The 72,089-nt window shown below is 36.2% G+C and overlaps 1 protein-coding gene and 2 non-coding genes across 3 annotated transcripts; 1 reads left to right on the top strand and 2 right to left on the bottom strand.

Moving 5' to 3' along the window:
- Positions 1-22,313: 22,313 nt before the first annotated feature.
- On the bottom strand, positions 22,314-22,397 carry Trnal-cag. Its single transcript has one exon. It is a non-coding gene; the product is annotated as a tRNA-Leu (tRNA).
- Positions 22,398-24,102: 1,705 nt separating this feature from the next.
- Positions 24,103-24,186, bottom strand: Trnal-cag. Its single transcript has one exon. It is a non-coding gene; the product is annotated as a tRNA-Leu (tRNA).
- A 35,573-nt stretch (positions 24,187-59,759) lies between these two features.
- On the top strand, positions 59,760-68,286 carry LOC108674872 (protein twist-like). The gene is made up of 2 exons (XM_018162856.2): positions 59,760-61,300; positions 67,200-68,286. The coding sequence occupies exons 1-2, from the start codon at positions 60,329-60,331 to the stop codon at positions 67,287-67,289; spliced, it is 1,062 nt and encodes a 353-aa protein (XP_018018345.1). The 5' UTR covers positions 59,760-60,328; the 3' UTR covers positions 67,290-68,286.
- The last annotated feature ends 3,803 nt before the right edge of the window (positions 68,287-72,089 follow it).

The raw sequence follows: 72,089 nt of genomic DNA, 5'->3' as shown, positions 1-72,089 counted from the left end.
AGCCACTGCTGAATGCTTACTCATTGCTCACTTGAAGCAACAGCTGAATACTTAATAATTACGTACTGAAAGCTTCAGCGTGCTGCTCTGTGCTGTCAATGCAGCGTCAGGCAGCAGGGCCGGAGCAGTGCTGGAAGTCAGCTTTAGATGAAGTGGCAGAGTTAATTAGTCAGCAGCAGTTTTGCTGCCTGTGTTAAGTAGTTGCACGGGCATCAACCTCCCACCAATCTCTTTACGCAGACTTTTAGCCAGCACAGCAGTCTAGCAAAGAAACAAACCCTTGATTAATGTAGAAGAAATACATTTTATACCTCCTGAGCTACTTGATCAATCTCTTGAAAAAGAGTTCAGGGAGATGATAGGGGCGAGAAGAGAGAGTGAATCTTCTAAGTCTGCTTGAAAATGCACCCATGAGCGTCTAATTCCCCCGTTAAAGACGATCGGCGCGGGGATGGGGGGTTCATTTTCGCCTGTTTCTGTTGCTGTTGTAATGAATCATTTGTAAGTAGATTTTTTATAATGAGTTTGGACCATAAAATTCATTAATTTACTTTGGTTTCTGCGACCTATGAGCATTAGTAGGATTTTCAGAAAAGGTACGATCTATTTAACAGCGACCTATTCAAACAAAAAGCGACCTATTTATATAAAAAATTTATTAAAAAGCCAAATCTTATATGCATCTTTTATTTCTGGAAATTTCCTTTTTTGGGATTCTTTCCTTCGTAAAGCTCGTCGCTCTTTAATAATTTCACAAATCGTTTGTGTTTCCCTCTATTATAGGCAGGAAATTTTGCGCGAAAGTTTTCCCGAGGCAATTTTTGCAGCCAAAAGTTGTTTAACCTTCTTAGTTTTTGCAGCAGAAACTCACGGTGGAGAAAAATCGACTGCTGGCAGCGAGTCTCTTATTAAATGTATGAGCTTTGAAAATTTCCGAGGCTGGGAACGATATATCTTTAAAATGACACAATTTATTTTTTATCAAATCACAAGATATATTATTGGATTGAGTATCAGAATTTCATTTATGATTCAGGTTATCTCTTTCGTATACTTATTTAATAATAATGCAGCAGAGACCATGCATATTAACTAAGCTCTGTGTACGCAAATCGAAGATTCATAGAAAAGAGTTTGGATAAAATCCGATTAAATGATTGGGTCTTATGCTAAGAGCATTCAAAGAGATCCAACATTAACGTTTCAAATATGATTATTGGGAAATTCATTTATGTGTATTCTCATTGAGCAGCTTCTATTTCTGCAAGTGTAAACATCAACCTCATAAAAAGTCCTCATTTTATTAGCAAATTCCTCTGTTTAATATTAATCCAAATAATATAAACCTCGGGAACTTTTATAATATAAGTTTGTCATAAGTGTTCAAAGTAATTCACTGCTACATTACGACAATATTAAAGCGGCACTAGAGACTAAGCCATTAATGCGCGTTTAATAAGCGAGGTCACGGAGCTGAGATTGCGGGTCGCGGTGTCCATTTGCATTGCATCTTCGGCCGAGCATTGCCGGCCGGCAGCAGCTGAGCCGCACAGCGCCGGCCGGCAGCAGCGGAGCCGAACATTGCCGGCCGGCAGCAGCTGAGCCGAACAGCGCCGGCCGGCAGCAGCGGAGCCGAACATTGCCGGCCGGCAGCAGCTGAGCCGAACAGCGCCGGCCGGCAGCAGCGGAGCCGAACATTGCCGGCCGGCAGCAGCTGAGCCGAACAGCGCCGGTCGGCAGCAGCTGAGCCGAACATTGCCGGTCGGCAGCAGCTGAGCCGAACATTGCCGGCTGGCAGCAGCTGAGCCGAACAGCGCCGGTCGGCAGCAGCTGAGCCGAACAGCGCCGGTCGGCAGCAGCTGAGCCGAACAGCGCNCTTTCACGTCGCTGTCATGATGGGCACTGAGAGGTTTGGCTTCAGCTCGCAGTTTTAGTAGTCACGCCCCGTAATTAGCTGTCTCTTATACACATCTAGATGTGTATAAGAGACAGGTTTTAGGGATAGATGGCCGGTTATAGTTTCACGGCTCCATCCTGCTAAAGCGCGACCAGCCCGGCTAAACCCGGCGCCGGTCTCGGCTCAAAATTTTAACTGGGTCTCGCAGGTTCGCGACAGTGGCAGACGGATTCGTCTGCTTAGCCGTTCAGCAGACGAACTAACGCATCTGCACGTGAACCAACTAAATTCGCATTTATTTTAACCTTTTTCCGCAAATTGTGTATTGCCTCAAAATCAACCAAGAATGTGCCCTTATAAATGCTTTTTTTAGTATATTAGTATAGGATGGCTAAATTTGTTCATTTAAGTAGGTTTCATTGGAGACCAGAGAATTCGTTTTATTTACAATTTTCTTATTAGATTTTTCACTAGATCGAACAACATTTTTCGTTTGCACTGGTAAATCGAAAATCAGGGTACAGATGCACATTTTTATTTCTTTAACAACGTTACAAATGTATCAATCATTCTTTATCAAGTTACAAGACGCATTGAGTGAAGGAATTTGAATCGACATAAGTATAAAATAATGTAAATAGGATACTGCTCAAAAATAAAAATAAATAGAAATAATTACAAAATCATAAAAATATTAAGATCATCAAGAATTTAAAAGACCAAAATCATTCCGAAAACAATCTCAATGTTCTGAAAATTCCAGTAGTTTGAAGGTAGATGGCTGGGGTCCTATCCTTAATGATGAGGGCCTCATCATTAAGGCCCTTACATCACAAATGAAGAGTGCTGTGTGACGCATTTGATGCATCAAGTGCAGTGTGATGCATTTGATGCATCTAGTGTACTGTGATGCATCACACTGTATCAAATGCATCACATTGCACTTGAAGAAACGACTGGGTGGTCGGCGTCTTCAAGACGATAACGAAGTCAAACATTTGTGATGCAGTGGTTAACAAATCAGACGGCAGAATTTATCAGGAGGGTATTCAAAAACTGGTGCCACGTTATGACAATATGAATGACTTGTGCCTCAATATTCACGGAAATTATTCAGAAAAATAGATTAAGGTACAGGCTTTCATATAAAATAAAGTTATTGCGATATCTTTGCACGTCTTTTTTTAATTCCAAAACGGTTCTGACTTGAAAAACAAGCCTCGTATATGCCATTTTGGATGAGAAGCGAAAAAAGAAAGATTCAACACAAATTATGGAACTAAATAAAAACAAAGCCTAAATGAAACACAAAGTATGTAACTATGATGCAACTGAAGGAAAACTACACTATATATCGTACTTTATCACCTCGTTTTTCTTCATCGCACGAGCATTTCCCGTCATCTATGCTGAATTATCAGCTATGAAATTCGAAAAAATACACGGAAATTCCTTAGCGGAACCTAATGACACTCGGGATAATTTCATATATCATGCATAGAGGAATTAATAATTCATTTCAACGATTTATTCAGTGTAGGTGTTTCTGAATGCAAGACGATAAAAATACTTACACTGAATAAGAGTGATTCCTATTCAAGATGAGAACGATGTCCGCACGGAGTAAAAATAAGTCCCAGGAAATTACGGATTTCAACTTGTTCGAATCAATGTACTTGTACATCCATACGTGAGCAGTTGAGTTCACATTAAAAAGTTTTGTGAGACTTCCTCTGATTTTGTGCGCACTCAAATTTCACGATGATGCCAGCTGACGCTGTGCCAGCCGCTGTTACCGAGCTAATTAAACGCTGTAAAGCCAAAGCAAGGCGCTCTGGCCACGGCAAATAAAAAGCCTCCCGCATAAAGAGCGGTGAATGGAGGCTGTTTTAATTACAGTAGTAAACTTTACTGCGTTTTGAGAACTTTATACGAGGCTTGTAATGTGGTTTGCCACTCAAAATGGCTTGCGTGCTCTTTACGAATCCTTTTACCATCGTTTGAGGAGAAAAATTCCCTTTCAGTGTAGCTTTTGGTTTCCATTGACTGAGTCGAAAAGTTTTTTCCGAAAACTATGATTCATGTTATATGTTATTATTTGTGGTTAGGTATGAGAATGATTTGTATCAAACAATTTGACCGCAGATACTGTCATGAATAGTATATATGGAAGCAGCACCTTGTTTTTTCACCGTTATTGTGAAGTAACCGCAGTTTTATTTATTTAATATCCATACGTGAGCAGTTGAGTTCACATTAAAAAGTTTTGTGCGACTTTCTCTGATTTTGTGCGCACTCAAATTTCACGATGATGCCAGCTGACGCTGTGCCAGCCGCTGTTACCGAGCTAATTAAACGCTGTAAAGCCAAAGCAAGGCGCTCTGGCCACGGCAAATAAAAAGCCTCCCGCATAAAGAGCGGTGAATGGAGGCTGTTTTAATTACAGTAGTAAACTTTACTGCGTTTTGAGAACTTTATACGAGGCTTGTAATGTGGTTTGCCACTCAAAATGGCTTGCGTGCTCTTTACGAATCCTTTTACCATCGTTTGAGGAGAAAAATTCCCTTTCAGTGTAGCTTTTGGTTTCCATTGACTGAGTCGAAAAGTTTTTTCCGAAAACTATGATTCATGTTATATGTTATTATTTGTGGTTAGGTATGAGAATGATTTGTATCAAACAATTTGACCGCAGATACTGTCATGAATAGTATATATGGAAGCAGCACCTTGTTTTTTCACCGTTATTGTGAAGTAACCGCAGTTTTATTTATTTAATTTGCTCGGATTTAACAGGAAATTCGATGGCCTAAGTTTTCTTCAAATATTTCAGAGCGACAAGAAGCGGCATATTGTCCAGCCGTTTCTTATTATCATATCATCATTTGAGAAAATATATATATCATTTCATATGCAAAATGCAAGATAAGGAGTGAGTTTTGCTTAGTTCATGTTTCATTCCAAAACAAATGCTGACCCGTAAATTTCACAAAAATTAAAATAATGGAACCCGCTGTCAAAAGTGTATTTTCACAAAGCAAATAAATCACGTGGCCTTAGTCTGAAGAGGCTTCCATTCAAGCAAGTTCTTAACAGACTTTGAATCCAAAGTCAAGAACAACTCGGAACAACTTCAACCTATAGGGTTGAATTTACTCGCTAACTGTAGATCATTTACAAAAATTTAGCTAGACAAGCTTGTTAATTTTGTGAACTTTGGGCAGTGTAATTAGGAAGGCCTGGCTATACATTGCCCTTGCGCTTAGTTTCAATCGGGAGATGTAGGAATTAAGGCAAAATTGGCAAAACCGGCAGGGCAGGGCGACAAAACCGTTCTATGCGGAAACGTCAGAAGACGGTACGTCAGATTTACGTTAGCAGTTCGAACCCAGTTCGAAAAAGTCAAACAATTTATTGCAGGTATTAAAATAACAGTCATTTGTTTATAAATTATAAGGCATACCACATTTTGTTCAAATCAGCGAAATAAATGCAGAATTTTAATTTGGACCTTTTTCGTTTCTGAAACAGAGTCGACTGAACAAATGTAAGGTACTTCAATTTTTTACGTTCTCTTTCGCTACCAGACCACATTTCCCCTCTCAAATTGAATACTCACCGGGCGTACCGTTTACCCTATAACCCAAAGATGAATCCGCAATATTGCACCAAACTCTATAGGCAAAAAATAAAGAATGGCTCAGAACCGTCCTACTAGATTGCGGCAGCGACGATACTGTGGATAGAGGAGCGTCACGGACTGTAAGGTAAATAGACAGTGTGGGTAGGCTGCACTTATTGGATAAGATTGTCCTCTTAAGGCAGAAAAGGGGATTGGAGCGAGGAAATAACCATTTCAGGGCAGATATTTGCGTATTGTATTTCCCCTTTCCCATCGATGCTCCTTCTTAAAATAGCTTCTTTCATAAGGTAATGGGATTTTCTTTATTGTTCTATTCAAAGATTATTTTTATTGCTCATACAACACTACTGAACACTATTGAAAGTGTTCTATAGCAACTTTTTGAGGGCATAAATATTGTCATACATATAAACCCGTAGAGTCAGCACTACGAAAATTGGTGAAAATACGCCCAGCACTACGCGCTCTTACGACGCGTTCTACGGAATAAGTACGCCGTTGTAAGTACAGAACGTACGGCCTCGTAAGACTTCTTATCCACTTCCAGTGGTTCTGTACCAAAACTTGGGCACTATATGGGCACAGCATTCCGTTGCTTATTAATTACTTACAAAATCTCTTCAATTACTTCCACTGCTGCTTCCCAACCGCACCAGGAGTACAGAGGGACAGTACACTGTTACTTATGAATTACAGTCCTTCCGACAGCTCCCAACTTCCTTCCGAAGTTCTTGTCTAATAAACCCAGCCTGTCTCAGCTCTTTTTATCAGGAGTTCAACTTTGAATGTTTGTTAGCATGTCAATATATTTCCTCTAAGTTAATTTAAATACTTAGTTACATAAAATATTTCGATTGGGAATAGGGTATATTGTAGACGGTAAGGTTACTATCAAACCCTTTTGGTTGCTACTTTCAATGTGTGAATATGAAAAGGGTGTAAATTTATAAAAAAAATTAACAAATAACATTTGTTCGTTATTACTGTGTGGGTAGTTGATATTTTGATGCTTGGACAGTAAAGAAAGTTTACGCGTAATAGCTGCTGAGTTCTTTTTAATGCGCATTTAGAATTATCACATGATATTAAAGTAATACAAGTTGGATATCGCAAAAGGCAATTGTTTGTTAAACTTGAGTAGGTCATACTTTCTAAGTATTTTTCATTAGTTTCTTCTCTATTTTCTAGGGTTGCATCAAATTTCACGATTTGCAACTATACTCAAATAATTAGTATATTGAATTTTAAACATTAAATACATTCATATTCCGATTCATTTATACATTCATATTCATTCAAGCGGCACATTCATATTACGGCAAGTTTTGAGTTTGAGCCATTTATGACGCCTACGATCTCTGATTGTTTGCAATACAACTACAATATTGCTGGGAATTACGATTTTGCTTTTATAAACCTCATGAAACTATGCCAATTCAAAGTAATGTAATAAAGCGACTATCTTACAATATTAAACCCTTGTTCAGGTTCAATTTTCCATTGGTTTATAGACCGACATTTTATAGTAGAAGCTCAATAAATCTCAACCCATCACTTCTTCATGCTCTAAAACTTTTTTCTCCGCATTAAGTTTCACTCACAGCAGCTCTTCCGTGCTCGTAAATTCAATCTTTAATTTTGCAACAAACTTCACCGTTCTCTTCGCCGCGCAAATTACCGCAGAGTTGTGACCACAGTTTATAGCGCCTGCACTTTACGTGGATACCTGCTTGGTCAGGCTACTGCATGAAATAACACAGACTCAAAGAGGATCATTGATATTAATTCCTTCGTAACTCACCTCTGGCATGCTTTATCGGCTGTATATAATTTAAAGAATTATTCTTTTCTTAAGAAAAATATTACCCTGGTAGTAAAACCTATCATTTTCGTTAATATAAGTATTGTTATGGCTTACGTACGCGTGCCAAGCAGCGTTTTTTTAATTAGGGCGTCATTGTGTTGGACTAACTAAGGATTCAAAAAACACCAAGACACAATTTTGAAAATGTTACTGCAATGCCGGCAAAGAATTTAATTAGAAAAAATACTAACTTCGCATTGAAAAACAGGTCCATCCTTGGAGTTTTTACGCTATATATACATATATTGCATTGCAACATTTTACTTCGTAAACAATTTTGCTAAATTGTTTTGTAACTGAAATGATGCCTGCATAAATTTACTCATCGATTATAGAATTTCATTTTAATAATTTACTTGTTTCTCGTGAATACTTCTGAAACCTGTTGCGCGTCAGAACTAAATGTCATGTAATTTCGACCGCACAAGTGTTTTGAAAACGAGGGAAAACTTTGGAATTTGTGGTCATTTGAATGCCTATTACATTCTTATATAATTTCAGAAATAATTATAATATTTAATTGTTCCTAAAATCTTCAATTTTTAATAATTAATTTTAATAATTTTACTTGCTGCTCTTTGACTGACACGGCATTCCAATTTGCTATTATTGTATTGTGAACCAGTTTTTAAAACCTTGAAGACATTCAATCAGGAAACTTTTTAGAAACAATTTAAACTATAATGCATATATTACTTAGAGCTTCTAAAGTACAAGATTTTAACTATTAGCATTAGATGGCAAAATTTTCTTGTTGGAACGCGTACGAATAATGACCAGAGAATGCATTAGATTCCAATTTGCAGGGAATCAAAATTCTTCAGATGATGTTAACAGATCAAAAGGCAGGTCTCAGCATGGATTTTTAATATATTTAGCGACGTTTCGAATGTATCAACATTCATTTTCAAGTTAATATAAGCATTGAATAATGAAATTTTGGTGGACGTTAGTACGTAAATACGTAATACATGTAGCTACATAGGATACGACCAGGAAATTTTAAACGATTCCTCGCTTTAAATTAATGATTTTAACTATTCATACAGGTAATTAACACTCAATAAATAGATTTTGATACGTAACATCGTTGGAACACGCGAATGTGTACCAGCATATCTGGTCCTCCCACCCTAGTTTAAAAAAATATTCCTTTAAACAGCTCCCGCGGCTATCAGATCGCGTGATGGACTAGCACATCACAACGGATTATTGCGGCCGAGGAATGAACTTTTATGGGGAATAGAATCTTATCGCCGCTCTTTTGCCAGGCGGAACGCGCAGAAAAAGTAAATAACTTGGCACGCAATATGATATAAATTCCAGGAGAATTGACGTGGCCGGTCATAAAGCTGGCCTCGTGTGAATTTTTAGGATTTCACGTTGATCTCTGCCTGCATGACGAAGCTGCTTTATGAGCTGCTGCAATCTTTATGGGGACGCTCGACCAAATCAGGTCTTGATTGACAATTTATTTCTCGTTTCCATATGCATTCGCTTAGTTCGAAAATGCCCAATAAATACATTAATAATTCTACAGAATTAAGAATGAAAATTCATTCACTTTCGGACGTGAACGTAATTCTTCATGAAAATACAGCTGAGAAAATGTATAAAATTGCCACAAAAAAATCTTGGTCTTAAAGTAAGAACTCGGAAACTTTGGCCAAGTTCTCAGTAAGAATTGAGGCAGGAATTATGGGAAAATAAAAACAAAAAGAGGGAAAAGAATGCCTTCAGAGACTTAGGGCAGAGACTCGAATCATTCCCGAGTGTTTTTCAGCTAACATAACTACCTGGGAATTATCTGGTCTGTGTTTTGATGGGCGTTATTTACGCCACTTTGATCATTTTTGGGTGGTGAGCCCGTTACTTCGGCCGCTACTTTTATATAATTATCGGCATTGACCCTATTATTTATTTATTTTGCATGTTGTACGCATTGTAGTTCTGTTTATATATAATAAAGATATAAAGATATTAAAAATATCATTGGAATCTAAAATTTTGTCAAAATTATCAGCTTAAAACATTACTTAATAAGATTGAATAAAATACCGAAATTTATTTATTCATTACATTATTGAACAATATAGCTTATACCACAGTGATGCAAGTAAACAACCAATCTTTGATATTCACAATAAATACTTTGGAATCTGGAAAATTATTCTACCTGAATACTACTTTGAATCAACCCCAATGTCATCATTCAACCACATTGCTCATTTAATTAAATAGAACAAATCTAGAATAGCCATGGTTTCACACAAAATTATCCTACCTGAACACTACTTTACGTCATTTAACCCCATTGCTCAGTTAATTAAATTGAACAAATCTTGAATATTCAGGGTATCACACAACCTACGATGTAGTTTCTATCGCTGTTCACGCACGTTGCCGCATGCGAACGCATGCTAATGTCGCTCTGAGTTATGCGTGTTGCAACTTGCAATAGTTCAGAGAAGATTGTTCTCAACAAAAATACATTCCAAACGAACGGCTTCTGTTAGTGCAATATTGCGTTGCTGTCGCAGCGCATTCAAAATTTGTAGCATGAAATTTTCGTTTTTTATTTAAAAACAAATTTATTTCGCAGAGCGATGCAAAGCAAAAATACGTGTACACAGCAAACTTTAATATGGTAGAGCAGCATTTTTAATGTTATTTTAGTGTGAATTTATAACCATATTTCAGAGAGATGCAAAGCTAAAAGAAAAGGTTAATACTGCAAACTTTGAAAGCTAAAAGAAAAGGTTAATACTGCAAACTTTGAAAGCTAAAAGAAAAGGTTAATACTGCAAACTTTGTAATTGTTGCGCAGCATTTTTGTTGTTGCTTTAAAGTGAATATATAGCCATATTGTAGAGCGACGCAAAGCTAAAAGAAAAGGTTAATACTGCAAACTTTGTAATTGTTGCGCAGCATTTTTGTTGTTGCTTTAAAGTGAATTTATAGCCATATTGTAGAGCGACGCAAAGACGGAATTAACAATTGAACTCACGCAGACATATAAACTTATTCACTGAACTATTCAACGCGTGGTGACAGATGCAGATTACGAGTAAATGGTAATAGTTAAGGGAAACATAAGAAAACAATATCTTTGATATTATTGGTAAGACTCTAGACTAGCTGTACTTCATTGTTATTTTTCTGGCATCTTAGTTAATATTAAATTCTTATACCTAATATACATGAAATTGGTTGATAGTGATTAGAAGCAGTTTGTCTTAGAACAAAGTCAATTCTGCCGTAACAATACGGTTTGAAATTCACAAATTACAACTCTCGCAGTCAATAGTTTAAATATTGAGAGCTTATTGTGCAAAATTGAAATATATAGTCTTATTGGTAAAATATCCAAATTAACATAACATATGCTTATTGGTAAAATATTAAAATTAACATAACATAGGCTTATTGGTAAAATATCCAAATTAACATAACATATGCTTATTGGTAAAATATTAAAATTAACATAACATAGGCTTATTGGTAAAATATTCAAATTAACAGCGTGCGTATCTGCCGTCTTGATGCAGCATGACACAATCAGGCGGCATAGATGTAGCATTAATCGTGGTCACTGCGAAGTATTGATACAAAGAGCGAGATTGCCGAGAATAATTATAATGTTTAGCAATTATAACTAAACTGATGTTAGCAGCATGGTCGATTTCATAAATTCATAAGCAAGACTCCAGAAAGTAGCATGCACTTAATGTAACTAGAAAGATTTTTCACTCGGCATTCGATTGCAATATTTCATCTTGAGCGGCAGTTGCAGATGGATTTTGTACATTCTAAGCGATGGCAACTCGTCGTCAAATATGTTGCTGAAAGAACTTCAACACATGAAAATGCACGCCAATTCAACATGTGAAAATATACCTAAGATATATAAAGCGTGTATTGTATACTGTTCTCATTGCTAGGAGGGTGGTAGCGTAGCAGAAATGCAATACATGTCTTAACGTTTTGGCAAAATCACTCGGCCCTGAGATAAGTAATTGAAGCAATCAATTCACTCAAACTTGAGCTGAACACATGAATTCTGTAATATCTTGCATCGTTACATCCACTGCGCAAATGGGGTCAATATTTTAATTCAGAAACTAATAAATACAGCTAAATGACATTGCAACAGCCACTGGCTTGTGTAAAATTAGTATATTTCTCAACTTTGGTAGAGATCATTTTGCGTCAGTTATCGGTTAATTAGGTTTTTCAAACTCGGATAAACCCACATACCTTTATAATTATCACAACCAGTGCGCAGTTGTAAAGCAAGCATATTTTTGGAGTTTGGCGGAGACCCATGTCCATTAACGGTAGTAATCTGCTAATTATCTTATTCAAAAACTAACAAACCCACATACTTCAAATTATTACAGCCACTGCACAAGCGTAAATTTACCTATTTCTCTAGTCTAGCTGCGATCAAAGTTCGTTTCCTGCAGTTTGTTTACTGATTTCAAAAATGATAAAATTCACATTCTTTAAATTTTACAGCTATGCTTCTTGAACTATATACACAAACAATCGATTAAGAGTACATTTTTTCCAGCAATGAGTATGGGGTTGACTGATAAACCAAGGAATGATTCAAATAGAAATGTTTAATTTAAATGAAGAAAATAATACCTGTCCGGTATGCAGCAGACAAAACGCAGCCCTAGCTGTTGAGTTTGTAAATTAGGAGGAACACATACTAATGTGGCAGCAAGCAAAATGTCCTCCTTCCTTCCGATTCTCCTTCAGCTATTTGAATTGTTGGACACATACCATGACGCTAATCTGAAAATTTTGCAGCAAGTACCCCCATAACTTGCATGTTAAGCGTAAAACATACTACATCGACCGCTTGTGATGTTCATGTCTGACTGCTGAGAAAGCTTTCAAGCTACAGCATTTCTGTTCCTAGGAAGCCTTGTCGTTTATATACGCTAGTTCTAGGCGAGCTTCATTTCCGGCGCACGACAGGAGCTTGCCAAGACGAGCTCCTTGCCTGCAATTTCAATCCTTCATTTACATGTAATTTGTTTGTAATGACGTGGGAGCTCACGGCGTCCTACATCGATCTTTATTATTTCTCGCGTTACAATATTGATGAGATCCTAGTTAGCTTTCCTGCTCTGTTTTATCATGGAGTCCAATCTTAACCAAATAAAAGCTTGAACAGTTCCATGTTATTTCTGGTGCAATTTTTTTACCCCTATACTCAGAACTTATTTAAGATTTAGTGCAGAACTGACAATCGAGTTGAAATTACATTATCCGCCCGAATGCCAAACTGAATTACAAAACTTCGAAGCGTGGTTGACGATTGCCAGCCCTGAGCGATAACCAAGGGACGCTGGCTGAAGAATACAGCAAAAATTTCTGCCTCTGAGCATTGCGGAGGAACGTCGATGGCGGCTGCGTGGAACGACCAAAGCATGCGAGGTCGTCTTGGCTGTGTTCCAGGGTGATACTAACTCCAGGGCAATGAGGGAGAGACAGAGTTCCTTGTTGAAGCTGGGGCTTCGTGATGAGAATGATGCTGATGTTGGTATTTCTTGTTGAAGATGGAGCCTTCTGAGACTGGTTCTTTTGATGGTGTTCTAGGAAACTGTCAAACTGAGTATACTGACTATACAATTGAAATATTTTTAGGTATACTTTGTGACTCAACTAAAAAGCTGCAGAACTTAAAGTTGATGACTTTTCAATCATTTCTTTCAGGTCATAAATTTTCTCCTAAAATGCGACTAGAAAACTTGGTAGAATTGCATGAAATTGTAATTATTTCCAATCAAGAATACATATAGGCCAAATCGCTACAGTAATTTTTAAACTCCAAAGATCCAAAATCTAAATGGTCACAATTTCCACGACTTTATTCTTTTTAAAAGTTCCTGATTTTCTACAGCATCCATGAGCGTATGAATAATAGCCCGTGTCATTACCCTCCGTGCAACGTGTTGACATGAGCGCGAGGGCAGCGCTCGTCAAACAATCGTAAAGTTTATCGTCATCATGTGCAGCGGTCGGGGGTTTTCCGGCAGAAAGACCGGCAGAAAGACCGGTTCTTCACTGCCAGCAGCAGCCCGAATATTGAGCAGAAAACCGTCGTCTTATGTAAAGCAGATTAGACGAGTGCTTTTTACGCGAAGGCCGCGCGGAATCCCAATATTGAGACTAAGTGATCGAAAATTTTTAAGAGGTTAGAGAGTTTCTTGAGGTAGGAATTACTGATTTATGACATTAGGACCACCCTAAACCTTTCTCGTATTTTCGCTTAGAAGTTTTATACACATTTTGCATGTAATATCAGTAACATTTATTTTCGTAGTTGGCAACTGGTACAATAGTTGATAAAAACAATATATGATACAATTGTAAAAACATTTATTGACATTTAAAATTTCAAGGAATGCTATAAATATCACTATCAACTCGCATTATTTACTCGGCAAACCACACCTAATTCTGAGCTCCAACCCGCAGTTCCCGTTACTCCAAAATAATTCCGCTGGACACAAAGTTGGGTCTAGAAGTTTGCAGCTGTTGGGTCGCGAGGTTTGGACTCCAATATAATACAGTGAACAAATGCCGCGACCGAAGGGTGGAATGGAACGGAAAACTGTCGGTTTCCGACCGGTTGGAGCGACAGACGCCTTTGAGGGTGTCGTAGTATATAGCGCCACGGAACGAGATCCCGACTCTCTTTTAAATCGCATAGATACTGAATTTAGAGGGCACCCTGGCCCCAACTGACATATGGAAACAAATTGGAAAGTTTGTGACGAAACAATATGACTTTTTTATTCTGGAAAAATATCTTTAAAATGTTCACTAAACAGAAAAACTGCTTTTTCTCATTAATATTAATGGGATGCTCAAACGAGCTTCCTTCCGGTACCAAATGAGCCATTATTATAATTTGAAATCATCCTGTACTTCTTCGAGCTTCTTTTTAAAATTCAGCGATAACCCTTTGACATGGCTATAGAAATGCTCGGATCTAAGCTGGAAACGTCTAAAAATTCAAATATCTACTTTCAATCACATTGTAAATTCACTACCAAAGGAATTATACATTTAATCGGTCATTAGTTGTTTTGCATGTATATACTTAATAATACCTGATAATATAAATCATCTAATTCTCTGGTCATCAAACGCACGTGTATAAACTTAATAATGCATGTATAGAGCGGTCTCAGCCTTTACTTGACCGTAGGCCTGGCAGGCCTCAACATGGCAGATCATTCACAGCGTTTTGCGGTTTCGAACTCGCAACTCACTGCCCCAATTTTTGTTTCGCATAACCGCCTGGCGTTTCAAACCCGTACCTCTCTGCTCAAATCTTGGTACTCTGAATTGCAACACTGGACCACCCTGCATGCAACACCGCATTATGATAAAAAATATTCACATACTAAACACGTTTCTCATTCTAGATGACATTCAAGCGCTTGCCTGTTAACACTTCTGTATGCAACTCTAAGCACAAACTTGTATTTTTCTGAAACAGCGAACCCCTGTGCGCTAAAAAATACCCATGTGGGCGAACGGTGGTAATTACTGAAGAGCAAACTGTGGCACGCGGCTGCCGTAGAGTTTTAGAGGCCAATACATCGCTGAGCCGCTAGGATTACTTGCTTGTAATGAAGAGCCACGCCGGCGTGCTTCATTAGAGGTGCTGAGCGCTGGGCACAGTTTAGGGGAGTGCTCAAGAGGCTTAATTTATGGTATTACTTAGGTATCAGAATTAGGGTATGATTTATGACGTGGTGTTTAGAGGAGTGCTCGTGTGGCGGAATGGAAGGTACTGCTTTGGTGTCAGGTGTGGGGCCAAATTGCGTTGATGGTCGTTAAGGGACTAATAATTATTTAGGATAGCAGTTTGTGTCAAGTAGTTAAAGATTTTAGGTGTGATGATAGAAGTGTACAATACATTAGTGTATAGGATTGTAAATTTCCTATATTTTCAGTGATGAGGAAGGCTGTAAGCCTGTAACATACTATATGGTAGAGCTCCCACTAATATCCGATGCTTCTGATACTAATACCTAACTATGCTACTAGCAATGATAGTTCAGTACTCTGAGGCCAGCACGATGATGTTGATCAGTAGCCCAGGGCAGAGCCTTCATTCAGCCGCACGGCCGGCAGTGACTGGCTCTAATTAGGCGCGTCTAAGCGACATTACCTTATCCAGGGAAATCTGAATAAGTTGCGTGTGCTGAAGCGGAATATCTCGAGTTAATTTTAATTTTGTAAACACAGAGGTAAATATTTGTTGGTGTTTTAAATATGGCGCCCGATTTAAAAAAAATATAATGAGCGAGGAATGATGAGAAGTTCACTGTAAATGAATTGCAAGGAATGAATTCCTTTATTAATTGCAAATAAATATATATTACGAAAATTCAAGACCTTGAGAGCAATTCTTTTTACAAATCTTAAGCACGGGAGTCGTCACTGGATAAAATTTCATCTCATAGTTTTTATCTCATAGTTTTAGGAGCGATGAGGAAATTTATTAAACCGATTATCATGCAAATGTCTTTTGTGACATTTTGCAATAAAATGTTGCTAAACATGAAACACAACCACATGATTTTGCTAAAAATCATGTGGTTTCTTGCAAAATAAAATATCTATCAGAAGTTAGAGTCTCTGGCTTAGCCGCATTCAAAATAGTCTGCAGAAAATTATATACATTTTTCTGGATAATTTTCAACTTTCTTCGAAAATTCGGGATAAGCTAGAAATTTCGACATGAGCTATGTACTTACTCGTATGCTCTCATATTTCTGCTCAGAATAAAAAAAATAATGTCACAAAATTCATCAGCTGTCTCGCATCACGGGCATCACTCTTCCTTCCGGCACCAGATTTCATCACATTGGCATGCATTACAATTATATTGATGCTACCACGCTTTTGCTCTCGATGCGAAGTGCTTTGCACGATTAACATCCGGCCACTGATAACCTGCCATATTAATAAGAAGGGTTTATATATTACTCTGCAGGGTTTTCATGTTATCCTACGGGGTTTAGCTGTTCTTTCCTAATAGACAGTAAAATTTGTAAACCTAATAGACAATAAAATTTGTAAAGTCACTATAGTACTGGAAACCATGTCTCAATGAAAGGCCCACATGCAGCTTCACATCGTCACTTCTGGCGATAGGCTCAAATATTCCCGATTCACTTCGAGGCCTCATAAAAAAAATAGTTGAATTTTCATTCTTTTTTGGAGGAATTGGAGGAGAACCGAATAGAATTGGAGAACCAAATTTTAAAACGGCCACACTGATTTCTATGCCATTAATGTAGCCACTGCGCAGCTAAAGAGTGAATGTATTACTTGGGTTAGTACTTATATTATCAGTCTGCTTATATCGCAAGTTCACAAGGAATTTAAAAGCAAAGTTAACGCCAAGCAAATTCACCATATCGATATTGAAAATGTTTCGGAGTCCAGCTCCATCATCAGTTCGACCATCTAAAAATGATTAAAATCATTTTATAAGTCAAAACAGTAACTTTTAATCATTTTTAGATTGTCGAACTGATGATGGAGCTGGACTCCGAAACGTTTTCAATATCGATATGGTGAATTTGCTTGGCGTTTTCTTTGCTTTTAAATTCCTTGTGAACTCGGGTTAGGTGATATTCGGGGTTTAATCATAATGATTATTACAGGAAAATTTGAGAAATCTTCGAACTAATATCCATAAAACTCATGCAGTCACTGCTCAGTTGTAGTACTTATATTATCAGTCTGCTTATATCGCAAGTTCACAAGGAATTTAAAAGCAAAGATAACGCCAAGCAAATTCACCATATCGATATTGAAAACGTTTCGGAGACCAGCTCCTTCATCAGTTCGACCATCTAAAAATGATTAAAATCATTTCATAAGTCAAAACAGTAACTTTTAATCATATTTAGATTGTCGAACTGATGATGGAGCTGGACTCCGAAACGTTTTCAATAACGATATGGTGAATTTGCTTGGCGTTTTCTTTGCTTTTAAGTTCCTTGTGAACTCGGGTTAGGTGATATTCGGGGTTTAATCATAATGATTATCACAGGAAAATTTGAAATCTTCGAACTAATATCCATAAAACTCATGCAGTCACTGCTCAGTTGAGAAAAGATTAAAATTCTCGAGTTAGGTGTTATTTGATATTGAATCCAAGTTTTGAACGGATCACGTTGAGTTGAAGTTAAAAGTTTATACAAACTAATTCTAAGTTAGAAACGGCTGGACTGAAACACGTGAAATATAATCAGTACTTCTGCTGTTTTTTAATAAATAAATTTCTACGTTTTGAGGAATTTTCAAGTTAAATTAAAAAATTAAATAATACGTTTCATAGTTATAAACGTCTGAACTGACACTCGTAAAATTTATAGCGACGTTTTGTTGTTATACAGTAAAAAAATTTCTAGGTTTGAAAGTGTTTTTAAGTTGAATTTAAAAAGTTGTTAATTCAAACTTAAATTCAAAAATGCTTGAAGTGACACTTGTAAAATTTGAGCAGCACTTTTGCTGTTCTAAATTGAACCGATTTCTGGTATTGGGAAAATTTTCGAGTTGAATCTAAGAAACTATGTATTTGGACAGCATTTGAACATACATTGTTGGTGAATCATGAAAGTTATTACCGATAATACTATTTTGAAACGGCCGTACGAACTCCTAACCAAAAAAGTTATATCGGGCTAAAATCCTTCATAATTATTTTAGATTTTAAAAATTAAAATGGATAAAATTTCTTTTAAGTTGACCGCGAATCTATACCATGAACCCGCTACCAGACAAGACCAACTAATAAATTGTAAAGAGCCTCGCTCACGAGGAAATTCAGTCCACCTTCTATATAGGTATTATCTATATAGTTTTCCTCACAGTATCACGGTAGCTTTCAAAATCTCTAAATATGAACATGTTATTGCTGGCCGCTCTGAAACTTTGGAGTAAGCTGATGAATTTCCAAGCTGAGCCATGCATGGTTGTTTTAAAACGACATAGCTACCGTAGCAAGTATCCTAAAGTTATATATAACTACCACTAATCTCAATGTAATTAAATACATATTGGGAAAGCATTCAGGTACCAAAGCTGGATGTTGAAACATTTTAGAGAGAAGAGTACTCAATATTAAGGGCATGAATACATGTCAGAAAAATATAATGTGGTATATAAATCGGAATAGCCATCAATTCCTCTATAGGCACAGCCGTTTTTAGAGCATTTTCTCATTTATGGAAAAATGGCGCTATTGTGCTCGTAATTTTCGTCCTTTTGTCTGTCTGTCCGTCCGTGACTTCACGTTTTCGTCGACGAGAAAATCGCTCTCTGTCACTCACTGCAGTGAGTACTGATCGAGTTATATTTTTTTCAATTCATTAGGTATCTCTGAACAAATTATTGATCCTGAAAATATTTTAGAATATTAACCGTACGCGGTAGTAGCAAAACTGTCCTTATTGTGTGGGCTAGCAAGTATTAAGTAATTCAATAGTTATTGTTTATCAAAACTACAGCTTTTCGTTATTTCACGATTAGTTGTAGTGAAGCTACGATGCAATTTATGTATGCAATGGAAAATTAGAATAAAAGATTGACGATGTTTTAAAACAGTGGTTCCCAATGTGGGCGATATCGCCCCCCTGGGGGTGGTGGAAAGATCTGGGGGTGGGCGGTGAGGAAGAAAGGGGGCAGTAAGGGGGTGGCAGTCCGCGAAGTCGAAGTCAGAAGTTCGTACGTTTGCTTGGTGATTTGTACACAACACGTGCAGAACATGACTCCGACTCGAATAAATTTTCACGAGCTAAAAATCACCGTTTGGTAGTTAAGAATTTATATTCAAAATATCGTTCAAATCATACAACTCCCGAATGAAGGCGAAATTTAAAATTTTTTAACGAGCTAAACATCACCGTTAGGTCCTAATGAATGCGTGCTCAAAGTTTTTTCGAGCTGCGTTCATTAGTTTGGGAGATATACCTTGGTCACTGAATTTAGAGATTGGCCGTAAGACGGCTGGGAGACCGGTCACGAGTCCGGCCGTAAATTTGTCTGAGCCGTCCTGAATTTCCAGTGCTGAAACAGTTAAAACTGTAAAAATATATTGGTTTGCTAAATAGTTCTCTATTTGTGAAATACAAATTTGTGTTTAGCCTCTCTCTCTTAAAATTTCAGCATACTAAATATCAAGAAATAGGCGTTTGTTTTTGTATGTCTCTGTAGAGGGCTCTTAAATGTTGTTCATTGCACAGCCCTACAATATAATTCATATGTATATTCATTTACAAAATTTAACTATCTATCAGAAAACTTTCAAGCGTTTTAGTCTGAAATAGGTTATAATTCGGTCATCTCATCCATCACTTCTGTTTATGTTCAACTATTAAATAAGCAGTTACCTTAAATTTCAAACAGTTAATGTGACGGACTAATCTCACTGTGGGAATTTTACCATGACTAAAATACCATTACACATCAACTCAAAAATACTTACTTAGACTAATAGAATGCGTGAAGAAGATATCACTTAATACGGAAGTAAATATGAAACATAATTTTTCTTAATGAGCGTAAATAGCAAAATAAAATTTTCTAAAACACGATGAAATCCCAAAATATAATCTCTTAGGGCAGAAAAAATAATATTATTTTTTTTAAATATTATTTATCATTAATATTAAAAAGATTCTCTTAATATAAAGGGAAAAAGACACACGTCAGATAACAAATGAAGCAATATTGAGCCCTCAAATCAATTTTTGTTTGCCATGACGGGTTTTGATGTTTCTTCGCGCACGTCACCAAACAATGGAAACTCCTGAAGAAATGCTTGTTCACGAGCGCCACGATTGAAAGGCTCAGGCGAGAAATATGTGACATCTCGTCAATAAATAGCCTCAACTTTTTCTCCCTCTTTTCGGCAGAAAAACTCAACTCGAAAGTTCTCGAATTTATATCAGAGAGAAAATTTCGTCGGACATATTTGAACAGATTCCTCCACAAACACGAACACGATTTCCGTAGAGATTTTGCGAATAGTGGAAGCAGCTTGCGTCCTTGAAAAGAGTTTGAGTGCGATGAAAAAGTTTTGAGTGTCTGTGCCTGGTAATATCACGAAAAATTCTCTTTGCTTCCGAAAGTTCTACGAAAATTGAACTCCTGCTGAAGAGCAAGAATTAGAGCCAGAGCGAAAATTGTTGGACGGATGGACATAATCGAAATTTTTTTTTAGTAGAAAACTTCAAAATCGTACATTTGCCTTCATCGATGAAAGTATAGTTTTCGTTATAAACAACGCTAGAATTTGCAAGGTGATGTTTGGAAATTAATTCAAATTCACTTATGAACTTAAATGTGAGAATATTAGTCATATTCACATAAAATAATTGATAAAAGTATTGGCAATTCAAAGTGCGAAGTCGACTAAAAAAGCATTGCAAATTAATGACGTTTTAGCGGTAATTTTTCAATGTTACAATGTTCTTGAACTCGAAAATTACTTTCATTTTTTGTGTGTATAATTTTGCGATGAACAAAATATTTGATCTTTTTTGTAATAATAAATGTTTAAATGATTAAATCGATAATGAAGTCTCTGAACAAATTTTGCACCGGTATATATTTTTAAAAATCTATTTAGCACCAACGAGACTGAAAAGATAAATGAAGTGCATCGTGTTATCCAATTCTTATAAAACAAGTGCAAAAAAAAATAATTACTTATATTTGCGACATTCGACCCACGATGGCCAGCCATAATCTTCCGATGATTTTCTTTCGAGTTCTGATCTTCAACTTAAAACATGTCAGTATATATAAAGAACGCGAAGCTTCATTATATTTCTATTTTAATCAAGCCTGGCGAAACTTTGCAACAAGTTGCACTTAAAAGAGCTCAGCTTCGCGACTTGAGACCTAACATCAAACTTTTACTTAGATCGCTCGTGCAGAAATGTACTTGAGAGTTTGCAAAGTTTTTAAATTGTGGGATCTAAATTCGAATCTAAATTTTCTTATTTGAATCCAATGACACGGGTTTATTTTATATCACCTTATTTTATTGATTTTCCCTGCTCCAACTTCAAAGTTTTTTAACCAGTCTGTGAATTCGGACGCCAATCTTCCAACTATCGATTGGACCAAACTGTTAGCGTATAGAGAAACTCTGCTGTGGTTATGTCCTCGTCAAAACTTGCTTGTCATCAACTAATGCAGAAATAAACTAGGAAAATTCATAAACCTTACCACCCTATTTCTAATGGCAGCGATAATATATAGTGGTATACCAGGCAAATGGAGCGATACAGACCATTCTACCTACTGTTCGATGATCATTAGAAATGGAAACCATCAAACTTTCACGTGTAAAATAAAAATAAAATATTGTGCATTCCTCACATTAATCTAGTAAATGACTGGTGCCACTACGACTGATCATAAAGAACTCTTCAGACAACTGGCATAAATATTCGAAACAGAATACATATTTTCAGAATATTAGAGTTACCACTGCGCCAACGCAGAATAATAGTGCAGATACATAGGTTATTTTGACGCTAGTTTGTAAATACAAAACCTTTCGGTGATCGCTTATAACGTAAATATCATAATAAATTCATGCCTAATCTTTAATCAAGTAATTTTACTTAAAATTGTATATGACGTTAGTCAAGTTTACTTTTCAATGCTTGAAAATTGCTTCTTTTGGAAAAACCCAAGACTAAAACCTAAGTAATGGTTTTTTCAGTTTTAAGCGATTCCGTCTATCTGGTCTCCATGTCGTTCGTGTGTTGCTCCACCTCGAAATTTCTTTCCATCAAAAAGACAAGGCGAGCATAAAGAAAATGTTTAGCCGTTTAGCAAAGAGAAGATGTCAGAAGTGGGATTCGAACCCACGCCTGGAGAACCAGACTGCGACCTGAACGCAGCGCCTTAGACCGCTCGGCCATCCTGACTCTATCGTTGGTTTATATGATTATTATTATCTTTATTATACATATGATTGAAAGCGTTACCTCGAGTATCTTAAAGACTGTTACTTTATTATTTGGCACAGCGAGATTAGCAGCGTAATAAACTTATTCAACATTCTTTTAAATTTCGTACCCTACACAACTAACGTCAAGAAATCAAATGTTAAGTGTAGACTGTAGAGGCATGGATACATGATATTTACTAACAAGAGTTTGTCTTTGAAAATTATGTTGAGATAATGCAGCTAATAGGCATCGACAAAGATCCAGAAATTCAGCCAGAAATTCAAATCAAATTGTTATAATGTCCTCTACTGATCATTCATCAGTCTTCTATGTCATTGCTCCGAAAATATCCTCGTGTTGTGTTCCTTTCGAAACATTTTATAATAATTAAATTTTACTGTCAAACTCCCAGAAATGAAATAATAACAAAACTCTATCGCCTTCCAATTGTCGACTATCGTCCAATTAACGCCTAAGAAATTAATTTTAAAGTAGTTAGGCCTCACGTAACTTTGTTTCTAATCAACGTGCGTAGGGCAGTTTAATTTGCATCCAATTGTCGTCTACGGAACACAATTATCACTCAATTAGCCCAAGTTACACTGCTATTGAGATCGCGTAGTATTTATTCATATTTCCTGTCAGTTACGCTCACTTAACCAAGCTCCCTTTAATTAGCTCAAAAATATTCATTGTTTTCAGTCAATTACCCTCACTTGACATAATGTTTTGTTAATTATCCCAGAAATATATCGTACAGTCACTTACCCCAATATTTCGTCAATTAGAACTAAAATAGACCGTATTTTTAGCTCAATGTAACTTCATGCCAATTTTCCCCACTAGACTACATTAGCAACCAGTTAAGCCCAGTTAATTATCACCCAATAATCCCATGTAGGCCAATTATCACTCGCTGAACCTCTTGTCCAGTCAATTAGAGTTCACTGAGAACCAACTAGCAGGCATTGCGATGAGCAGGAGTAACGCTGAGTTTGCTGTCACCGTCACCCCAATTCATGGCGCGCACTGTTGTCTCTGCTGCAATTTATTCCTACGTCTTTACAAATCTCAGTCGGCTCATCAGTGGCCATCACCAGCCATATGGCTGGCCACCAATATGCCACCAATAATTTAACCGTTGGTTTGATTTTCAGCCGCTATTCTCTGAGACCGGAAATCATTTTGCCATTAATTTTGCCCGCTTGGCTCAGTTTGTCGGTGTTTGTTCTCGCAGGTTCGTCGCTCGACAAGGTCTGCAGCGGCGCGCGCGCTGCCCAAACGAAATCCTTGTCTCAATTTATTCGGGACCTTTCATCTTCCAGGCAGCGAAAACTGCAGGATTGTTAACATGTTGCGCATAAGTCGATTCTTCAAATAATTTAATATTGAAAAGTGAGTTAAGACGGATGACAGCAATCACTCAAAATTGCAAATTCCAAAAAGATGGAGTTGAAAAATTAATCCGGTTAAAAAATATTATTAATGACCGCGATTGTCAAAATGGCGATAGAAAATCGCAAATAAAAACAACATTCAGAACAATCTAAAACTAATTTTGACTAAGACTGGACCTTGTGCGCTATAGTTCTATTTTATTTTAATTAAGTGAAGAATCCGTTGTTGCCATCAGTCGCTGGAGAGCCGTCGGTAAAAATCAGAAGGGAAGTCTTTTCGAAATTGTCAGAAGTGGGATTCGAACCCACGCCTGGAGAACCAGACTGCGACCTGAACGCAGCGCCTTAGACCGCTCGGCCATCCTGACTCTATCGTTGGTTTATATGATTATTATTATCTTTATTATACATATGATTGAAAGCGTTACCTCGAGTATCTTAAAGACTGTTACTTTATTATTTGGCACAGCGAGATTAGCAGCGTAATAAACTTATTCAACATTCTTTTAAATTTCGTACCCTACACAACTAACGTCAAGAAATCAAATGTTAAGTGTAGACTGTAGAGGCATGGATACATGATATTTACTAACAAGAGTTTGTCTTTGAAAATTATGTTGAGATAATGCAGCTAATAGGCATCGACAAAGATCCAGAAATTCAGCCAGAAATTCAAATCAAATTGTTATAATGTCCTCTACTGATCATTCATCAGTCTTCTATGTCATTGCTCCGAAAATATCCTCGTGTTGTGTTCCTTTCGAAACATTTTATAATAATTAAATTTTACTGTCAAACTCCCAGAAATGAAATAATAACAAAACTCTATCGCCTTCCAATTGTCGACTATCGTCCAATTAACGCATACGAAATTAATTTTAAAGTAGTTAGGCCTCACGTAACTTTGTTTCTAATCAACGTGCGTAGGGCAGTTTAATTTGCATCCAATTGTCGTCTACGGAACACAATTATCACTCAATTAGCCCAAGTTACACTGCTATTGAGATCGCGTAGTATTTATTCATATTTCCTGTCAGTTACGCTCGCTTAACCAAGCCCTCTTCAATTAGCTCCAAAATATTCATTGTTTTCAGTCAATTACCCTCACTTGACATAATGTTTTGTTAATTATCCCAGAAATATATCGTACAGTCACTTACCCCAATATTTCGTCAATTAGAACTAAAATAGACCGTATTTTTAGCTCAATGTAACTTCATGCCAATTTTCCCCACTAGACTACATTAGCAACCAGTTAAGCCCAGTTAATTATCACCCAATAATCCCATGTAGGCCAATTATCACTCGCTGAACCTCTTGTCCAGTCAATTAGAGTTCACTGAGAACCAACTACAGAAGTGCCACGGCATTGCGATGAGCACGAGTAACGCTGAGTTTGCTGTCACCGTCACCCCAATTCACGGCGCGCACTGTTGTCTCTGCTGCAATTTATTCCTACGTCTTTACAAATCTCAGTCGGCTCATCAGTGGCCATCACCAGCCATATGGCTGGCCACCAATATGCCACCAATAATTTAACCGTTGGTTTGATTTTCAGCCGCTATTCTCTGAGACCGGAAATCATTTTGCCATTAATTTTGCCCGCTTGGCTCAGTTTGTCGGTGTTTGTTCTCGCAGGTTCGTCGCTCGACAAGGTCTGCAGCGGCGCGCGCGCTGCCCAAACGAAATCCTTGTCTCAATTTATTCGGGACCTTTCATCTTCCAGGCAGCGAAAACTGCAGGATTGTTAACATGTTGCGCATAAGTCGATTCTTCAAATAATTCAATATTGAAAAGTGAGTTCAGACGGATGACAGCAATCACTCAAAATTGCAAATTCCAAAAATATGGAGTTGAAAAATTAATCCGGTTAAAAAATATTATTAATGACCGCGATTGTCAAAATGGCGATAGAAAATCGCAAATAAAAACAACATTCAGAACAATCTAAAACTAATTTTGACTAAGACTGGACCTTGTGCGCTATAGTTCTATTTTATTTTAATTAAGTGAAGAATCCGTTGTTGCCATCAGTCGCTGGGGACCCGTTGGCAAAAATCAGAAGGGAAGTCTTTTCGAAAGTAATTTTATTCTCGCGTTGGAACTGACGCGCTCGTTGGAGGAGTCTGGGGTAAAATTTCGAGTCGCAAATGAGAATCTGGGGTAAAAATAAGGGCGACTTCTTACCACGTAAGTGAACTACCTAGTATAATTGGCTCTGAAACGAAGAAACTAATGCATTTAAATGAGATGATTAAGCATTTGAATAAACACTAACCTTACTTTTATATAATTATCGTTTTCCTTAGAATCGTTACCTCATATTTACCAAGTTAACTTATCTCGAAGCAATACTCTAAAATTTGCGTAAATAACAGTAATTTAGTAATATATTTGCTAAACACCAGAAAAAATTCTAATAAACAGTAGAAAAAACCTACCAGTTCACGTATTTGAATTCTAATTAATTAAAAGCCTTATCATTATCAATTGAACTGAGTTTCATTAACATTTGATCTCATATTCCCGGTTATATTTCCCATGTAGCCTAAGTTAGCTCAAGCTCGTACACTTTCTTCCCAAATAACATTATTTTTAATTAATTTGTCGTTGAATTTCAACTAAATTTTTGTTACCTTAGACCACCATAAAGACGAAAAAAATTTCACGCAAAATTCAGCTCAACATTTTTAAATCATCGTTTGGTGTAACTCGAGAAGATTATCTACAATTATTGTCATGGACAATAATTCAATGATCAATTTATTACATAGTACAAAAAATCTGATCTGATGTCAGGTTAACATATCTAAATGATGAAATACAGCCAGCATTCCGCAAAATCCTCTTTTTTCTTGCAATTAAACTGATTTATATCCAGGCAATTATTTTAGTTCTAGTTAAATTAATGCTCAAATTTAAATTTTAGTTCCAAATGAATCAGAAACGCTCAACTTTCAACCTTTGTTAATATGCATCCTGAAATACATACATTCTCTTGAATAATTACAGATGCCATCAGTTAAATCAAATAGTTCCATTTAAAAAGGATTTCCACGCGCACACCTCCCACTGCAAATGAATTAAACATTACCGTCGCCTACACACTGGATGTCCCTTTATTCCATTTGGTTATTAAGCTGCAGTAACTTTTCTGCGACCCTAAACAAACACCTTACTGAAGCCAATTGAAATCTGTTACCGAGTTTTTGAATGACTCGTCGTCAATATTTGTGGCCTTAATGCACGCGACTATTTTGCTTAAAATTAGCATAGAGTGAGGGGTAATTCAGGTTATGGATAATGTAGAAGATTCCTCGGAGTAAAGCAGATGCGCGGATTCAACTTGATTATTTACCGTAAAATAAACTAGATATGCGGCAGAAACTATAATATTGTGAACATTATGTAGTTCTTAAAATTTGCCGATAAATTCATAAAACGGAATAACAAGATTTTTCCGAGAACGCTGATATTGAAGGATTATTACTCGCCACTCACTAGCTTCTCAGCGCGTGAATTTCGTATCTGAATATCATACTGATGAAAGATGAAAATCTAGGTTGCGAAAAAATCCCACATCAAAAAATGCAGAAGTGGCTCTGTTTTTTTCTCAGTCTGCATTTATCGAATTGAGAAACAGTCCAATTAATTGTTATATAAAGAGGATTTTTTTCGAATATATGATTTTTTTCTGTTGACACGTTATTCTTTCAGCTCCTGAACTCTGATTGCAGCTGTAATCTGTCAAAGAATCGCTTATTAACACATGTTTCAGTATCTTTTAAATTTCAATTAAACTTGAAACTGGTTGAATTTGAATATCTTAGCTCATATTAAATTATTATTCATAGTTTATCATTGAATAATTTATTCACGAACGTTTATCCTCTTTTTGGTACACTGATTGTTGTTTCTAGGAGAGACGATAGTGAAAGTGGAGTGATCGATGAACGGTAAAATTTTGTTTCCCATTATATAAATTTTCTATGGAAATTATAAAATTCATAAGCAGTTGAAACTCTAATTCAGAATTCGGGAAATGTTTTCACCAATTCTCTCGTTATCATTCACAACTGCATTATGTCTTTATCATAACGCATCATTTTCTGACACACTGAATTTCCAGCCTATTTCACAGTTATTATTGCTGCTGAGAATGCATGACAATTTTGAACAATAAAGCCAGGATCATTATCGGTCCTCTACAGAACAAGGAATTTTCCAAAGCTCGTCTTCGCAAGAACGCCTCGCGTGGAGGAAGAAATCTTCTCGATGCAGGACGGGGCGCTCAATATTCATGGCAAAGCAATTGGCGCCTGATCGCTACTTACCGCAGCCGCATGAGATGCCGAGTGAACATCTGCATATATGCGGTATTCCTACACATATTGTGTTATTGTAGCGCTGCTGAAATTGCGATTGTGTTTTAAACGCTGAGTGCCGCTGAGTAAACATGGGGAAACTTGAAAATATTCATGAAGATATTTCCGGACGAATGTTTTGCTGCAAGTGGATCTTACGTTAAATGCTCCATGGAGTCAAGTGTACATGACGGTGTGTGCCCATTGATGGATAAAGGTTATATCTATAATGAAAATATCTAGAGGAATGAGCTGAAGAAATTTTGGAAGAAAATAATGTCCGGTAACATGCACACCGTCATCATGCAGAATCTGTCTTATCTTGTCAAGCTGTTGACCTGCGAGCACCAGCACATATAACTAATTCAACACAGCATTCCTACAAAATTTAGCATATATAGAGACACATATCGTTCACCCAATGTTGGTAACGTTCACTTTTTGTAGGTTATGTAACAATAGAAGTTGGCTGAAAGATTAATTATCGTTCTAGATGCATCCTCTTCCGGCTATCAACTTGACGGTTTTGGGCAAATGTACTTTGTTTTTCTTAACGTGCTGTCTACTAATAATAATTTCAACTCTCAAGTTGAAGTCTGCAGAGAAAATCCAATTTTATCTAACCTCACGTTGAATGAGTGAGTGATTTTCCACTCTCAACTAATAGAATATCAGAAAAGTAATATTGGTCAACCGACGTTCAGAAGCCAAATCAACCAAATGTAGCCTAACATTTCAAGGGAGGAATTTTCACCACTTTTGCTCTATATTTTAAGTACAAGTGATTACGCATAAGCAAAATTTACTTAAATTTTTTTATAGGCACACCAGGGGACCGAATTATCCACCTGAGTGGCTGGAACATCAATGGGACTTTCCTCATACGTCTTATTTTTGAATGAATAACCGTCAATTAGACGGCAGGTTTGAAAGAAAGTTGTCATAGGAGTGATTAATCTCTATTTGCATGTGCACAAGCCAGCCGCCCCTCAGTGAGAGTTTCTGCTCACCGTTGGTTGGCTCTTATATATAGAACAGATGTCGTATTTTCATTCCCTCATTTCATAAATTATACAGACGTTACTGAAATCACATAATGAATTATATGAATAAGATTTCGTCTAATTAAGGAAGCTGCTGTATCCAAATATGTATCCATACGTTATCAAGCCAGATTTTGATAATTTATCAGTAGAAGCCACAAAATTTGAGGAATGCGATAAATCTGTGGATGTGGTCATGTCTAACATATAGTGTTCGATCTGAGAGGAACACTAGAACCGGCGGACGTTAACCTGCCAACAAAAAAAAAACATATGAGAACGAGAAAAACTAGTAATATTTAGTTGTCTTTACTGTAACTGTAACCAGTAGATGTCAACATACCTTACTAAAACGCAAAATGTAGTTTGAGGAGAATACATTTAGAGGGAATGCAAACCAGGCAAAACTATGCTGGCCGGTGAACATTAAGCTTTAAATATATAAAATTCCAGTCAAGTTTAAAAATTTAAATAATTAATTTGAGGATGTACAAATAGCCACATGTCTCGTTTAAATAACCTTAATAGTTATAGGTCTTTACCTAAAAATATCAGTTGATATTCCTATTTCAATCAGTTCCTATTCCAATGTACTGTAAAATATCCACAAATAATCCCCTTTCAACAATATTTACTGGTGAGTTCTTCATACCGAGCGACACCTGGTTACACAATACGCTTAAAAAGCCATTGTTGTTAAGATAAGAGAGCTTCGCTGAATAGCGCATTGGCAAGAAACGTCCCGTGTACCGCAGCCTATAAAGATATCAGGTCGTCATCAGAAGCTGCCGCCTTACCGAGACCTATCGCTTCTAACGTCACAAAAAGACGCAGAATGCCAAACTTTATGGAAAAATCAAGTCGATTCGCCAGCTTTATTGAACCGGCCGCTCGCTGCTTGTTGAAATTATTCGCTCTCAACGCCAAGGACCAAGACTTCAGTACAACGCCAAGGACCAAGACTTCAGTACAACGCCAAGGACCAAGACTTCAGTACCAACGCCAACGCCCAAGACTTCAGTACCAACGCCAACGCCCAAGACTTCAGTATCATAGTCAATGACCAATAATTCAGTGCCCCTTGGCAATCAAGTGATGTCGTGAAATGTGCAATTATAGGTGCAATATAGACTAAATTGTCAATTAATATGACAATTAAGAGAATATACTTGAAACGGAATTGGTTGTCCTGATAAAAACTGAATTAACTATATGTAGAAATTGCTGTAAAACATTTATTCTGTATAAAAATGCCATTGAACTTCAACCATTTTAATCAATTTCCTCATTAATAATTATTACTAGAAGCGTCATTTCACATCAGGGTAAATTTGTCATTCCTTATATTCCAGTAATAAAACTTTCTGCAGCCATTTATTACTCGCAAGTTCCAGCCACCAGCTCCATCACAAATTCATCAAGCCAATGATCAAAGTACTTCAAAAATTCCATAAACTTTGACCAGTGCCGAGTTGAAATTTCTTTACTCGACCTTACGACATCCTAAATTTCGACTTGATGTTTCCCGGCGACAAAAATCAAGACAAACTTAGAGCGTTTTTCATCACTAAGAATATTGATTAAAATTTCTATGGGCACTCAGAAGTGAGTTTTTTCAGATGCACGGCAGCCAAGAAACACTAATGACGCGATCAGCTCGTCTTTATGTGGCAATACAAGAACTTTGCGGCTAACTTACCTCATCAATGTCAGAACAGAGGCGCACCTACGGATACTTTTAACAAGTGAGCGATGCATTGATGGGTAGGAGCCACTTCAGCAGAGCATTGGAAAATGCTTTGATATATAAGTTTTTGATATGCATTGGATAATTGGAGCCACTTCTGCAGAGCATTGGAAAATGCTTTGATATATAAGTTTTAATATATTATATATATTGATATGCATTAGATAATTGAAAGCTTGTGATTGCTTGAAAAGCTTGTGAAAACCTTTTCAACGTTCGAATTCTTGATTTTAAAGTGATGCTTTGCCAGCATTTGGACGCTTGATGTTCAGAGTTCTATGCGCTATGTTGGCATGTGGGTATTTTGATAATTTGACCTGGGAAAAAGCTTTATACATGAGAGGCTCTGACAGCTAGATAACGATCTTATATATTGGGCCTTCCACAAGGAATGCTTGTACACAGAGTTAAATTAAAGTGTTTTTATTCTGATGGATACAATCAATACAATGATATATCGAAAATGCTAACATCATTTTACGAAACACGAACATAGATTGGTGAGGAATTTGAATTGAATTTGGCAACTAAGAAAACCTGCAGAATTTTTAACTCCTGATGCTTTTACCTTTTTAAATGAGGCAATTTACATGGGCTAAATTCATCGGCAGTAAATAAAGCAATTTCATCGCTTTGAATAATCCACCATCCACGATACTGAACGACTGCAATCTTGGGAAGTAGTATGCAGAACCGCTAAACGTCCGATCAACGTGTTTCAATGAATGAATAATAACTTTTTCAATGGGATGAAATATTTATCATTTCCTTAGTGGGAAGTACAACGCCTTGAAGTCTTGGTCCTATCTGAAGTAAGTTAATTATGACGAATGCTGTCACCGTAAATTTTGTGAATAAAAAATTTAAAATTCCAGAAATGGAAAAAAAACGAAAAAATTTTGTGAAATAAATTATGGAAAACGTAAATTTGATCTCAACAATATGACAATTGTCTGATAATTGCAACGATATCATGTACATACGATAAGTCCACGGTAACTGAGACAAGCATTTCACTTAACAGGCATTGTCAGTATTTCAGTTAACATGAATTAACACCCTATTTTAGTTTTCATATGATAATAGAACGTATACAACATACAACACATGGAATATCATTCCTAGTATCCTTTATTGGCACAACACAAAATCGTGTATTTTGATGCAAATATCTTCCTGATACTTAAATTCATTAAATTTCTTGCTTAACTTCGTGCATGAGAAAACTTTCCCTTGACATCAATAAATGAAAACGAAAAACATAAACTGACATTGATAGGATTTTTTTACATAATTTACGACTATAGCTTTTTTTCTTCTCTCGATTTTTGAGTGTATCGCTCCCATATTAATTATAATTGTGGTTGCTCCACTTTGGGTTAACAGTAAAATTAATTTGCAGCTAAAAATTAATTGCAGCTTCATCGTCATACAAAACTCCTCTCTTATTATTTCATCACCAGACTGCACTACTCACTTATTGACTCATATCACAAGCAATAGTATTCACTTATTTGTTGAAAGTCATGCAGATAGTACATTGTACAACTCACTTGTTGACTGGTTTCCAGACAATGCTATTCAGTCATTGGTTGACAGTCGGACAGCACTGCTTACTCAATGGAAAACTAGTAAAATTTAACAGAATATATGACAACCGATCGACTAAAAATTTCCTACTAGACGAAGTCGTTTTGTAAATTACATTAGTCGGCAGCTCCGAAATAGCGGTTCGCATTCACCAATCAAGTTTTTTCATCGCGTATCAAAAAAATTTTCTAGAAGCAAAGAAATCGATGCGTCTGCGCTGCAACAAAAATTAGAGAAGGTATCAAAGAAAAAATGAATGCTATTCCCTCGTGTTCTCTTGTATCATCGATTTTCAAGCAGCAAAGTCTGGCTGCGACTCGGACAAATGGCGGCAGTGTTAACCTGCTTCTGTTAAGAGACCGAATTTTTGTGTACAATTTTCTGTAATTTTATCCCACAACGTTAACTTGTTAGTTTTTAGTAAATTTTGTAAATTTACACTTTCAACTTATCAACTTCCAAAAATAAAATTATTCTACTTTTAAGTTAAAGTTATAGACTCTGCCTGATAGTTCGAAGATTTTTACTGAAATCATATAACATTTCAGTGACTTCATTGCAAAAAGGAGAATGAGAAGAAATGAGGAGGACAAATTTTCGAACAAGTAATTTTGCCGCTCAATAGTTCGTTTGGTGATCTGAAAAATAAGTTAGTGTTTCTAGCAGATTTGATTTTGATCAAAATATTTTCAATGAATATTTGTAATACAAATTGGTGACCATATGGAAATATCATGAATTATGGGAGAACTTCTTTGCCACAGCTATTGTCACAAGGAGAGCGGAAAACCGTAAATGCTGTCGCAAGCAATTACTTAAACGGTAAATTGAAAATAAAATAAAAAACATTCGTAAAAGCCGCTTCGGTTGTCAAATAGGATTAAAGCGTCGCGGGTTACATCTAGAAGACGAGATTTTTTTTTATTTGATCAATTATACTAGTTGGTGACATGAAAATTTCAAGCAAGTGCCAGTATCGCCCAAAGAGATACCAAAAAAGAGACACGTTAATACAACACATGAGGTTCTACCGTATACAATCTTAAAACAAATTTTTTTACAAGGAAAGAATGCACAGCTCGTTTCCATGTTGACTAATAATGACAATTGAACACAACTTTTATCGTTTCCTCGAACGATATCCAATAGAACGATAGAATTCCTTACTCCCTCAACCCAATCGTTCTATCAACCGATTGAAATCGGGATCGTTCGATCGAATGAGCTCAAACAAGATTGTTGAGAAATCTCCCCCACCACAACAGGTCTTGTACAAGGCTGAAGAAGTTGCAGGTTTACTTGTCATTAGGACCAATGATGCGACCGAATTACAATAAATTCACAGGGAACTGGCTAGGGCTTCATCAAGAGGACAGAAAATGAGGTCGTGAACAGCGAACTTTTCCGATTCCATTCACGGTTCTCTCGAGAAAAAAACCATGCCGTGCTACGACTACCAAAAAGAAGAACCATTAAGTCAGAGAACGACAGGCAAGGCAACTTGAGCACACACTTCAGAACATGGAGGGCGGTAGATCAAGGAGCCAACTTTTTTGTTTACGTTGTTAGGCGAACTTTAATTCTTAAGATATCAGTGTCATTGTAGCCCTTTTATATTTCTTCTTCCATGACACTTCACCTCGTATTTCAAACTTCAGTCTCTCGCTATTTTAGTCACAAGGAGAATTTTTATCTCCTCCAAATTTGACATACAAAAATAAATAATCTCAATTGTATTATGGAACAAAGTTTAAAAATAAACTGAATAGATCTAATTCTTTCTTTTTCAAAATATAAATAAAATCAAGAGGGAACTTAAATTTATAACTGAATATTATATAATTTTTGCGATTCGTCGTTCATTTAATAAATTATTATTGACTCCGATGATTAATGCGTAAGTTTTATTATTTAAGTGCGATGCTTGATGCATGTGACTTTCGGTAATTATTTATAAAAAATTTTAATGTTTCTGGTGGAATGAAGTTACGTTGCTGACGTTGCTGCAATGCAATCGTTGCATCTGGGCCGCTGTGATAACGCTTGATAAGACCGTGTTAAGATCAATAACGTACATAATCATGCAATTATGGAGCCGCCGGTGAATCGATAAACCTTTTACCAGCTTTTTTAATGAAGCCTGGCGAGGAAGTTCACCGTAATTTCTAGATCTATAGAAATGGCATTAAACTTTCTAAGCGAGAACAATTACTAGGACATCATAAATTAAATTTTAGAGTTCACCCAGACAAGAACAGAATACTTCATTACATATTTCACCGCAGCCGATGCTTTATTCCAGTATTTTCTTCTTAACATACAAAAATGTGCAGTACTGTAAATTTTACGATAAACTTTCTGGTTTCAACATTCAGGTACTAAAAATTTAGAAAACGAAAATTGTTACCTAACTGAGAATTCAACAAAAATCGAATTGGGAACAAAAGTTTGTTCTTAAACATTGGAAATATATTCTGTGTAAAGACGATGATATATTGTAAATCTCAAATACATTTAAGCTTGAACCTGAATCTCCCTCTCACCCTTTTATTCGATTGCCATCAGAGATAAAGTTCGCCTTCTATTTTCAGAGAATGAAATGCAAGAGACCCAAAGGAGTCATTAGTTCGAGAAAATTTTATTCCTTTTCTTTATCGATGAAAACTGGTTGAAGTTTGGGGCTGATTTTTGCTGCGAGGTTACAGCGAGCGATATTTATGGCGGTGTCTTCAGTGGACCAGAGTGAAAACTAAATCTAAAATAGACTTTCTGGATATTGATTTTATAATTTTTAAAGCAATGACACTTTTGCACATAAGATGTAGAAAGTTTGATATCCAGTAAATGGCTTATAAATTAGTATGATTCCATATAATTATATTTTTCGAATTTATTGAATTTTAACATTTATATGGTTTCAGCGATTCGCGTCCTAAATTCCTTCAAGAACGTTCAGAGAAAACCCACATTGAAAATCTTGACATGCACGCGGCTATTGTTCGGCAGTGTTTTATTAAACAAACGCAGCATGAGTACTTCTTTTAAAATCGATGGAATAATTGCTTTTAAGAGAGAAACTGACGAAAATGTTAATTTTTTACGGAAGGAGGGAAATGATTGCGCCTTAACTATTTCTCTCGTCAACGATGGAAGAAATATTAAACGCTGCCACATGATTTTATAAAACAATCAACGGTTACGATTTTAACTTTCATCCTGCTAGTGAGTCTCGTGCATTCATTTATAATGAATGAATATTGATAATGAATTATAAATATTCATTATAATCATAATAAATTATGAATATAGTTAATTTTATTTAAAATGAATGAATATTTATTAATATTCAGTTATAATGAACTAACACCACAATATATTTTTATACATTGTATAATTTTTTATATTAGAGAAAAAGTGGGCGTAAGAAAGCATTAGGTGATATAATTTCTCTGGGCAGACTATCAAGGTGATATATTGAAATCCTTTGAAGCCTGATATTCGTATTACTTCTATTTTGCCTCACTCAAGCACCAAAGACTTTCATTCCTACATGCCTAATGAGAATGAAGCGTTAATCCAATTCATGTTAGTGTTAAAGAACAGAGAGAAGCAAAAAGTTCTAGCGTAGTTTCAAATTTCAGCAAAAACATAATAAAATATCATACTTATTATTTATTAAGTAGCTTTCTAACATTTTCCTTCATGCATAAATGATAAATAATTTATTGAAGGAAATTCAATGGCCACTGTTTAGCAGGCCATTACGGTAATTGGAGCAAATTAAATCTCTCCAGGCATTTTTAACTTTTATCCGGTCGCTCCCTTTGACGATAGAAATTTTGAATGTAATAATCACAGCGTTTGTCAAATCGGCACACTGCAGTAAAATATGATGAAATATGAAGACCTCATTGCAAACAAAAATTTGTGAAATACATTGCATCAAATTAATAGTGAAATGCAATGGTCATGCAAATGGATGATCGTAAAAGTTTCAAGTTTTAGCTTAGAATTTTAGTTGGCAACGTTGAACAACTGCAGTTAAATGGCTGGTCGTTTGAGACGCACTTATGTTCCATCGTCTCAAAAATTTTTTTTTGTACTTAAACACCAAAATTTTACATCTCGCACCGAAATAAAATTCTGACCTGATGCTGGAGCAGGTCTCTGGAACGTGCCCAATGAAGATATGGTAATGGCGTTTTCTTCGCTTTAAATTGTTATATTAACTTGCGATACAAGCGGGCTCATGATTCAAGTGTTTGCACAAGGTTCAGTTTGGCATCCTGAGTACGGAAACTCAGAGTGATAACGCTTGTAACAAGGTTGTGTATTTTTATTTCCAATAAAACTTGTGGATCTCTAGTATCTTGCTTTGGTATTTATATATTATTAATGCATGCAACCGAAGGGCAACCAAATCTGCGTGAATAATTCATAAATTTTTTCTGAACTGAAAGATTTGGTTAAATTTTCCTTTACCTCTAAGGTCTTAAGAGCTCGCGTGTGGCAGGCTTTAGCAGCATTAAGCTGTCGTCACCTTCAAACATGATTGCTTTCAAACAGACGCGACATGCAACGCAATCTTGCGTGGCTGTAACAGGGCTGTGGTCGAGCGCCATCCGCTATATTCCTTTGATCTTGACCACAGGCACGGAACGCATAATAAAATGAAAGAGTAACTTTGAAAGCTTAGCAGCTTTGGATAGTGATGATTTATATATATATTAGATTGACTTTATTATTAATCGTTCTAAGTATAAAATGGGGAATTAAAATTCAAACGAGATATTGAAATATTATTTCTCGATTTCCAAAACTTGTCATGGAAAGACAATTTTCATTGTTGAAAAAATATTATTTGAAGTCAGAATACCATTTGCTCATTGGTTATCGCAGATAGCCATTATTAGAATTTAGATTATCGTATCTCATAACCCATTACCTTTCCAGATAATATGAAGCGACGTGCATTCATTGTATGGCATGAGGCGGGTAATGTCCAACCATTATTGTAACGTAATTGTTATGCTGGGCAGCGGCGCTATATCGGCTCCCCCATGACGTCCGACTTGAGCTTCAAGACTGGCCCGGAAGAAGTTGGAAATTTTAACACAAAATGATCATACGATAGAAATCTTTGAACCTGCTGAGTTCAAGTCACTGCAAATAGCCGGAAACTGGTAAATACTTCTTGTTTGGTCGGAAAATTTATTGAGTTCGTTTCAGTTATTCTAAGACACTGTCTAAACATTCTAAGACACTGTTTAAATATTCTAAGACACTGTCTAAACATTCTAAGACACTGTTTAAATATTCTAAGACACTGTCTAAATATTCCAAGACACTGTCTAAATATTCTAAGACACTGTTTAAATAGGTACTCGAATACACTGTTTAAATATTCTAAAACATATTAAAACTTGGAAAACGTAGGAAATAATTTTGTGACGAAATAGTGATCCTTGAAATCTGACTGGGCATAACGAATAGAGAAAATATAAAGAATGTGTGATAATTATAAGTGAGAGAAAATGCGCACTACATTAATGTAATGTATCATTGTCATTATCATACAAGAATGTATGATAATGATAAAAATAGAGAAAATGTAAAGAATGTATGACAATGATAAGTGAGAGAGAGAATTAGCGCTGAGGAGAGGAAGAGGTAATTTGAACGAGCCACTCAAGGGCACCACAATCGCTGTCACATCAGAAGCGTCTCAAGATTCAATTACCGCGGCCCGTTGCTCTCCTCGCTAACTTCAAACGCGATTGATTGGGCAGGTAGCGAGGCTTGTTCAATGACGCAAGAAGCGATTATTGCTGTCAAACTTGCGCGTTGGCAAGATTACGTCAGTTGCGGGGAACTTATGCGTGCAATACATCAATACTGGCAAGATATCTATATTGGTAAGTTATTTGTATTGGTTATGCATTTATATTGGACCGATCAAATATTTTTCCGTGGTAAGAGCCTGGTTTAAGCATAAATCTCATTACTAGTTCAGTTAGACTCCCGATATCTACTCGTATATACCTCTTGGAGGTGAAGAGGTATTTATATTATTTAGATTATATATGTGAGAACTTGTTTCCATTGTATAGAAAAAATAGCAATGTCGTAATCTTCAAAATCACCGTTTGTGTAAGCTTTCAGAAGGATGAAAGTATATCTTAAAATTACACGTTTTCTTCTAGGGAATTACTTAGTGGTATTGTTGACAAAATAAATATTTAAGAGAGCCTATTGACAATAATATTTCATCATATATTACAATTCAGATAATCAAATACAGTTATCAGGATGAGGCATTTAAATTCGTATTTGATTGAGAACCTTGTGATCGAAATGTTATCCCATGATCTTAACTAATCTAGCCTGTGCCGTGCGCCAAAAGCATCAGAGGGTAAAACCTTTTAAAGTATTCAGGTGTGCACAACACCGCCCCACACCACACAATATTATCATACCCCACAACCTTTTGCCCATGCCCCACAACCTTTTCGCGACGTCAAGATTTGTACTAGAGTTGGAACAGGTGCCAGGCAGCGTGTGCCAGAGATGGCTGTATACCCTGCGTGTGCCAGAGATGACTGTTGTACCCAGCGTATGCCAGAGATGACTGTATACCCAGCGTGTGTCAGAGATGATTATACTCCCTACTCCAGATATCCCTGAGTTGCACTCAATATAGAGAGGCGCCGTAACTCTGCAGAGGACGGCTTCAAATCACGAGATAGAGCCTGCAATGTGGCACAGAATTGCACCATCTCTCATCGATGACTGTAGAATTTCAAGCCATCGATCTACCCGACCAACTTAACTGAAGCAAGAATATTTTGCTTGCAATACGCGTTTTGATCAAATTATTGAGTAAGGTTTATAGAAATGCGTAAAATAATTGCAGGATCTCTGAGCTCCAGCGATTAATGGACTTGATACAAACAAATGAAATGCAAGGAGAAGTGAAATTATTACAGTTGTGAGACATAAATGAGAATAATTCTGCTCGCCTAAATACTGTTAACTGAAAAATGAAAAATCGTAAGCTCCTTAGTTTTGTATGTCTTCAGGCAAATTCAAAAGGGTAAAAACTAGTTACTTTCATTTAACGGTTGCTAAAATATTCATTCATTTATAAATTTATTTAAGATTAATGAAAACGAAATACCCTATGATGCCCTTGTAATGGAAGCTCTACTCGCAGCGGGTTAATTTCAAATCACGCGGATCTTACAAACGGTAATGAGCAACAACAATTTATTTCAACGAGAAAATGAGGCAAAATTAACATTAATATAGTACGCAATACGTGAAACCATTTGACCAACGAACTTTCATATCTGATGGTTCAACTCGGGAGATCTTATATCCTGGCATGTAGCAGAGGCCGTGGCACCTCGAGGCCCTGATCCTGGTAGCTAACACGAGGACTCTTTTAAGGAAGAATTTTAAAATCGGCACAATCACGAGTCCAGTCCATGCAATATCGAGGCCCGCAACCCTACACATTGGAAATAACAATACTTTAGAACTGACTAAGACTAATTATAAAGGCACGTAAATGACGAAATCGCAATATTATCACTCAATAGCCACTAAATTCGAAATTTCGCTATCAGATTCTATTGCATATAATATATGTAACATAACTATTGAAATGCCCTATGATGCCCACTAATATTAATGATTATGAAATGCCCTATGATGCCCACTAATATTAATGATTATGAAATGCCCTATGATGCCCAATAATATTAATGATTATGAAATGACCTATGATACCCTCTATAGGACTAATTATATAATTATATAAGACCGTCAAATTCATTGTATTTTAATCAAAAACTGTACAAAAGGATCTTCTTTTATTGTTATAATGTTTACCAATAAATATACTGAAGGATACTGAAGGAGAAGCACAAATTTTTTCAGTCATCCTAGCCTCAATCTTCACATGCTGTCAATCCAAAAAAAAAGTTATTAATGTAAAATAAAAGCGAATTCCGCGTTGGCCTCCAGCGTCGTTAGATTTCAATTATCAGCAGGGGTCCGAATTCAACTCGACTCAGGAACACCCCGTACTAAACGCATGATTCACCAAATCTCCATTCATTCATCCAATGAGAACGATTCACCAAATCTCCATTCCTCCAAGGAGCATGATTCACCAAATCTCCATTCATCCAAGTATTGCCAGATCGTCATTATGAGAACGACCAGAAGATAACGCAAATACAGCCTTGTCAGCGGGTGTATGACACTTTGAAGTTCTGGTTCAGAGTTTTCATAAAGTACGGAATAAAATTGCAAGCAGTTTCATATAAGCGTAACTGAAGTAACTCTGGGGATCCGTAGATTCTGAGTCGGCTACATTGCAGTGGTTGGCCATACCATCAAGTTTATGTGGCTGCTGCTTCTGATATCTGCAGGCGAAGTTCTGAAGCAAACTTGACGTGAGTGACATTCTAGATACCAGTATGATTATTGCAGTGCTTATGTTTAAACTTCTCAGTAGGTGTCGCCTATGGCATTAAACTTTAAGAACAAAAAAGCAGTAGCAGATAATCAGAAGACGAAGGCAGATGCCGAGCACCCGATAGTCGGAATGAGTAGTATCAATAACAGGGAAATTGAGAGCAACAGCAAAATGTAGTGTGCAAGAATTATCCATGGCTGCCCGCCAGCGAAGGCGGAAATATGAGATATGGATCCGACTGGGCATTTCAATGCAAATCTCGCCCGAGTTTTCAATTATTGAGAGCACTTGGTATATTATTAAATTTACTTAAGTTTTCAGAGAAAATTATATTATTTGATTGCGGACGATGTTTCAGATTGTCCTCCTATGCAACAATTATTAGGCTGTCTGAATTTCGGTTCGTGACTGAAAGACATCTGCGGGCACTTATCCACGATCTGGGTCTGGAATTTTGTTCTTAATGGAAACAAAATTGAAGCATTTCAAAACAGGGACGGTGGTGTTGGATCAAAGATAGATATAGTTGATTTTTAGAATTGACGCGATATTTCTTTATAGGCCTTGATTATAAATTACACGGTTCAAGGTAATCAATTATCAAAGTTTATAAGTACCTACACTATATAGACTATGCATTATAATTCTACAGTGATTATTTAATTATTGTATCATCACCCCGAGTACTTATATCATTAGTCTGCTTATATCGCAAGTTCACAAGGAATTTAAAAGCAAAGAAAACGCCAAGAAAATTCACCATATCGAGCTATCGTTCTAACTTGCCTCTCGCCAAGCCTCCTCATTCTTCCGTGCGCCTCCATGCTGAACAGTGCGACGTGGCTGTATCTGAGAGTGATTTCAGGATACTCGGTTCCACTTCTGGCTGCTCGGATTTGAGAATTTTGGAGTCTTTTAACACGTTGACTACGTATTGGTACATATGCGTCCCACGAAATGTATTTCTCCAGGAGGTAGTGGTACATAATTCAGGTTGCCCAAAATCGGCCAAATCCGAGAACAAAAAAGGCCGATAATTCAATGTATACTAGTTTATTTGTAGGTTCCGCTATAAAAATTCCATTTATTTTCTTTTTGCAGTATCTAAAATTTAATTAGGAAGTACCCCTATCATAAATTTTAGCCGGCAAACGCAATTGAGAAAAACTAAATCACGGAATTTGTCCGGAAAAAATGACCGTCTGGCAACCCTGCTTAAAAAAAAGTACAAAAAATGAAATAATAGTACAAGATGAAGCAATCGTAGTCAACGTGTTAAGTAACGCGCCTCGCGCCCACACCTCCTCCCGCCCGAAGACCTGCACGGTTCTGACGGCAACTACCAACTCTGTCCACAACTTTGCTACACTCAAAGTCGGTCGCAGCTCTCAGTGCTGTTGGGTACTTGTCCGCTATCAAGGATTCACCTCCTTTGTCCGCTACAAAGGATTCACCTCCTTTGTCCGCTATCAATTAAGGATTCACCTCCTTTGACCGCCACCATGGATACACCTCCTTTGTCCGTTATCAATAAAAGGATTCAACTCCTTTGCCCGCTACCAAGGATTCACCTCCTTTGTCCGATATCAAGGATTCACCTCCTGAGCTTAGGACAAAGCTATCAAGTCTATAGTGAACTGAGCTTTTTTCATTATTAATAAAGAAGGATAATTTCCTGACTGTGAATATAATCCAAGCGAGAGTGAATTTTGAAGCCAGAAGGCAATGAATATATTAAATATTTTTATTTTTTTCATTTTATGATCGAATTATAAAATCCTGAAAACAATTGCATTAATTTTTGATTCTGATCGCTGCTGTCTGGCATCACTTCTCCATTCGTCTGATATAAAAAAGTACGTATGTTAAAATCGAGGACTGCATATTTGATGTTTGTTTTCTGAACGCCGTGAAAAGTATCTCGATTATGTAACCGAACGTTTATATTGGGCTACAAAAATCAGAAATTTCGACTCGTACTTCTCATAAAATTCGCATAATTGACACAATTATAAGATGGCATGAAAAGTCTTCACAAAATGCTTCCATATAATATATTTAACTTTGTTTAGACAATATTCCAGACATTTGTAACTTTATGACCGTAAAAGTGTAAGGAATTAAAGCTATTTTGTTTGCAGCTAAACAATTTAATCCAAATAATTTCCGAAATTGCAATGAAGTAGTTTTTATACTTTTCAGTTGCTCATATACATAATGAACGCCTACAGATAGATACCAACACATCGCAGTTTTTTAGAAATAAATGATGGAAAAAAACTCGTACAAAGTAACGTATTCGGTTGGTGATTGGACTCGATTGTTTTCAACGCATCTTTTGTTTATAGAGCGACACTAATTTGCTGATGATCAGGCTCATTGAAATTCAATGCACGTTTTTACAATTTCAATTTGATCGTTGGATTCAGTTTAAAAATAACGAAATTGGGTGATTTAAAGATAAATGAATTGCCTGGCCCTTGATGTTCAGGCTAATGAGTTGAGTCTATATATCTCAATGAACACTAAATTCAAATATTTGTGTACTTAACGTGGAATAAAATACTCTAGGAATTTCAGTGCAATCGATACAATTAAGCTTCACCTAATTTTATTAGAATAAAGTGATACGTGACATTTACACCCATCGCACCGGTAGAAATATAAGTATAACCTCATTTCCATTGCACCGAATATGGCTAAGGCACCAGCTAACCATCTAGGGGCTCCTCGTGTAATTGTAGCACCGAAATCTAATTCCACGAAGATCTATGAAGAAAATTACAGCTCAGGCACCCAGTCGCTGCGATGAGGTGCTTCCCGGAAAAATGAACGCATTTTCAATTTACTCTCGGATTAAACTTGACCCAAATGGAAGATCAAAATGGAGACAATTTGTTTACTTTTTTGAATTACGGCTCATTAATATGATGAACTTCACTTTTCTACTGTCTGTCAGTAACTTCACGGGTGTTTTAAGAATCCATAAATTTCAAAAATTTAATTTTATGTGATTTCTATTTCGGTTGCATGCATGCTTGCATGTTTCTAAATATACCTTCTGAGGATTACCTTATAACTTCAAACCAAGCTATAATATCAATTGGGAAGCTCAAACACAAATCAAATATTATTATAAAGAGTAAATTATATATAAAACTTACGCATACCGACCATCGTTTGTGAAATGAGTTTAGTGCCGCTATGTAAATTAATAAAATCATAACATTGATGTTAACTGTATAATTTTATGCTGAAATTCGATAGTATATTACATGAGATAATGCTGTTCACCATTATATACATTATAGAGATGAGAAATGCAAGAAGTTTCGTTTCTATTTTTCAGGAGTAAGTTCGAACTATTGAATTTGTTGAACTCAGCTCTTCGTGCCTGGATTAAATTAATTGTACTTTTTCACCACAAAAAATACTTTCTTTTTGGCCAGGAAAACAGAATGTAACTACTTCGCCATCTCATTTATCAGCTCGAGCTTCATGCAATCAGCTATGTTTTAAGTATTTTAAAAGGAGTTAGAAGGATATAAGTTTTTGATATTTTAATAAGTTTATCTCTTTGAAAACAAACAAAGAAGTACATAGCATTTCGTCGGCGTTCAGTTCAGTATATATAGCAAACCAATCGCGTTCCGGGCCATCACCCAGCAATATCTCAAATGCAGTCTGCGCCGAGGTTCCGCCTCTACGATATTCAGCGGGATATATTACAAGAAAAAACCAACTTTCCACGCTTGCAAATCTGATTTTTCGCGTAAAATTTGTTATGATATTTTATCGGATTGGCTTACTACAGATTTCTTGTGGATGATATGTGGCGCATTGATGGATACCTTGGGTGCTGCAACGATCCACGATAAATTTGTAATAAATTTTCTCGTCATAAATTTTCTCAGGCAACAGATTGGTGTTCTACATAACATGATTTTGAGATATCGGCTTATATCATTATTTAGAATTTTGAGAACTGTGTTGAAAATTTATCCCTGTATCTGTCTAGCATATTTCTTTGAGCACACTAATTCCGCGCTGATGGCGTTCTCATGTCCATACACATTCATGTTCTGAAAAATTATTGGAAAATATTACCATCTAATATCCTAGAATATCTCAGTTAAAAACAATCTAAGAATTTTCTTCTGCTGTTTTTTGCAATTCCTTTAGGAGTGAGCGAGGTAAAATTGTAATCAAAACTAGGAGCAAAACTCCACGTCTTTGCTCGTTTTGTGGCAGCGCTGAGGCCAGGAAGACAGCTCCTCTGGTTCCTCATAATGTAGACTTGACTGACGCCTCAGTGCAAGAGGCCTTATATGTCCTCTGACGAGGCAGCTTATTAACCTAATTCTCGAGACAAGGAAGAAATGAATGCAAGGCTTGCACGTCATATCTACAATCGTCACAAATAGCAGGTCTAGACTGACTAAAATTTTACGAATATTCATTGTTGCACTTTAGACTCCATGGGGTGCACCTATGTCTAATTAAGTAACATAATTTCACTTTTGACCAGGAATTACTTTAGACTAAGGAATAATATAGCAAATCATTCTACGGTTAAATATCGACGAAGTCAACAATAATTATAAACATTGTTGTTTCAACAATGAATAATTGTTAATCGTTATAATTTATCATTAAACATTAATAAGTTGATGAACTTCACTTAATGTCAAGCTCCTTCCTTTAGAGCAGATCTTGAGACAAAATTTATAAATACCTTTCGGCATCCCAGAAAAAATCTGTAAAAACTGTTATGATAGAACATTGATATAATTAAATAGAACTCATATTATAAATCATCGGGCCAGCCAGAAACTAGTTCTGACACTGTTATTTAAGAAGCAAGAGTTCTGGTATTCAAGCAATATACTTAGGTTCACGGTTATTCCATGGACAAAACACTGAACTATTTGTTCCAGTTGCTCAAAAGCGTCAGCAATGAAAAATTCTTCAGGAGCAAAGTCCTAAAATTATTTACTGCATCTCTCACGGTGAATGAGACCCTTAACACCGATGTGCTTCTGTTTTCTGCTTCAGAGCTCACAAGTTATTCTCATTGGAGTGAATTCTCTCGGACTCAGCATAGAAACGACCTGATCATAACAGAGGATATGGCCTGACGGTTGGTCTCGCGGCTGTGAAGGTCACGAGTGTGGAAAAAAAGCGAATGTGCTTCGCTTCACGAGGCCTGAAAGAAGGGACTGCAAATGGCAAACTCTTGATGAAAAAATGAGCTTCGGTGTGTTGAACACCGTAAAGTGTGGCCTTTTGCTGGGCATACGTGATTACTGCGGTGAAAATATGACTCGTGTTTCCGTGGAGTTTTGGAATAATTTTACACTGCTCCAAATTAAAGCTGTGGAACGACGATTTCCACTCAGTTTAAAAATAAGTTCTTGTGAATGATTGGAAATTATTTTATATTAGGACATAAAAATAGATAAATAATTTCAAAATTGTTTTGAAAATAATTTTGCTTGCTCTGTTTTTTAATTATTTAAACATATGAGTCCTAAATAGAAGTGAACACGCAGGATATACGAAGATTCCACAACACTTCAACATTCTTGTTGTTTTTATTACATTTGCAATGAAAATAAAGTGCTTGTATTGCTTGATGACCAGTCACTATTTACTGAAGATTAAACAAAAATACCTTATAGAAAACAATCAAAAACAATATGAACACTAAATAGACAAATTTTCATTGCAGTCGTCATTCACTCACCGCTAAACGTGTTCTGGAGCACAAATATATTTACTACAACCTGTACTTTATCGTGTGATTTTCTCTTTAAAGAATATCTAAAAATATATATTTTTATCAGCCAAAAGGTAATGAAATCTTCCATCCCTTTTCCGGCCAAGATTCAACCGCAATCACCGAAGAAGCCATACGGCAATCTGATTAAAAAAAATTTTTTTGCATGAAAACACACAGAAATTATTTATCGTTTGCGTTAAAGTAGAACAATATAAATAATAATTCAAGGTGAATGCCATAAATAATAATTAAAGCAAAACACTATAAAGAATAATTTAAGTTTAATAATTTAAGAACACTATAAAGAATAATTTAGGTTTACTAATTTAAGAACACTATAAAGAATAATTTAGGTTTACTAATTTAAGAACACTATAAAGAATAATTTAAGTTTAATAATTTAAGAACACTATAAAGAATAATTAAAAAGCATCTGAAGCTCAACGCATTCTTCGAACTCCTCGTTTGATTCTTACTTTTTATAACGAAATAATATTGACTATTCTTTATTTTTTATTGTAATAATTATCGGAGAAATTATTGTTCACCACAAACTCATAATTACTGCAATGTTATAAACAAAAATTATGTGTACCTATTTGATAGAAATTACAACACAAATATACTGCGAGTCCACGGTTCATCCTATCAATCATCAATGCATCTATCAACCTTAATGAATATTAGCATTGCCAATAAATGTCTGAGCATTAATTCAATTTCAACAACAAATCTTTCAATTTATTAAACATGATAAGGTAATATTTAAGGACGATTTTATATGAAGGCTATTTGTTTGAGACGAGCTGGGATCATCCCCCGAGATTGTATTGAAGCCAGTCAATCAAACAAGGATTCAGACTCCCAGGGTCCAGAATTGCTTCATTTATTCCGACATCTCAGAGTTATACTTGGTTTTACGTCTTCGCTATTGCAAAATGTTCTTATAAAACTTCTCACTTATAGGAAAGAGGAAGGTGAGAATAATACTTTTAAATTTACTTCATGAAGCTTATATGATGGATTATTAATTCTATCAATACATGACTAATAAATTAAGATCATCGTTATAACTCATGATTCCATTTTCTAAATAAAATAACTCATTGATGAGAATTGATGGATGAAGACTTCGAATACGTGTAAGTTGCTTGAGCAGACCTTCTTATCAACTTGAAATGCTGCACCCATCTTTTAATCTCGTACGTTTAATCAGAACATCTGACGAGAGATTATAGATTTTTATCTGCCTATCAACGTAACGAGCTAAAAATTATTGTGCGCATTGTTCCGGACTTCTTAATCATAATTTTTTATTGTAAATTTTTAGCGTTTATTTTGCCACTTACACCAAAACTTCGATTCGCTCATTTCATTTCAGCAGTAACATATTTCGAATTAAATTATATTTTAATTCAAATTACTTGGAACTCTTATTCTTTTGAGTTTTTTTACACCTATTTTCAGGTGAGTAGAAAATTTTCAAACAAAAAGAAGATTCATCAAAAGGAAAGTCTAAATCTCTGTGTATTTTTTACACACATTTAATTAATAAACAGAAAAAAAATTATATAAATTTTGAGGGTCGATCAGTTCCTGAAATTATGAAGTGGGCTGATCAAAAGGCAGGTGTAATAAAATAATTTTAATCTTTAACGACATTTAGATTCATTTCACACGACAACATTCATTTTTAAGTTATTATAAACGTTAAATAATGAAATTATCATGGAAGTAAGTACATGATACACGTAAATAGGATACATTACGAAAATTTTGAACCGAAAAACAAGATCTTCGGAACAATTTCAAAGTTCAGAAAATCCGGCAGTTTTGAAATGAATAGCTGGAGTCCAATCCGCGGAGACGGATTGGGTTCGGCGTTGTTCCATCAATTTTATATTAACCTCTAACATCCTTCACATGAATTTTAATCGATATTCGTATCGAAATCAAAATTTTTTCAGCCTAAATTTTGGACTTTTTTCAATTGCAGTAAATATCAGAACTATAACCTCGTTTTGGACCTCGCCATTTTTCCTTTGATAAAACTAATAAAATTATAATTTATTTCAGCCCCTAATAAAAATCAATGAATCAACAGCGAATGTCATGTATTAGTCCTGAGTTATCGATTGTAAGTAAAATCGCCTGAAGGCCGCCTAGCCTGTCTTATTTGCTTTTTAGCGCATTTTCTCATTTATGGAAAAAATTCACTATTGTGCTCGCCATGTCCGTCCGTCCATACGTCCGTCTGTCCGTCCGTCTGTCCGTCCGTCTGTCTATCTGTCTGTCCGTCCGTGACCTCAAGTTTTCGTCAACGAGAAAATGCTCTCTCTGTCACTCACTGCAGTGAGTACTGAGTTGTATTTTCGTTGTATTTTCGCCGCAATGTTATCTCGCCAGCGACTCGCCTTATTGAGTTAGGCCGATTGCACACACTCAGCGGGCTGCCGTAAATTCCCAGCACCATGCATAGGCTGAACTTCCGGGTATCTTAGTGAACTATCTTCTGTATTAAAGAATTCACTTTATTATATTTATATTAAATGAAGTAAAAATATGGCCAGCAGTTACTATATTAAAGTAAAAATAAGGCCAACAGTTTCTAAATTAAAGTACAAATACGGCCAAGATTAACTTATTACTTCACTGTACGTCCAGAAGTGTGGCATTCAATTGAATAAACTTCCATTTCAATGTAAAGGAAGCTCTTATCGGGGCAAACTATTGTTCGTACTTTGAATTAGAACTCTATTATATGTTGATATCGGGAGCGATTTAAAACCGAACAATCACGCAGTCGTCACAATAAATATACAACAATTTATTTCATTCATTACCGTTTACCAATTATAATTATCATCGATGACTTTCTAGCTAGTTTTAATTTTTTTACGTCTAATTGGGGCATTTTTCTGATGTAATCTTAGATTATCTTTATTACGTTATGCAAGTATATAACTCCTGTAACCGGATCAAGTTCACAGTCACTGTACTAACCATTTCATCATCGCTAAGCCGACTGCTAAATTGTTAGCTGCTTCGTCTCAACGCCTCGTGTCGATGGACCTTATACGTAATTATTTTTACCACGATAGGAAATTATTCGACCATGCAAACACATTTATACATACTCGCAAGTGATATATTAGTTGAGGGCAAGAGTTTGAAAGGAAATTAGATTTTCTTAAAGATTCCTTGTCTGCAGTCTTCCGGTCAGCAAACGAGGCAGCTGCAGTGCACGTTTGAAGCCTAACTGCATTGCCGTTACAGCTTTACTATTCTCATAAAAATCAGTGAGTCATATTGCCCAAATAGTGACACATTTTCTGAAGGTAGCACTGATACGTTCTTTGCGTGGTCAAACAGGTTCAAGATGGCCCACACAGGGACAAGAAGTGCATCGCCAATTGGATAAATTCTATCAAAATTTTTGGGTGTGGTTTGCAGATTTGCTCGCTTCGTTGGTGTCCACAACTCGACAGAAACAATCTTCTTGAGATTGTCTGCGATTGTCGCGCTGGCATCTAAAACATTTCCCTTCAGCTTGTTCCTGCAGTCCGCCATATCGAGGATTTTTTTCCTATTTTCTTCTGTCTTCTTTCTTTTATTGTAGTTTGTATTTTTATTATCATCGTGAGTTTTTTATTGTTGTTAATTAAAATTTTTAAACTTTTCTATTTCATTACTAAACTATTAAAAGACCACTTTATTAACCTGGATTAACTTCCTACGTAATTATTCATGAAATTAGGTCAATTTAACTATAAATTTTAAACGATTTCATGCGCATATTGAATGATGGAAACCAATCATATACATACATTCGCTGCAATTAGCAATCAGACAGAATAATTATAATAATAAAAAAACAGCTTTCACTGCTCTGATTACAAATAACAATTGTAAATAATTTTCATGTATATAGCCTGCAAGATTTCAATCAGCCAAACCATAAGTCACAACGAATTGCACAATAATTTTGCAGAACTTTTGATTTTAGTCACAGCGGTGACATTTCTAAGGCATTTTTTACTTCAGTTGTTCGGCTGGGATGAGGTTCAGGAGCTCGGTTGACATTCAGACTGCAAGTTTCCCTTGCTTTAACGAGGGTATATAAAAGCAATTGCATGCATTTGGCTGCTCATAGTTTTGGTCGTACGAAGCTCGAAAGTTTCGCAATGAATAGAATTTATTGTTGAAGCGATGCAAACTGCTTGCCCAATCTCAAACAGTATGCATAAATATTCCTGCAGAAATGGAAAATATGTTTTTGTTTCCAATTCTGATTCCGTTTATTTTGTATGATTTCCTTCAGAATTACTGAACTATTTATGTAATGTTATTTAAAGCTGTCTCTACCGAAACTTGTCTTTGGATAATTAGGCTTGTCTACAAAGCTAACTTAACTTGTCTACAAAGCTATTTCACCATCCCAACTCTGATTGCCACTATAATCATTGGTGAAGTAAATGTGTTTAAAAAAATCAAGCGCTCAAAAAAATCATCATAATTTACCTATTATTTGCAAAAAATTGGCATCAATGAACGTCGGAAGTCAACTGTTTGCTATTCAGCAATTGTTTCCTCAACTAAGTCCTTTCATAGCATTTAAAACTGAACCACATCATGATCTTTGCTAAAAAAAATTTTCCCAGCAATCTATCTCAGCAAAGAATAAATTTAAAAAATTTAGTTTCTTTCTTTCCACCAATTAAAGAAACTTCCTCTATGCAAGACCAACACATAATGAATGCCCTGTGCAAAGATTGCGCAAAACCATAGAGCCTGTCCGCTAATGAAAACAGCCAATGCTTTTAAATTCGCCGAGCAAGCAACGAGCATTTGCATCGAATGAGGAATTACTACCGAATAAACGTGACAGTAAAAATTAGGTTGGAGTAGAAGTGTGGCATTTTAGACGGCTGATAAAAACTGTGACAGGCGAAATTGGGCAGGGAGGCTGCGACGCCTATTTTCTATGCCGCCGTAGAAAACCGCGCCTACTTAATAATGCTGCTACTGTATGGTGAGTGACGGGCAAGGAAGCAATTATTATTGCGGGAATTTGTTTTAGTACATATGGAATTGTATATATTTATTGAACCAAGAAAAATATCCGTTGAAATGATAGCGAAGCTCATGTAATTAATTTTATTAATGCCCTAGCATTTTGTTATAATCACTCATCGTTCGTTGCCATTGGGAATAACGTATAATGAAACTCACGTAGAATAATCATGAATTTTCCGTGAGAACGAATAACAACTGTCACACTTCCTATATTTATTATTCTTTGAAGAGTTGATTACAAGCTCATAATCACAGTGTTGCGAATTAAATAATTAAATCAATTCATGAAACTGCGGTATGTGAAAGGTGAAAATTTTGGCGCATATGAACTTTAGGAATAAGTACTTTTAATTGTTTCACAATAAGTCTTTTTGGAAAGATATAAAACTTTACCTTTTGTTTGCATATTTTTTTCTTCAAAGTTCAGCACGAAGTCGGTTTCAATGGAAAACCAATTAAGCAAACCGGTTATGACATATTCTTTGATCGCATTCTTGAAGTAGGCTTCAGTCTATTTTTTAACCAAATATTAAATAAACCTCTACTGTTAGGTTACGTGTATACATATGACCAACTAACGGAAAAATTTCTTTCAATCTTCATTCAAATCTGGCGAGAGTTTTGCAGAGGGGACATTTATTTCGTTTGTAATATCTCTTTGCACAATAGAGTAGTATACCTTCAAATATTTTTCTATGAACAAATCACAGACATTTTTTCATTTCGATAGGAAACTCTACTAAGATGATCTTGAGCCGACAATACGTCACTTCAAAATTTATTTATTTATTGCATTTGTTTGCTGAGAATTGAATAAAAGCTACAAAATGACTGTATATAATTTCTAGCGTCTTCCGCTGAAAATAGGAGCAAGGTGCTGACAAATATGAATATTTTATTATCTGAAACAATACTTGAATTGAGTCAAATGGATGAGTTTTCGATGAATGTTAATAATGCATCGAGAGTAAGTGTACCCCCGCGGCATGGGCAGTAAGTGTTCACCCGTGGCAGGATCAGTAAGTGTTCACCCGTGGCATGGGCAGTAAGTGTTCACCCGTGGCATGGGCAGTAAGTGTTCACCCGTGGCATGGGCAGTAAGTGTTCACCCGTGGCATGGGCAGTAAGTGTACACCCGTGGCATGGGCAGCAGGTATATTTTTAACATTATTTGCTTTCTCTCATATGACAACTTAAATAAATTAGCTTTGAATATATTTCTCCAATTTCCATCAAATAATTTCACAATTTTCACCATGTTACTTCGATTTGTCTACTTTTTCTATTTTCGCGAAAATACAGAATAGCCACCCAACAAAGTGCTTCAATACAGATGAAGACTCGTCAGATGCTTTTTTTCAAACTCCGCACTGAAACCGAATGCAAACGATCTTTCTGAGTTGGATGGCATCTGTAATAATCCGAATCAGGAGCTATTAACTTCTGATTTATGACAAGAGCCAAATCGCTATCCATTGATTTTTGTCATTGTCGGTAATCATGGCGACCGAGGGCATTTAAATGACAGTTCTTTGAATACGCCATCTGATCTCCATTGTGTGTAACAGAGAGCATCACAGAAGTGGCGTCATGGCGTGTGCTGGACCACATGACTTGAATTACAGCTAGCAATGGATTTCTGGCATATACAATGAAAAGAAGATGACGATGGTGTTTTAATTCTTTGGTTTCGAATCGAATAAATCGATTTGATGCTGCATTAGTCACTGAGCATGATTGATTGAATTTAGTAATTTTTGTTGAATTCATGTAATGCATATAGGCCTATTTTAATCCAAACAGAGACCTAATATTTGGGATTAAAGTACATTTAATGCATTTCAATGTGAAACACATGTGATTAAAAAATTTCTCAATATTAATTCAAATCTTGAACTTCCGTTGGACGATATCTGGCTATTATTTCTTTCACTATGTTGGATTTTGGCTTACGTTGAACTCAATATTCAACATATGATTGCCGTTTTCATAATATCGAAGTTTTTAATTCAACATACAGTAAAATATATTTCTAACAAGCAATGCAGCCGTTCAACAATCTGAAACTGTTCAATGGTGATTGCATTTTCTCATATTAATTAAAATACGCAATTAATTCGAAGGTATTAGCTTGAAATGTAAAAATAGATTCCCAAGGGATCATCCTAAATAAACTTGAATTAACTAGGAAAAATCATTCATAATTTTTAATGATAGGAAACGTGTCGATCATCAGCATCCAAACCATGTTAACACGACTGAATCTTCTTCGTGTCGGCCTATAGCTATTATCTTGAACAGTTTCCTGTGTATGCCACAGCAATGATAGCTACAATCACTTACTCCAATATATACTCGCATATTACTTCATTTATTGAATGATGAAAGTATTTCACAAATAGAATCAGTATTTCACATGCACGCGTGAAATACTGAAAATTATTAGTGTTTGTGTTGCTTTACACAGTTTCAAGTAGGAGTAATTGATTCATTTTCATTTGATTTTTCAATTGTACTTAAATTTTAGGAGTTGAGAACGAATTAAATCAAAATTTGATGAGAAAACGAATTACTTTGCCCATGAATAGGTCATGGTTGAATTAATATTTCAAACATGGAATAGGTAGTGTTGAAAGATTGGAATTTTTAAGGTTATACCAATCAGACATTTTCCTGAGGAAGTCACGACCATACAAATTATTGAAACAACTCTTGCAGAAAATCTGGAAAACACAGCTTATCAGCGGGCATTAGGAAATTGACTTATCTTATTGCGGTTTCCCAGGGAGACTTCGTAAGAAGCGAAGCTGAACTTAAAGTAAACAATCGAGCCTCGGGAAATGCAAGTCAGCGATCACAGTGAGGCTTTCGAATTAGTGCTATATAAATTCTCTAATTTCTTGTGATGATACCTCTTAATATCCTATTATTATTTTAATAACATGATGAAATGCAATATACATCACAAATATATTACTAATATATATAATCCATTGAATTCCGAAAAAGGGGCGACAAAACTAAAAATTAATTTTATCGAGATTTGAACTCAAGTTACGCACGTCATTGTGCTTCTTGTGAACTCGCACCGCGCGCGAATAGAGTTTAGATAAATATAACAGCATCACTCAAATCTTGAAGTAATAATAATGATTATTTTTCATAAATTTACGTTAAAAAGATCGTATAGGTGAGTAATTGTATTTGAGGCCATAATTTCGCAAAAAATTAAGTGGCTTATACTATCAAACCCCTATAAATATTGGGATGTAATAAATTTGAAATCATCTGTTCTCTTTTAAAATCTCATTCTTTTAGATGCCTTGGTTTTAAACCTAGTGCATGATGGAATATTCAAAATATTATTGTCAAAAGATTCACTTATGAGTGTAATTTAATCACCAACTATCTGGTAAGGTTAGATTTCGTCGTGCAGTTCTATAGATAAAATCTATAATGTTGCCTCTATTATAAACGACTTTGTCTATTCACATCAATCCATACAAAATCTATGTCAAATAATACCGTGCATAGTTTACACCCATTCATAATGATATACCACGTTTGTATAGCTAATGAATAACTATTGAGTGACATGCAAAATATTCTTTAATTGAGACGTCGAAACGCCTTTGTTCGTAAATAGCCATCAATGAACCCTTCACAGATATAAATATGTGGGGCGAGAAATAGAGGCATTATACAGGAAAATAGAGGCATTATACAGGAAAATAGAGGCATTATATTTAGGAGAAATAGAGGCATTATACAGGAGAAATACAGGCAATATACAGTAGGAATAGAAAAATTATTCAGGAAAACAGAGGCTTTATACAGGAAAACAGAGGCTTTATACAGGAGAAATAGAGGCGTTATACAGGAGAAATAGAGGCATTATACAGGAAAATAGAAGCATTATACAGGAAAATAGAGGCATTATACAGAAATATCGCGTGAGATTGGATTGGTTGTACGTGTAAGTGCGGACGCACATGTGGCCAGAACGGCAGCCGTACGCCCGTCCCTCGATCACAGTTAATTCACTTATTCCTCCTTATCTCGTGACGACGCAATTGCTGCGATAGCAACAGCCCTCGCTTTACGGCTTTATTTTGCGTTTATTTATAGTCCTTTACCTCAATTTTAATTATTATATTATATTATTATATATTATTATTTATTATATATTTCAAGCAATATTATCTTTTGCGTTACGTGCTTGTGGTAATTTAATGTATGTTTCGTGCATTTCATCAATTATTTTCAGAATAACTTTGCCATGCCGTTATTCTCTACCTCTAAGATATTTCATTTCTTTAATAAATGATGATTCTCCTTTAATCAATAATTGATGATCAATTGATTGATCAATTGATTTAGTTAATTCATTTTTATTCAATTCCTTTTAAGATAGATCATACGTGCATGCACTTTCTCTACTCAATGTTTTGTAATTGCCCGATTCCATTCACTTGAATTTCCTGTTATTTAATTACTAATACATTCATGAAACTACTTATCAATTAAGCTCATTAATTTGCGTGACCTCAAAACTGGAAGCCAGCACGCCCACTTTACATTATTTTGTTCTCGGGCGTCGCAAGAAATATTCGGATGGTCACTATAGATGCTACACATAAATGAACGATTTTTAATTTTGCGGTGTATATACAAGCGTGTTGTATAGGCTTGTGTATACAATACGCTTGTATAGATAAAATATATACTCATTACATGAGCGTATTGTATAGGCTTGCGTATACAATACGCTTGGGTAGATAAAATATATACTTAGTACACGAGCGTATTGCATAGGCTTGTGTATACAATACGCTTGTATATATATATACTATGTACCTAATATGCAAGGGTATTGCATACGCTTGTGTTTACAATACGCTTCTATAGATATAATATATACCTAATACACCAGCGTATTGTATATAGGCTTGTGTATACAGTACTTGTATAGATAAAATATATACTTAATACACAAGCGTATTGCATATGCTTGTGTTTACAATACGCTTGTATAGATATAATATATACCTAATGCACAAGCGTATTGCATACGCTTGTGTATACAATACACTTGTATATATATAATATATACCTAATACACCAGCGTATTGCATACGCTTGTGCATACAGTATACACTTGCATATATATAATATATACCTAATGCACAAGCGTATTGTATACGCTAGTGTATACAATACGCTTGTATAGATAAAATATATACCTAATACACAAGCGTATTGTATAGGCTTGTGTATACAATACACTTGTATAGATAAAATATATACTTAATACACAAGCATATTGCATACGCTTGTGTTTACAATACACTTGTATAGATATAATATATACCTAATGCACAAGCGTATTGTATACGCTAGTGTATACAATACGCTTGTATAGATATAATATATACCTAATACACAAGCGTATTGTATATAGGCTTGTGTGGCGGCGAGCAGAGTTTCATAACCGGGGGGCGAAGAAATGCACCGCAGGCTCGTATAATAATTACAAGGCAGAGTTTCCTACAAGTGCACGGCAGTAACAACAAGTGTGGGCGCATTGCTCCACTCTTTCCTGAGTTTCTCTCAAGTTAAATAAGAAGAAAAAGACAGGAAATCTCGGCAGGTAAGCCCCAAAGGAAGCTGCGCAACGCTTCCGAACGATGTTTATAGGCGTTGCCATATACACAGTACGACATATTGAACGTAAAAGTGTATAGTAATTTCATCTCATGTATAATAATTATCTTAATTATCTTAGAAATAATTAGATCATTATTATCAGTGACATCATTAAATATTATTATCTAATTATCTTAAATATAATTAGATCATTATTATCATTGAGATCATTAAATATTATTACTTAATTATCTCAATAAACGACGCAAATAATTATATTTATATGTCTGATAAAAGTCCGTAGGACTTATCAAAAAATTTAATTCGTCTATCTTTTGCATTCTAAGCGATGCCAATGCTTTAGGAAGAAATGAGACAACGATGCGTCAATATTACGATATTAATAAATAATTTAAAAGATGGATGCCCTCTTAACACTCAATTCTCTTGCTACGCTGTTACACTTCACAGTCAAGTTGCAAGTGGATGGATAAATTTGTTATTGTACTGGGACCTCACTAGGAGTTGGTGCTCAGCTAGGAGTTGGTGCTGAGTTAGGAGGAGTTGGTGCTCAGCTAGGAGGAGTTGGTGCTGCAGCTATGCATAGGAGTTGGTGCTCAGCTAGGAGTTGGTGCTCAGCTAGGAGGAGATGGTGCTCAGCTAGGAAGAGTTGGTGCTCAGCTAGGAAGAGTTGGTGCTCAGCTAGGAGGAGATGGTGCTCAGCTAGGAGTTGGTGCTCAGCTAGGAATAGTTGGTGCTCAGCTAGGAGGAGATGGTGCTCAGCTAGGAGTTGGTGCTCAGCTAGGAAGAGTTAATGCTCAGCTAGGAGGAGATGGTGCTCAGCTAGGAAGAGTTGGTGCTCAGCTAGGAGTTGGTGATCAGCTAGGAGGAGATGGTGCTCATTGGTGCTCAGCTAGGAGGAGTTGGTGCTCAGCTAGGAGTTGGTGCTCAGCTAGGAGTTGGTGCTCAGCTAGGAGAAGTTGGTGCTCAGCTAGGAGGAGTTGGTGCTCAGCAAGGAGGAGTTGGTGCTCAGCTAGGAGGAGTTGGTGCTCAGCTAGGAGTTGGTGCTCTGCTAGGAGTTGGTGCTTATAGGAGGTTTACTTGTTTAGGGACGGCAGCGATTTTATAGAGAAGGCGGTGTTCTGAATGCATTACTAACTTTTTCCAAAGTTCTGTTATAATATTAAAAAACTCTCTTGTGTTTTTTTATATAAATGCTGGAAAGTAGGTTCACAAAGCCACGAAAAAATCAACTGATGTGCATGTTCTACATTTGTGGATGTGCAGAAATATAAACAATTAAGAGTTATTGAATCGAGTATGTTGAGACTGAAATATAATGTCTTTGTCGAAATGAAAATAATGGATGTTTCAATGAGCCCCATTAAATTCAGTATCTAATAACCAGGTACGATTTCTCTCGCTTTATTGAGTATAAGACTATAAATGAGCTCTCTTATAAACACTCAAAATAATCGCAATATGGCAAAACCACAAAAATAATCACATTACAATTAAAAGCACGCGGGCATGAGCTTGGAGAATCCAATTTGTGGGTGTAGAATTATTCCAAATTCTATTCATGATCGAAACTTAATTTAGTAGTCTTAACTGTAGAATATCTGGCAGTTTCTCATTCCTATAAATCATTACTCAATATAGTAGTCGTGTAGATTATCTGGCAGGGTTTAATTCCTAAATCATAACTAAATTTAGTAGTCTATAGTAGATTATCTGGCAGTTTTTCATACCTACATCATTAATATAGTGCCCTTAAAGATATAGTGTCGTGTTAGGTTGTATCTGGCGTATTCCTGTTAGGTCAATTACTAAGAAATTAAAAAAAAGCGATGTAATTAACATTATCTTCCACTACATATTATTATCTATTAAAATTATACTATTCCAAAAATTGCTAATATATGTAGGAATAAATTGAAAATTTATCACTTAGGAAAGTATCTAAAATGTACAGTTTATATGAATAAATTAACTCGTTATACGTAACAGCACAAAACATTTCAATACTAAACACAAGAACTCCAAATGAGAATTTAAACTCCGCCTATATCCCAGTTGTGTGCCACGAAAGAAGAAATATATGAAGGCGGGGCAGCGCTAACGAGCGAGCGGTGACTGTAGAGGCGGGACCGAACACAACTCTTATAGCGAAGCTCGTGAGCTGAACCACGCATTCGTGATCTGACGACCAGCGTGACCGCGTGCGAGCCACGAACGTGAGCTGAAACACGCATACGTGATCAGATTACAACTGTGGCCGTGCGTGCTACGTATTCGTGATCCGACGACTGGAGTGGCTACGTGCGAGTCACGAACGTGAACTGGTCGTGCTATTATCTTGCTTGAATTTCCCTACCGTCGGACATTGCTCCAACCTATATTTTAAACTGTGATTTTTATGAATCCATGCAATTTTCCCAGTGCTCTAAATTACCTTTCATTTCACCCGCCAGTGCATTTTTATCTCTAACTAATTATCGCTTAATCGGTTTGAACGTTATTGTGAGGACGGATTGCACAAAAACTTTACTCTCTCTACTCAAGTTTGTCACAACTGTAAATTGCATCATTAATCACCTCGCAGGCTTTATTCCATTAATAGATCAGTCATCTAAATCAAAAGTTATCTCCAGTGATTGCTCCATGTAGGCTGCTTGCCACGGATCATCAAAATAACACTGTCAACGCCAGAAATTTTTCCAAATAAACTAAGCGATCAATTTCAAGAAATTATTTAACACTTTCATACCGTCACAATGAGCATCGTTGGAGGGTTTTCGATGCCTCAAAACTTCAACCATCATTTGTCTGCATCCCCGGCTTCCCTTTACCAACATCACGGATACTATGGCCACGCAAGTCCCCCGAACCAACTTTACCATGGCTGGGGCTACTCACCTATCAACAACCACAACTCTTATGGTACCACAGGGGGTACAGTAGGCATGGGTACCAACGGGTACTGTGGTCAAGACATGACCATGGAGTATTCATCATCTGGTATGGACAGAAGCTCTGGTCTCATGACTGGACTCATGAACGGTGGACCAGTGGGTAATATGTTGGATTACCATCATCATCACCTGCACCACCACCATGACTATATCGAGGTGGTTGACTCATGTGGCAGGATTGTCAAGCGGAGGTCTTCTGCGAACAAGAAAGAGCGACGCAGAACCCAAAGTATCAACAACGCCTTCGCGGAACTGCGGGACTGTATCCCTAATGTCCCCCCGGACACAAAACTTTCCAAGATCAAGACCCTGAGGTTAGCCACCTCTTACATTGACTACCTTATGGCCCTTCTGCATTCTTCGTCTTCCTCCACCGCATCGTCTTCATCATCATCATCGTCGTCTTCTTCTTCAACTTCTTCGTTAGTATCCACATCATCCACGTCAGTCACAACCACTCCTCCGACCACTCCTCCATCTGTATCCAGCGTCCCTCATCTCCCCGCATTATCCAATTCCTCGAATGTCTCTGCGTCGACCCCGCCGCCAGCCTCGACCAGCGGGGAGTGTATGACACTCCAGCACCTACCACACAACCGATTACCTCAGCAGCAGCACCATCACCACCAGCAACAAGTTACTGTCAATAACAGTGAATATCTCGCCGAATATCCTTCGAGATTAACATTCAGTGGGGAGAATAACATTGCAAACATTAACCATGGCAGCAACATCTCGGATGAGCACCAGCAGCACAATGCGCCTGCACTCAAGGTAAGACAACAATATTATATTATCAATTTCATGCAACATATCATCCCATTAGAAAGAAATAATTGCTTTTCAGACAAGACAATTAGTTGACCTGGCTTTCACAATTAATCTACTTGACAGGAGGACGTCTCAAATGCATTATTATTTCATGGAACACTAATCAGCCACTAATTAATCAACACTAACTATGGAATTCATGCTATTATTCAACTTGCTGTTTTCATGCATTCAAAACATTATCCAATCCATAAATAATTTGTTTACAACTTTCATTAAAATTTCAATAACTCTAGTGTTTGATACTTTGAAATAATATAAATTTATCATTAAAATTCCGTAATTGAATCTACAAATTGTGTGAACACAGTCGAAACATTCGTATCAACTGTGCGAGAAGATCCCGTTACTGAAATACGACCGAACACAAGCGCAATTAATGCTGTCTCTGCTCGCCTAGTGTTTGCACGCATATATAAACTTGATAGTTGTGAATCTCTTATTTGCCTGTTGTGTGCCATGATAAGCAGAATTTCGAGTATTTCCCTAGCTATTTTTTTTCACTTTAACGATCATGCATTTGGTCAAGTCATATTGTGAAAAACACGAATTTATGATCAGCATTGAAACAAAGAGAAATCATCCAAATTGTCATAAAATTCATGAAAGTTTTCGTCTCGATGTCTGAAATTAGAGCCAGTTTCAATCAATGCGGAATGAATTGTGAACAATTCTAATGCATTGTATCATTCCGCATCACTTATTTGCCAGTCTCGCATTCACGCTAATTTGCAGAGCAGTTCATTAATTACACGACGAAGATATAATGGAATTCTTAGCCTCCCAAGCACGCAATTCCTTCAATTTTGTTCGATCAATTGACTCCAAACTCTGGTTGTCATTATCGGTTCAGTTCATTGTGGCATTTCATTTCATAATGTACATTTTAAATTATTGTGTTATAAAAAGACATTTTCTAAAATGCAGAATTTTTTATAATGTAAACATCTGAAAATTCACTATGAACTCCAAATTCAATTAATTCATTAACTGTTTGACACATATTTAACATTAACAATTATTAACCAGATTGTGTTTAAACAAAACCAAATTTCATTACAATTTAATGCAAGGTTTACATTAAGACCTAAAAATCACAATATAAACTTAAGCCTTTGAGCTGGCAATGTGACAGTTGTAAAAATGCGTGTATCAATTACACTAAATAAACATTATATTCATCGAGTGATATTTATAGGGCCACTTATCATAATTGAGTTAACACACTCTCGGCTTTCGATAATTGGCAAACAGAGTAATTAATGTACGAGTGCAGAGAAGGTGTAGCATTTCTCTGCATATTAGCGTTGTTGTGGGGCCAATTTCGCCGCACGCCACAAACAAAGAAGTCATTGACGGGGCAACACACAAAAAATAACAGCAACAACGGCCACAAAACGAGACCTCCCTCGAGGACTGCTCTCGAGTTCTTTACAAGAGCCTCAGCAAACGTCCACTTCGGCAGTGGGACTTGCTTCGAGCGAAACAGGGATCAAGGGACGGGGACTTGCTTCGAGCAAAACAGGGATAAGGGGACAGGGACTTGCTTCGAGCAAAACAGGGATAAAGGGACAGGGACTTGCTTCGAGCAAAACAGGGATAAAGGGACAGGGACTTGCTTCGAGCAAAACAGGGATAATAGGACGGGGACTTGCTTCGAGCAAAACAAGGATAAAGGGACGGGGACTTGCTTTCGGGGACTTGCTTCGAGAAAAACAGGGATAAAAAGACGGGGACTTGCTTCGAGAAAAACAGGATAATGGGACGGGGACTTGCTTCAAGAAAAACAGGGATAAAGTGACTTTGGACTGCTTCGATCCAAAATGAAGAAGAAGACTGGAAGTTGTACTACACAAGACGTCAACTGTAACGGTATGACATGTGAGTTCATTCATTGCGTTTCGAACTTTGCGAGACATTGCATTAGAATCCAGTGCAATCGATGCGTCAACTCATGCATGAAATCATACTCAAGTGTTGAATGTTCAAAATTCAAAACGGGCTGAAATTCCCTGAACTTTTTTTATAATGACACTTCCCATCATTGATCGCAGTTGAGTAAACTCTTTAAACTATTTGCTAATTGGCAATTGATTCTGGACCAAAATTAGTAATAGGTCTCCCTCATGGTAAGGCAGCTCTCTCAGTCTGCTGCCTGATAGAGTCGTTCTGAAGACCGCGCTGACGAGACTGCAGTTGCGTATAACACATTCTCGCCTCGATGGTCATAAATTTGTTAATAATTTATTGATAAGTTTGGTGTGTTCGGACAGGCGACATTAAAGAGCACCGACTTATAATGAGGAGACATGCTTCATGAGGCTTGCAGCTCAAGGGCTTAGGCTGTTCTTTATGCTCAAATATGCAGTTAAGACCTTGCCATATATGGCCAAACATGGAGCTATCGTTTATTCAATTTTAAATAACAAACCCACTCAAAATAGTTCGTTAATGCGAAAATTAATTGTAGATTTTTAAAAATCCCGCTGCCCTGAACCCCACTAATGATGTGATGTCATTCAAGGAAGAGTCTTAGCAACATCTTACGTCAAATTCTCATTAAACTCCCGCTAAAAAATTCAAGAATAAATTGATCGCTCATTCTTCAATAATTCTCTGCAACGCCTGTTAGCCGCCATTACATTATGTGGTTAAACTATTAGTAGACTTGTACATCATTATAATAGGCCAGCAGTAGACCATCAGTAGACCAAGGTTGGCATGAATATATATGCCAGTGTTATAGTAATTCAGTTTTAGATATAATAGAATTTAGCCTGAGGATTCGCTCTCTGTCTCGAAGCGACATGCCCTAAATTTGGTTTAGTTATGGAAAAATTCTTCTAATAACAGCGATTTCGTACATTTGTACCCGACACCGATTACGTGCATTTGTACCCGATTGTTCGATGTTTGATTCTGAAATTTTCTACCGGTAAATCCAGTATTCCCAATAAAGGAAAAAAATGACGCATGAACCTGAATCGAGGCTCTTATTATTGTAACTATACTGGCAATCAAGCATCATAATTGCCAAGCCAAATACTAAATCTCACTTTACATGTCTTTGGCAGGTCTCTGATGACTGTAATCATTTCAAAGGAAAATACATGTTACTTTATTAGCATGAATCAGTCGACATGAGAGGCTCACATCTAGCACGGCTCCTTAATTCACCTGGGGCTCTCCGCCAATCACAGCGCGCGCCCGAGCCGCGCAACTCTCATTGGTTGAAAATTAAATTGAATGAGTTGAATGAAAGCAATTAAAATATTTCCTTATTATTTTCGTTCAGCGCAATAATAGCGAGTTCGTGAAATTTAAAAAACTGCGCAATTTTTTATTTTACATCCCTAAAACGTATAGACGCTGCAAATTATTTGGGAATCGATTATTTTAACGAATTAATCAGAAATTTTACATCCTTTGTAATAGATAAGCGGAAATAAACAACGAAGGAAATTTAAAATTCTAACATTTTTATTCTATCAATAAACTAAACCTTAATTGACTGCATATAAACAAACTTTATGACATCAATACACCAAAATGGCTGCAAAATTTAATTATACTATGAAATTTTATTACCGCACATGACAAAAAGATTCTTGACGATAGTTAAATTCCAAAAAAATTCTGTCCCGGAGATTTAAAGAATTTACAATTAAAAATTTTTAACGGTCAATAAGTATTTTAAGGCACATAACTTTTTCGTGGCTAATTTAAAGACAGTTATGTATAATATTTTCCAAGAGACATTGAGCAGAATGTTTTAGAGGTGTTAAGAGCGTGCAGCACGACACGCTTAGATGACTTTACACGCTACACGTAACCCGGTCCTGGCCACGGCCTAAATGCCTGAAACTGGACACTCTGGCCGCATCTAAACTCGTTTCTGGCCTGTGTAGCATCGGAAACTTTAGTATAATCTGTTGTCAAAATACTATATGCTAAATATGGTATTTTATTATCTGTAGGCACAAATTTCAGTCAATATAGCATACTAGATATTTTATAAATGTCGATTATATGTTGCATGTTCAGAATTAATTGGTGTCGTGTTCCTGACGGCTATTTGGTGCCATGTTCCTGATGATTGTTTTGTGCCTTGTTCCTAATGGCTGTTTTGGGCCGTATTTTTGATGGCTGTTGTGTGCCGTGTTCCTGATGACAGTTTTGTGATGTGTTCGTAATGGCTGTTTTGTGTCGTGTTCCTAATAACTGTTTTGTGCCGTGTTCCTTTTGTCTGTTTTGTGACGTGTCCCTGATGACTGTTTTGTGATGTGTTCGTAATGGCTGTTTTTGTGCCGCATTCTTAATGGCTGTTTCGTGCCGTGTTCATAATGGTTGTTTTGTGCGGTGTTCCTAATGGCTGTTTTGTGCCGTGTTCCTGATGGATGATTTTTAACGTATTCCCAATGGCGGTTTTGCCTCGGATTCCTAATGGCTATTTTGTGCCGTGTTCCTGATGGCTGTTTTGTAACGTATTCCCAATGGCTGTTTGGTTACGTATTCCTAATGGCTGTTTTTCGTATTACAGATGGCTGTTTTGTGTCGTGTTCCTAATGGATGTTTTGTGCCGTGTTTCTAATTGTTGTTTTGTGCAGTGTTCCTAATGGCTGTTTTGTGACTTTTTTCTAATGGTTGTTTTGTGCCGTGTTCCTATTGGCTGTTTGTGACTTATTTCTAATGGCTGTTTTGTTCCGTGTTCCTAATGGCTGTTTTCCTTGTTTTTTCCTAAGGCTGTTTAGTGACTTGTTTCTAATGGTTGTTTAGTGCCGTGTTCCTATTGGCTGTTTTGTGACTTATTTCTAATGGCTGTTTTGTTCCGTGTTCCCAATGGCTGTTTTTTGCCGTGTGCCTAATGGCTGTTTTGTGACTTGTTTCTAATGTTTGTTTTGTGCCGTGTTCCTATTGGCTGTTTTGTGACTTATTTCTAATGGCTATTTTGTGCCGTGTTCCTAAAGGCTGTTTTGTGCCGTGATCCTAATGGCTGTTTTGTGACTTATTTCTCATGGTTGTTTTGTGCCGTGTTCCTAATGGCTGTTTTGTGACTTGTTTCTAATGTTTTTTTTTGTTCCGTGTAACTAATGGCTGTTTTGTGCCGTGTTTGCTGTTTTGTGATTTGTTTCTAATGGTTGTTTTGTGCCGTGTTCCTAATGGCTTTTTTGTTCCGTGTTCATAAAGGCTGTTTTGTGCCGTGTTCCTAATGGCTGTTTTGTGCCGTGTTCCTAATGGCTGTTTTGTGACTTGTTTCTAATGGTTGTTTCGTGCCGTGTTCCTATTGGCTGTTTTGTGACTTATTTCTAATGGCTATTTTGTGCCGTGTTCCTAAAGGCTGTTTTGTGTCGTGATCCTAATGGCTGTTTTGTGACTTATTTCTAATGGTTGTTTTGTGCCGTGTTCCTAATGGCTGTTTTGCGACTTGTTTCTAATGTTTTTTTTTTGTTCCGTGTTCCTAATGGCTGTTATGTGCCGTGTTTGCTGTTTTGTGATTTGTTTCTAATGGTTGTTTTGTGCCGTGTTCCTAGTGGCTTTTTTGTTCCGTGTTCATAATGGCTGTTTTGTGCCGTGTTCCTAATGGCTGTTTTGTGCCGTGTTCCTAACGGCTGTTTTGTGCCGTGTTCCCAATGGCTTTTTGTGTCGTGTTCCTAATGGCTGTTATGTGTCGTATTCCTAATGGCTGTTTTGTATCTTGCTTCTAATGGCTGTTTTGTGTCTTGCTCTATTGGCTGTTTTAGAGGTGCAAAATTACTGAGAATGCCCCTAAAGGCTGTTTTGTGCCGTGTTCCTAATGGCTGTTTTGTGCCGTGTTCCTAATGGCTGTTTTGTGCCGTGTCAGGGCGCTGGCGAGGGCGACGCTGCGGGCAAGAAGTGCAGGACAGGCTGGCCTGAGGCGGTCTGGGCCAACGAGCTCAAGAAGGAGAAGTGATCTCCTCCGCTGCAACACACACGGCTCCTGCCTTGTGACTAAATGAACTCGTCTAAGTACACGTAGCGGCTCAAGTGCACTTAACGGCCCAAGTACACGTAATGGCCCAAGTACACGTAGCGGCCCAGGTACACTTAGCGGCTTAGGTACGCGCATCGATTTGTCTTTTATGATTGGTGGATTTAAAAAAGCCGTCAGTGATTGCATGACAGAGTTACGAACTCGCAACTAATTTTGACAGTACGGCCCCAAGAAGTCGATTGAGAATATGGAAATGTGCAAAACTGTTCTTCAAGCCGAGCGTTTCTGCGACCGTTGTCGTAATCATGAACATAAATTCTAAGAGCAAAATTAAGTATTTTCTGTTAAAAGAAATTGCGACTATCTTAGTTGCAAAGAAATTAATTAAAAATAAGCAAAAGTGAGAATTAATGGCTTTTTAATGTCATTCTTTAAGCTTTCATTATTCTTTTCATGACAATTTACGGAAAACCAAGCAACTAATACCTCATTTTTAGTTTATCGTTTAATCTTGGCGAAATAATTTAATTGATTAATTCAATTTTTTCTCTAATTATTTCCTTGGAGACTTATCCCAGCCGAGCTTATTATAACATAAATAGCAATTTGTTACACTAGGATGTATACGTACATTGAGCTGGATGATCGACATGAATTTATAACTAATAATTAAAAGTCGATTTTAATATTGCATGTATTCTTGGTGTTTGCTTCAATTGATCTCATTCGTTCTTTATTGTACATACCTACGATGCAAGCGTTAACTGCTTTTGCCCCCTTCTCAAATTCGCGAACATTTGCATTTTCAAATTATATTATGAAGATAAACAGCAAAATATTGTATGACGATATTATTCCAGGAGCTCTGGAAGGATATTGACCAAGGATTATCAATTAAGTCTCTCTTTTATTCTCCTTAAAACTTGTTAATAATATGAAAATCCAATTATTATCTGTGCAAATTTTTTGTATATAATATTCACTGTCTCATTTTCTTCATCATGACTCGCTATGCAATTATAAAAATATTTTGTTAATAATATTCACAGTTACCATGTATCATTTTCTTGGTATGCACTTATTACTTATGACTTGGTATATGCACTTATGATAGATTCAACTACAGCTTAGTTCGAAAGGCTGAAAGGGTTAAAAAAACCTTGTTTCGGTATCTTATAACTGTTATTCAATTAATTTTTTTATTGTGTTATGTGTTAGATAACAGGCTTAAAATTTTAGATTTAAATCTTTGTAACTATGAAATTGAATGCGTGGAAATTTAATGAAATTTTTAAATGCATTTCTACGTACTATAGACTAATTTCTCCTCAATTATGTAAAATGTGAATACTAGTGTACGCTGTGTAAAAAATACTGTAAAAATAGTTGAATTTAATTGTAAATAATAATGTATGTTCAAAATTATTGAATTCACGACACCTAATTATGTTAATATTTGCATAGCTAAGTAATTTATACTAGGCGGCAAGTTTTAAAATATTCTCATGTAGCACTTCGTTCTCATTAAAAACATGACCTCGGTAAATAAAACTAAGTCTTAATATTGTATAACTTCAAGCTCCTGACGCATGCCCTGTTGATATTAAAATCTGATGTGGTGTAGAGGTTGGGATCCGAGTTCACAGTTATCCTTCTAAGGTGAAATAAATAATTGAAAAATAATCATGTTGACTATTGTTTGGCATTCATGTATAATCTCAGAGTATTCAAATAGATGCTGAACTTAGAATATTTCAATTTTACTGCCAAAACATGCACACACAAAAATTACTCCGTTTGATTCAAAAGTTAGCAAAAACCTACTGTTTTTTATTCCTGCGAATGCTAATTATCAAATCACTGAATGCCGAATTAAATAATCTATTAATGTTTTCCTGATTCTCATATTACAAGCTCATTTAGGAGAGCTTTTTTAACGGTCGTTTTCGGTCAGACTTTTAAAAATTCCGGTCGTTGAGGTTCAGTTGAAGAGTTAAATTCCGCATCGCATCCCTTGACGCCCGTCAAGCTCACGTAGAATGCGGTGCCTCGACCGCTTTTCAGAGCCAAAATATATAGGAGGCTTTTGGTTATAAGAAAATATCTTGCGAAATTGCTTTGTTCCAGAAATAAAATTGCTGAGATAATAAATGGTATCATTTTTTAAGTATTTGTATGACATTTGCTGTGTGAATTTTTTATATTGATGTATAATAACCTGCTCCACTGTTTTCTTTATATTAATAGATTTCAAAATAAATATTTGAAAAAATCTTTATTGCTGTTTTTCCTTGATAGCATAAATTAAAAAACGAGTGATTTTAATAAGCAATAAATTCTCGTATATTTCGCATTTGATGTAGTAAAATTTCAGGTATCGTACTCTCCTTTTTGACAAATTTTATCCCATCTTAATCCCTATATGTAAACTAATCCTTTTGACGAAATAAATCTGCAGAACCTTGTTTGTTCTCAGTCAACTTTTACGCTGAACGCTTGCACACCTGTGACACTCAAAATATGAACGTTTATATTTCGAAATAATTTGCTTAGTAAATTTTTCGAAATTTTAATTACTAATAATTAATTATTTACTAATAATTTTAAATAATTAAAAAAAATTTTCGAAAATAATTTGCTTAGTAAATTTTAAGAAAAAAATTCGGGGAAATAAATCGAGCCCTTATTGTTCGAATAAGGCGTTGTAAATATACAGACCCTATATTGTAAAGGCGGTCTGGAGATAATGAATATTATTGTTTTGCGGACTATATCCCTTGGTCTAAATGAATGCAAACATAATTTTTTTCCAAATTTAGTAATAATAATAATAAGTAATAAATTAAAACAATTGATATATTAAATTTCATTTAAAATATTTAATTAGAAGGTAATTAATTTTTATAACGTATAATTTAATCATTACCATATTTACAAAGAATAACTCACGTACACAATCACAAAGCGAAATACTATTCTGCTTCTTTTTTCTACAACAACTTCCTTGCAATTGTTGGTCTTATAGGTTAATTGATGAACTAACTGACAAATCTCGTATGTTGAACTAATCACGAAAGAAATTATTTCAGAGGGAAAAATTATTTAATTAAAAATTAGGCCAACATGTAGTAAAGTCTCATGTAATATTAAATGCATGAGTACCGTGGGTGTCAGAGTGTTACAATAGTAATGATCGTTATATCACTTGATTCATCATCAATAAAATCTTTGCTCTCTGAGAAATTATAGCCTATAATTATCTTTCAAATAGCCGCTAATCCAATAAAATCTAAAAAAAAATCGCATCCCAATAAACATTGAAACTTTTAATCTTGTTTTATTTTTTCTGCATCCCTCTTAGGAAATTATGCTCGGTTCGAGTTAGGAATATCGCGATTTTTTTAAGGAACGCACAAAATGAGGAAGCAATATTCCCCGAAAACAGACTAGTTGAAAACTTAATTTGCGCTCTTTTTCGTAAATTTTTTGTTCTTTCGTCCTTGAAATTCATTCAAGTCAATTTCAGTTTTAAACTTTACGAAATACCACCTGCATCGTCTGGCATCCGCTTTTATTTTGTGTAAAAAATTCAGACGAAGACTCGTTTATCGGCTCTGTAATTAGAAAAAATTCACTGAAAGAACTTAGACCTGCATTCTTCTCTAATTTTCAGACGAATATGAAACGTTTTTATTTTTATCGTACTCAATCATACATTGTAAATCATAATCTATGCGCCCATATAAATTCATTTTAAAATTGATTTCCCAGTTTTTGTACGCATACTCAAAGATCCATTTCATTGTGCTCAATTTTTCTCGGCACGGCTGCAGTGCGCGCGGTGTGTGTTTGCTTGCCTCGCATGTCTCACTCGTGAAAATAAACATCGCTCTCTGAGAAAGTGTCGAGCCTAAGGCCTAGGTTGGCGAGTAGGCCAGGAGGTCACTTCGCACGGCCGACAAGTCCTTATATGATCGATGATCTCAAGCTCTAAAAAAACATTTGCCTTGCTCAATTTTTCTCACAACACAATTAGTTGTGCCAGAAGAGAGTCTAATTAATCTTCACGCACGTTTGTCTGAAGTTTTTATTCAATAACAGAATTTTACGCTCCTTGTGCACTATTGTTTCGGTTTATGCTATGGGAAACGTCAGAAAATGAAATTAATTTTTTTCGGCAATTTATATATATAAAATTACAGAATTAAAGATCCTCCAGAGATTATTCCCTGGATGTAACAAATATTACATTTAAAAATCGATGCAAAGGAAGATGTAACTTTAAAAAGTGGGCTATTCAATTTTTTCATGCTCTCTTAGGACGATATTTAACCATAAAGGAGCCACACACAATATAGTTCATCAAACACAAACATATTTCCATTACATAGCAAGATTTTTTCTTATAAAGTAACTATAAATATTTTCTATGATGTTTTTTTCCTATAGTTTCATAATTCTAGCCTTTTAGCTTTTATTACAAAAACTCGGACAACAAGAATTTCAGTTCGCTCACGAAATAATATCCTATATGCGAGAGAATTTAATTTATTTACCTGAAGATAATATCTAATTTGTGGCCATTAACTTTCATGAAGGTGTTGTAAATTACCATGACACTTTTTTGTGACGGTTTATATTGCGTATAAAGATTAACACCACAACAAGATTTTGTGCGTTTCAATAAATTTTTCGAATAAATTCAGATAAATTCGAAAAAATACAGAAGCAGACAGAAAACAATTTAAGCGTCGGCTCGAAGTGGACTAATTTTTTTCA

The sequence above is a fragment of the Hyalella azteca genome, unplaced genomic scaffold (assembly GCF_000764305.2).
Source record: "Hyalella azteca isolate HAZT.00-mixed unplaced genomic scaffold, Hazt_2.0.2 contig17016, whole genome shotgun sequence".
NCBI classification, from domain to species: Eukaryota; Metazoa; Arthropoda; class Malacostraca; order Amphipoda; family Hyalellidae; genus Hyalella; species Hyalella azteca.
The sequence above is the reverse complement of the archived record's forward strand: the minus strand, read 5'-3'. Positions and strand labels throughout refer to the sequence as shown.

Bases quoted from the DNA above. Each gene is read 5' to 3' on its own strand.
- LOC108674872 (XM_018162856.2), top strand. From the start codon at position 60,329: ATGAGCATCGTTGGAGGGTTTTCGATGCCTCAAAACTTCAACCATCAT. The intron at 61,301-67,199 runs GTAAGACAACAA...GTGCCGTGTCAG, and splicing joins ACAATGCGCCTGCACTCAAG to GGCGCTGGCGAGGGCGACGC.